This window comes from Zosterops lateralis, assembly GCF_965231275.1.
Source record: "Zosterops lateralis genome assembly, chromosome: 5".
In the NCBI taxonomy this organism is placed as follows: Eukaryota; Metazoa; Chordata; class Aves; order Passeriformes; family Zosteropidae; genus Zosterops; species Zosterops lateralis.
In genome coordinates this window covers 48,211,330-48,283,418 of record NC_139766.1, presented here as the reverse complement: position 1 = coordinate 48,283,418, position 72,089 = coordinate 48,211,330, and the positions used below count along the sequence as shown (strand labels likewise).

Below are 72,089 nucleotides of genomic sequence, written 5' to 3'. Positions count from 1 at the left end.
ATTAGGATTTTTTACAATTAAAAAACTTAAGGCTCCATAACAAAATGAAGATATGTTCCTTCACATATTCACAAGACAAATATTTTGGAAGAATATCCAGATAAAACTGGAAACATTTCTATTTTTCAAGGTTATTTATAGATACAAATAAATACGCTCCATTTGAATTACTTATGCATTCTGTATGATCTGTGTCTAATTTAAAACATAAAATCACTAGCATTCCAACTCAGCTCTTTTCCATTCCCTTGAATGCAGTACCCTGCTCAACAACTCAGAAACTGAGCAGGAGCGACTGTGACTTATTAGTGATTTCTAAAAGATACCTGGCAGAAAGATTAAGAAAAAAATTCACAACCATACTCATTGTCAGAGATAGATGCAGGAATTCTTTGTTCATTGTTTCAGAATGTTGTGGGTCATACTAAGCCTTCTTCACCCAGAGATTTTCCATCTCCACCTTTTCTGGGAAAAACACTCATTAGCACCAATACTTTTTCACACTCTGTAGTTACATTAAAAAAAGAAGAAAATGAAAACCCCATGAAATGTGTTTTCCTTTCACAAAAAAAGGTGAAAAATCCTTACCACTTTTGATTTCTTCAGTGTGTTTGCAGTCTGTAACAGAAATTACATGGACCAGATTGTCTGAAAAATCCAAACACACTTTGGAATTTTGCAGACTCTTAGCAAGGCATTCAGAATCACTTTGGGAAACCAAAAGCCTTTACATTCAGCACCTCCAAAGTAAAAGCAGTGAGACAAACAGTGCAACTGCAACTAATCTGAGACATCATGATTGGTCTTTTTAAGGTGCAACCCTTCCATTCAAATTCTGAAGTGGGAATTATTCATGAGGATAGATGCAAAGAATTTTTCTATGATTGGATTGCAACAACCTGACAAAGACTGCATGGTGGCTGCATAATCAATATTTATCTGTAATACAATCATACAGAAACAATAAGTCTATCTCTCAGTGTTGCAAAAGACATAATAGACTCACTCACTGGAAGAAAAGAGAAATAATTTTTGGTGTTTGAATTTGGTTTTTATGTTCAGTTAACAAGGATACTACTTTTTATTTATATATAGATATCTCCAGAACAGATATTTAAAAACAGATGGCCACAAAGAACACTACACTCTGTTTAACCAGTATTTTCCAACAATAAAAACACGTTTAGAGCAACTGCAAAGAAGTCAATGCTTCTTTAATAATTTCATGTGGGATCTGAACTAAGCAAAGTCACAGTGCTGCCACTATTAACATACCTACTGCAGACTGAATACCAGCAGCAAAAAATTGCCAGAAGAAAAGCTTTTCTTTTTTCCTACTATTCATTGTTGGAATGTTGTTCCACTCTCAGAAAATGGCCCATGGCACCTTTCTGCCTTTGTATTAAAGTAAGGATCTACCTTATGGAGTTCATCTCATCTTCTAAAACCATGCTTTTTTTTGTGCAAACAAAAATCAATTGTATAATATGAACACTTGTAACCAAGAGCAGTAAAGCAACCTCTGGGAGGTCCAAATTGTGTAAGGAAAGTGACAACCAAAGCACATCATTTTTCCATTGCAGAAGGAGGCCTGGTTATCTCACCTCTAGCATGTCAGTCCTTATAGCTGTTATTTTATCCATATTTCTATCTTTTTCCAATGCTGTATGAACACAGGTCCAAAAGCTCAAAGTTTTATGCCAGACACAATTCTATCCAGACCTAATGAAGGCACACCTGGAGAAGGCATCCAGCTGCCTTGTCTTTCTCACCTTTCTTTCCTCTCTGTCTCTCTCTTAAAGTTCTATTCTTGCCACGTTAATCTCTTCTTCCTGGGCTGCACATTATATCTGCTGTGCTGTCCTTAGCTGAAGAACATTCTATTTTCAGCAGCTTCCATCAGGCCAAACCTCAGCCGAGTACAGGCACAAAAGAAATTGGAAAGAGTAATGGGTTGTGCAATACACAACCAAGAGTGTGAATCCAAAAGAATAGTTTTCTGGTAGTATAAGACCAGAAAATAAAGAGGAAGCAAACAATCCAATGAGACAATAAGGATGAGAGAAAGGCCTGGCAGGGAGAAAAATGAGAAAACACCCCAAATCTACTAATATTTTTATTACTTCTCTGACATTATTGCTCAGAGGTATTATTTCTCTGTCATAATGGGCAAATTTGCCAAGGGTGGTGCTTTTAGTGACTATTCAGACATGGCTGAGCAGTTGAAAGCATAGTGTCTGGTTGGATTAAATGGGGGTGGGGGGTAGGGGAGTGTGAGTTCTCACTTAAGTTTCAACATTTTAACCTAACAAGACAACAAAAAATAAGACATGTTAATTTAGAAAATAATAAAACAAGAAATTTAATCATGCAGAAAATCAAAATACTATGATTTTGGAGTACGTACTAACACTTCCCAACATTTTGCACTATTTAAAAAGTCATAAGAAATTAAAACAGGAAATTAGAAACAAGAAAGGAAAACCAAACATCTTCAACTGACACTTGAAAGCAAAGAGTATACAAGCAAAAGAAAAATACAGTTGGTAATATTCTATCAAGAGAGGATTAACATGTGAAGTTATTGAACCAACATATCATAACTGAGGCTTTTGGAAGCAAAGTTATAAGGGTAAAGTGTAAAGAATATTCTTCTGTCATGGGCAAAAAAAAAAAGTAAAAGTGTTTAAAAGATGGATGTAATGAAACTATTGTTAGATTAGACTGTTGCCTTTTTATCATCCACTACTTTAGAAGTCAAGGATAATGTGAAGCAATATTTAAGAATTAAAAAGAAAAAAATACATTTCTAATTCATCCTTCAAGAGACAATGAAATTATATATATATATATGTATATATATATTTATTTTTTAATTAATTTTGGGATCTTGATAAGTGCCAAAAAATCCCTGAAGACTTCATTCACAATGTAGTATATAGAAGACAAGATACCAGTAGGTCAGATATCTTGACAGGATTCCTGAGCACACTTTTGTTGATTAACCTAATACAGAGCAAAGAGTAGTCTTCTGCCTTTTCTAATTTTCATATCCAAATATATTTTACAATGACTTTCAGAGCCCTTGATAGTGAATAGAAGACCCTAAAAAAGTGGGGTTTTTCTTCTTAGTCCCTCTTTCCAGGTTTTCTTAATATGTTTGAGTACAGTTCACAGCTACTGAACTTACAAAGACAGCAAATACCAGTTGGTAGTGTTTGAGAAAGGAATACTCTTAACAAAGACACAAAGAATTCTTTCTTATTTCAAAAAATGTAACTGCATGGATGAAACAGATACAGAATTTTACGACATCTCTGATTTCATTCTACATCACATTCAGTTTAAATCTTGTGCAAGAGCAAGTCACCTTTAAAGACTTAAAACCAAAGTATTAGTGTCAGCATTACAAAAAGCATCAAACTGCATTACTCCTGTGGGGTTGTGCAGTATTAAATGCCACTCAAATAAGCCTTGTCTACACACTCCAGAAGTCCTTAATGATGATGACAATAGGTATAGTAAAATACAGCAGTTAGAAGGATGACAGACTTTCAAGACAAACAGTCCTGAATTTCCTAGTGACCTGCCTCCTTTCAGATTATATTAATTTCTTTTATGGGAAATAGGTAGTGCTGTGTTTTGGACTATGTCATGCAGGTCATACCCAAAACAGGGACTGACAATTAGGAGAAAATGGAATTAATGAAAACCAAATTCTCAGAGCTATGCAACTGTCATGCCTTTCAGATGTATTAAGAAGGGAATGCAGGGGAGGGAAAAGACAGGATCTCAGCTCTGCATGGGACAAAACACAAGGGAGCATCTCATCCACTTTTTGTATCCATGTTTTCTCTACATTTTTCAGAAATCTTCATGAAGGTATAAGTAAAACTGAAAGCAGCTCTTTTTGTAAACCTAACACTGCCACATCCACCACTAAACCATCTCCCTAAGTGCTGCATCAACATGTCTTTTAATACCTCCAGGGATGGTGACTCCACCAGAACCCTGGGCAGGCTCTTCCAATGCTTGACCACCCTTTCAGTGAAGAAATTTTTCCTAATATTCAATCTAAATCTTCCCTGGTGCAACGTGGAGCCATTTCCACTTGTCCTATCACTTGTTACCAGGAAACTGTTTTGGGACAACAGACCAAACCCCACCCAGATGCAGCCTCCTTTCAGGCAGTTGTAGAGATAAGGTCACTCCTGAGCCTCTTTTTCTCCAGGCTGAATAGCCCCATCTCCCTCACCCATTCCTCACAGGACTTGTGCTCCAGACCCTCCCCCAGCTCTGTTGCCCTTCTCTGGACATGCTCCAGCCCCTCAAAGTCCTTCTTGAAGCAAGAGGCCCAAAACTGGGCACAGCCCTTGAGGTGTGGCCTCACCAGCACTCATGCATTGTGTGACACCCCAGACACAACTACATTTATTACACCCCTTCTGCTATCCACCATTTGCTTCCATTTTCACAGGTAGTCTATAACATGAACCATGATAATAATTCACAATGATAATTTCTCATTCACCTTGCTGAAAATAGCTGGATGGAAGGGGACCAATCACATTACCTCTGCCCCTCATGCAAAAGACTAATAAAGGAAGAAAACTGCTTACGTTGTTGTGCCAAACATTATTTTATCATTTTCTACAAAGGAAAATATAAGAGAATAAATGCATATGCTAGTTATACAATGCATGATCTCATTAGCAGTGCATTAGGAAAAATATGTCCAGCAGCATATTGTTTGGACATATGGGTCAGATTAACTCTTTGATTGCTTATCAACAAATAACAAACATGGGCCTGCATGAACCACATTTGCTTCTTTCATTCTCCAGCTAATGAAAAGCATTCCCTATAGATACTTAAAACATAAGAATCTTACGAACACAGAAGGCTACTCCTACTGCAGGACCTGCTTTTGAATTTTATTTTGTAATTTAAATGTCTTGATATTTGATATGCAGAAAGTAAGAAAATATGAATAGGGGTCTCATTTCTGATTAAATATATACCAACTAAAGAACATCCTAATTAAGGAATTGTCTGGGGTTTAAAGACATTCCTATTTTCTAGATTATTTTTTTAATCTCCAGAGTGGACAGATTTACCTGCATAAAATAGAAAAGGTTAGCAGTTTGCAGCTCATATGTGTTGTTTGGCATCATATTTTTCAGCCTATGGCGTGAGTTGTGTTAGGAGGTCAGTGCATTCAAGCAGGATTAGTGGGAACCCTTGCAATTTTTTGGCTTCTCTAATACTCCTTTTTGAGCCTATTACCTTTTAACTTCATACTCTGTGAACAGAAATACATTAGTATAATTCTGGCAGCCTTCTGAACAATAAAATACATTCATATCTTTCATGTGGTCTTCCAAAGAATATACCCAGTGCTTTTGGCATGTAGTAGATGACAAAGTTAATCAAATGAAAAAGAGATATGGTGGCTGGTTTTTTATTCCTGTCTGGATAAAGTGAAAGAGGAAGTGACTGGAATCCACTTCTTTATTTTATATATGTTTCTTCTTCTCATCAGCTCAGTTTCTGACATTTAAGGAGAATTATTATTCTTTTAACCATGCCATCATTTATAGAGTGGTTCATTTATGACAGTTTTCTACATATTATACTGAACTTATGTTGGTAAATATATTTATTGTAACAAATTTGTTACAACTAAGAACTTTATGGTGATACAGTAATAAGACTTTCTTCATTAAAGTACAAGCCTTTAGTACTCCAGCTAGTGGTGAATCCCAGGCAGCATGTAACATACACAGTTGTATCCAAGCCCAGCCAAAATTTCCTGCTGTTCAACAGAATTTCAGTCTCAAATATCAGTCATGTTGTGACTTTATAAACATAATAAATTAGATTTCATTTTTCATATAAAGGAGGGAAGTTTTGTTTGTTTTCTTAACATAAAAAGTAATATTCCAAGTCTGTCTCAGGGCATTTAGCAAGGACCTAAGCAATTGAGTTTGGACTCTCACTGCAGGAAGATCCTGTATTTTGTTTAGATTCATTTGCATTTTCTTCCCAACTGCACTTAGTCAAATTACAGCATTAAACTTTTTATTCTTCAGATCCTGTCTGAGTTTTCTAAGATTCTGTGGAAGACTACATTAATAGGACATACCTGTCTTACATTAATAGGATATACCTGGCTGAACATGAAAGCAGGAGGGAGGAAAAAAGTCAGCAAAAACAGCATTGCAGATTTGCATTAAAAAATTTATATCTGCCTTCTTCATGTTGTTTCCATTCAGCACTAAAACCACAACTCTTCATGGAAAAAAATAGGTTTATCAAGAAGTTTTGCAGTTGCTAAACAAGGTCTAATTTGCATCTGCTAACAAAAGGTTATATTAACATAACACTAGAAAGCCAATGAAGCCAACATCAGCAAAATAACAAACTGTCCTGACAACTTTATTTTTGTTAATGACAAAGAGAAAGAACTGCATGAGTATTGTCAAACAAGCTCTGGAGCTGATAGAACTCTGTTTGACAGCTACTAAGTTTCAAGTATTTGACTTCAGGATGAGTATTATTAGGATCCAAGCACGTTGCATTGGTAAATATTATCATTTTAAAAAACGCCATCAGATTAGTTGGCTTTGACCTACATTGAGTAAACCCATTTTGTACTTAATTCCATTCTTCACTTACCTTCAAATTACCCATTCCTTTGAAATGCTGTATTGGGTTTGCATGGCAGGGTTTTGGTAACGCAGGGGTAGAGGGAGGTACAGGAGTACAGGGCTGGCTTCTGTGAGTGTCCTCCATGTCTGAAAGAGCCACCACCAGCAGGGTCCAAGACAGATCCACTGCTGGCAAAGCTGAGCCATGCCAGTGATAGTGGCAACACCTCTGGGAAAAGGTATTGAAGAAGAAGTTATTGCACAGAAGTTATTGTTACAGAGAAGAGAGGAGTGAGACCATGTGAAAGGAACAGCACTGAAGACACCAAGGCCAGTGCAGAAGGAGAGGCAGAAGGCGCTGAAGGTGCCAAAGCTGGGATTCCTCTGCAGCCCATGGTACAGCCCATGGTGAGGCAGCCATGCCCTTGCAACCCCTGGAGGTCCATGGGGGAGCAGAGATCCATAGAACAGGGTGTGGGAGACAAACGTGCTCTGGTAGAATGCAAGAACAGCACATGGGGTCACATCAATAGTCCACTGAGCCCCTGTCTCCAAAAGTGGCAGATACATGACAGGAAACAGTACAAGAATCCAGCAAGCAGCCTGGGACATGCCTCCACAGAATGCTTTCAGCTGCTAATATTCCTCAGCTCCAGAGACTTCACAGGTGCATGTTCATGACATACATTATGGTTTACAGCATGTAAAAAAGACTCACTGACCCTGTTGACTAATACAAGTAGTCTGCTCTGTGATTATGCTGAGAAAATTTTTGTCCTGTATTATTTGCATGGCACAGACATCAGAAGCCTGGATTTTATGCTGTTTCTGCCATTATAAGAAAGTAAGGCTTGTTATCATGCACATAACCTCCAATCTAAATGACATTCTAAGCAAGTCTCTATCACTGCAATTGGAAGTTTTCAAGGGAGCAAAGAAACATAAAAAGCACAACCACACAAAGTATCACAGTAGATAAGAGTGTTTTATATCTCAATTTTATACTTAATAATCTATTTATCTTTAAATTTGCTAACAAACTAACAACAAATATGAAATATTATATTAATCTGGCAAATAGTATTAATATTAAAAATAGAGACATAATTTACAAAAAATAATTTGTGAATTGATTTGTAAATAACAAAATAAATTCTGAAGGGAATGGTAGGTAACTTGGTGTAGTTGTATAAAAAATAATTGATAACACCAATGGTCAACTAGAAGAAGGATTTGTCAACTAATGTTAATGTTACTATGTAAGTATATTATAACAGTGCCTGGAAGACCTGCTGAGAACAAGGCTCTAATATATTAGAAGTTGTGGAAAAATAAAATAAAACAAAACAAAGCAAAACAAACAGCTTGAGCTTGGTCCCCAAAGACTTCTTTCTCTAAGAACAAAGCAAGAAAGCATGGCATAAAGTTGCAACATGTCAAGGACCAAAGAGGTGGTCCTCTGCTGTTAGTTATGTAAAAATTCACAGCTGTTAACAATGTGCTCTTGTACTGTGCCCTTTACAGTTAGACTACTAGAAAAATATAATTAAATAGGAGAGAAATTAAAATATTATTACAAAAAAATCAAAAATAATTGAAATATTAAAAGTAGGGTATGATTAAAAGGCCTTTTCAAATACTGACAGTGAAAACATGGAAATTGGAACTGAAAGAAATATCAGCAGTATTTTTCAAAGGCAGATAGAATACAATTATATATTATTAATACAAGTGTAATGTGACCTGCCCTCAAGGGTAAATATCTACACTATTAGCATACCATAAAGTGATTGCATTTTTTTTTTCCTTGTGCAAGAAGATCAACTTCTTCATGTCCAAGAGTAGGAAATGATAACCACTTTACCAGATAGGTAACATTTCCTCATAGGACTTCATCACTGGAATAAAAAAGAAAATATCAAAATGCTACAGAATCTGCCTAAATCCCTCAATCAAGCAGAACTTACATTAATAGAAATTTGCATTTTTCATATCCTACTATAGATTCCTTTCACTATGCTTATATGTATTAAAGCAGGTATCAAGAAGCTCTGCTTAGTTGTCTATTATACAAATGACATATAATTGTTTAATGCCTAAGTAGTTTTAACTCACTTAGAAAAGAGGTGTTTTGCTTTTGGAATTTTGTTCATCACAGACCTGGACACTGGTTTAAAGAGAGATGTTTCTTTTGAGTTTTACTGTCATTGTAGTTTTCATCCCTTTTAAGCCAGATCCTATTTTTCCTGCCAAAATGTGCAATTATTTAAGAAGTAGAAGACCCTGACTTAAACTTGTATCCTCCATACTGGCTTCCCAAGGGGGAATCACAATTAGACACTGGAGGGCAATTAAACAAACAACCTTGCAGCAAGTGCTTGCTTATCTTGTACTTGTCAGCAGGTACATAACACAGCTTTCCCCTCTGCCAGGGGCCCTTAAAGCTCTGAAAAATTGGAAACTCCTGTTTCAGCTGATTGTTTGGCAAATTGTTCTTGTGATACATTTGAATGCAGTTCTTTTGACTGCAGATAAAGATTATTTTTACAATATTTTAAAAACACAAACCACTGACAGATTTTTTTTAAAGTACAGTTTACTGTTGGCTAGTTGAGTGTCTTTATGCAAAGTCCATTCCAACAAAAAGAGCATGGTTTATTCCAACAGTTTGGATGAGGACTGAAAGAAAATAAAAGATGATTGTTTGCTGAATTGTCAGTGATACAAAACACTTCCATGAGGTCCATGCTCTGATATAATCTTCTATGAATACAATGAACTATCCAACCAAAGTTGCCATTCTGATGCAAGGGTGTTATTAAAATGAAAACCTGTTAGAAACAACTCCGAAGTCAACGTCAAAGATTAGGGAAGGAGATTTTTTAGTGTTAATTTTAAACACAGAAGATGTCCTATCCTCTGCTCTTCACTAAGAGGAACTTCAGTGGAAATTTTGTCTGAGAAAGCAGGATTGTAATTATTACTGCTCTTCGGATCCATAACAAGTTAAAAACTAGTGGGGATTATCTGCCTTGTCTCAAACACTGACAACACTATCTATGGCTTTCTGGAGCCACAGATAGTATTGTCAAATTTCTGAAGAGCACTTCAGTATCTGATGAACTTTCTGATCCTTTAATCTACTCTTCATGTTCTTTATTAATACTTTGAAGTAATAATAATTATTAGGCCAACAGATTAGAAAGCAAACTATCTGAGATTAATTCTGACCTTCAATCGCTTGCTATGCATCATCAGTAAATGACTTTTTCCTCAATTTCTCACTCATTCATCTCAACCATTAAGGATTGTTAAGAACCATTTACCACTCTTAAATGTGTTTGTATGGCAGAGTGCTAGTTTTGCAGCGGTCATCCACATTGCATTATTACACAGTGACACTTTTGGAGATGGTTCTGAAGTTCCATAGCATTTACGAGTTTTTCAGCTTAAACATGAGGCCCATATTCCAACATGAGTCAGTGAAGACCTATGTCTAGGTACTGATACGATATTCAACATTACTTCACACTTGACAGCCTTGGAAATTTAATTAAACACTCTAGAAAAGTTAAAAATTATGAATTGAGGAGTCATAGTACAAATAGTACAGTCATTTATTCTCTGCATCAATTATGACAGAGAGGTCTTTTAATTCAACTCCATTGAAACATGATTATTTATATTATACCTCCCACTAATAGCTACAGGAAAGTGGTGTTCGGCTTACAAAAAAACTTAACATTTAAATAAGAAGAAAAGATTCCTTCTACATGAACAACCAACAGATAAATAATGCAAGGCTAGGAACAATGACACCAGAAGGGATTAGAAACCTGTGAAGGGGTGGATTTACCAAAAAGGCAGAAGCAATAGCTGTGGTAGAACAGAGGAGCATGAGGTCTCCAGGCTGAGGAAAAGCCACATCCCACTCATCTGGATACCTCTGAACATCAGGTCACAGTGCCTTGCTCCAGATGGCACAGGAAGGAGGCAGTGAAGCCAGCAGAATAGGCACACCAATGGCACCACCATTCTTCCAAGACATAGTCTAGCTCTTAACCCTGAGAGCCCTTCTTTTGGAGGGTGAATTTACTATATTTAGAATAAAAGCAGTGTACCGAGAACACTGATACAAGAAGCAATTCCTCCAATCCCTCCCCTTGCAGCAGTCAGAATTGCAGTCAAAAAGTTTGGGCCTCTTTTGTTTTGGGACTTTAGTTTAATTGGAGGAGGTGGAGGTTGAAAGGGTGGGTATGAGCTGTTAATTTGTTTTTTAACTAATGATCCAGAAGACTTCAAGCACTAAAAAGTACAAGAATTCAGTTCCAGACTTCATATTTCCTATGCCAAAAATAAAAAATATATATACTCATTATCAATGAGTAACCACATCAAACAAATAAACCACTGTAGAAGGTTACTCTAAGTTTTAAGATGGTCTCGAGTTTGTTAAAAACCAAATTAGTACTATCAATGGTATTTTCTCAGATTTTTTTTTTTTTTATGTGAATACTTTCCGGGTTCCGCCCAACATAAGGATCTGGCAAAGATTGAAATAAAGCCAGAAGGACACTTTAATGCTTTCCAGCTCCCATTGAGCTTCTGGCATGCAACTTGTTCAGCTATCTGCGGGATGAGAAGGATAAAGTGGCAGGGAAAAGAGCACAGGCATGACAGCAGTTGGTCAAAGACAGCTCAACAAGGAGACCATTTATGACATTCAAAGCGTCAGACAGAGATGGAGGAGAAGAAAAGCACATCCTAATCTGGCACAGTCATGCTAGCTAGTGATCATTCTGATTTTAACTATTGTTCTATAGCATGAACCTGCACAAAACCTAAGCTTTTGGTTGTTTTTTGAAATGAATGTGTCCATAATTGACATTTTGAAGACACATTAGAAAAGGCCCATCTTGGATATATTCATAAAGTTGAATCTGCATGGTATTGAGTGTTTAGCAACTCTTGAGTTCATGGTCAGTCAAATATCTCCAGTGCTGCTTTACAGTAGACACAAGAAGAGCAAGAAGAGCAGAGAATTTGGTTGAAAACTGGTAGTAATCTGACACAGCTGCTATGTAACAGCTCATTAGTGGTTTCTGACAGCTTCTAAGGAAAGTTGGTAGATATTTATTTGGAATGAACACATATGGGGAACAATAGAATCATAAAAAAAGGCTAAGAGAAAAACAAAATAATCAAACAATGTGCATACAGTTGTTCAACACAATTGGGCTCTGGTACAACACACTTGATGTTCCCTTTCCTGTAAAAATAAGAATACAGGTGAAAGGAGTTATGTCTCATGTACAGTGAGCTTATAGTGGAAAAGAAGTAGCAAAATATTCATTCCCTTTTGACCTACAAGTTCAAGCATCTAGAAACTCAGTTGTCCAACAATGTAAGTAAATCTTCCTCAAATCCATTCTCCTTTTTCTGCCCACAAATTAAGATGATATTTTAATATCCTTTCTCCTTCTCCATGGGAACTATAACATGCCCTCTTGCAAGCTCTTCTTTTCAAAAGAAGCTCGTAACAAGAGAAACTGGATTTATGCCTAAACCTTGTGACAGAAAATATTTATTATTTTCTTTTATTTTTTTCTACATTTCATTGTTCCTCTTAAGAAATTAGGTGGACAGCTTGAAGAGGGGTGTAAAAGACTGTGCTTGGCAGACATAAGGCAAGATTAGTAGAAGGCCAGAGGGATTACAAGATACAGCAGGCTAAAGAGTTGCAGCATGAAACCTCATATAAGGGACAGAGGCAATGAATTGACAATGGTAGGGACAAGCCTGTAAAAACAGGGCAGACAGAAGAACTAAGAGGGAGTGAGGGCAGGGGAAACCTTTAAACCTGTCATTCATCTTCTTACCAACCATATTTCATTTACTCAAAAAGTTATTTACTCTATTTTTGTTTTTATTAGTTGGTTGAATTTTTTTTATTTTATAGTTGTAACACCCTGCCTTAATCTTTAAAGCATGGGAGTCCACTTTGTGGAAATCATAGGAGGTCTAAGGCAATCTTTGGTCACAAAGTGTTTTCTTACAGTTCGCAAGGATAACTTCCTTAACTGTGAGAAAAGCTACAATGAGAAAACAATCAAGAAAATGTTATTTTTTTTTTCTAGGTTTTTCTGGAAGTTCACTTTTTCTTATCTTTTTTTTTCCTTTTTTTTCCCATCTGCAGATATAAATTAATGAAGAGATGGTACCTCCCATGGAACAGATGTTTCCTACAGCTGAGGAAGGTGAAGAAGTACAAAGGAAAACAACTTTGTTGAATTATAGGATTTGGGGAGAGTTTATCTGGATTTTTTTTTTTCAAAGACATGTCTCTCAAAATGTCCATATTTTCTTCCATGGGTCAGTTTTAACATTGAAACACGCAATTCACATCAGAGCCATAAGATATTTTCTTTATGAATAAACCCTTTTGTTCTTCCCTTTTCTCCCCCAGGGTTCATAGAATAATTCAGACAGGACTTCTAATGTTCATCTGATTCCTTGTTCAAAGCAGGTTACATAGAACCTTGTCTAGGTGAATTTTTAATATCCCCAAGGATGGATATTTCACCCCCTCTCTGAGCAACTATTTAAAATATTTGACTATCCCTTGCTGTCAATATGATTTTTTTCTACTACCTAACAACTTCATTTGTTGCCACTTCTGTCTGTTGCCTCTTAGTTCTTGCTTTGTACCTCCAATAAGTGTTTGTCATCTCTTAACCGTCCCATCAGGTAGCTGTGGACAGACAAGTGGTCTCCCTGTAGCCTTCCCAAAGGCTGAACAAAGCTGGCTCTCTGCTCTTCTGCTTCAGGGCTACAGTTCTCTAATGATACTGGTGGCCATCCCATGGGCTCATTCCAGTGCATGGTCACACTTGCTTCATGTCCTCCTTCGTGTTCCCTAGGAACCTCAGGTCCTCTTTTGGAATAGTTGTCACTTAACCTTAAAGCAAAACAAAAACAACAACAACAACAACAATCATCATTTCAGGTAGGCACTCTTGTGCAAGATCCTACTGCTTTTCTTTAGCAGGGTCTTAAAATTCTATCAGTCCTCTTCCTGAAAAGTTTGTATCTGGTCTGAAATTGTGGAAAGGTGACTGGGCAAAGATTCAAAGAGCCTCAAAAATGCCCTTAGAATACAACAACTACAATTACAGCACTCCTGCATGTGTTATTGGGGCTATTCTACCATAACCTTGCATGATGAGTAATGAATCAGGTATCTTTACTTTCAGTTGAATGTCATGTCTTAATAATCATATTGCTATGGAAATTGAATTGATTCAATGTGAGCAATAAATAAGGACAATAATTCACTTGTTTCATTTACAAATTACTTTGGGCTGAAACAAAACTATTTAAAATGCTGATTTAAAAGGTCATCTAACCAATATTTATTACAGCCAAGGGACTTTTAGCTTACATAATACCAAGACACAGGAGGAATTTATAAAGAAACTCTTTTGACAGAAAGGCCTTCTGGGGAAAAGAATATGCTGTTCTCATCATGCATTTTAAAAAATATCTATTATTTATTAAAATATTTAAGCAACATTTACAATGTATTGTTCAACATTTTAATTTTACATGATGAATATTTACATTCCTGTGTTCATTTATTCAATTTTGCATATCAAAGATAAGTAAGTCTTCCCACAGTTAATTAGCATAAAAAACTATGATAGTTGTAGTAAAACTAATAGAGGCAGGTGGTGCTCATATGAACCTTTGACCTCCTCCCACAGCTGTACCTAGCCCTGCTTATCAAGATTAAACAAATCACCACCTCAGGCCTTGTTCAGAGGGTAAATGACAATACAGTTTTCTTTCAGGCATGGAAAGAAAATAGAGGAATTGAAAAAAAGTTTATAAATTAGAATTGTACTCTGCATTTGTTTTTCATCACAGGATGCCTTATTACCATTAAATTTTCTTATCTTGCCATGTTTTCTTCTTGTCTGATATTTAAAGGCTGTAAGGTCTGGAAGCAGACTGCTTCCCATTTAACTGTAATGCACAGTGTTCATTTCAGCAGGCATGTGCAAGGTATGCCAGCAATAAAACAGCCACTGAAATCTCTGAGATTCTTATCTATCACCCTCAATAATAAAATGCAATAACAGCACACTTTGTTTGGTAAGATTTTAAGAAGTTGTTTTCAATTCAGTCAATTTAAAAGCATCAATAGGTATGACAATCCATATATCCAAATGGACTCTCCAGTATACAGAACAGAGAGAAGAGGTAGTAACCTCTTATATAGGTTATATATAAGAGAGAGAACTCTTATATACAGAGAGAGAACTTAAAACATTAAGTTCTTGTACATCTAAAGTATGCAATAGTTTATCTGGATTTTTAGAGAGATTTTACATAGAATTCTCTTCTTTTATGTATTTTACACATTTTATATATATCCTAACACTCCACATTTTTAAGATGACAGAGAGCAGTCTGTGGCAAAATAAGTTTCTTTTTCAGAATTAACAGCACGTTTAAACATCCATTGTATTCCATACAGTACAGTTGGTACCAATTTGTGTGTGAGACAACTGTCTGATGGTGACATCAAAATCCATTCTTCAGAACCCTCAGAATTTTGATAAAGGACTGTAACTGGGAATTTATTCAAATTAGACTGTTAGGCTAGCTATGGAAATGCTTCAGTTCCTTCCAAGTTATGTTTTCAATGCAAAAAGGAAGAAAAAAAAAGCTTTTGGTTAATCAATCAGGAAAGGTATTCTGACCATGGCAAGGACAGGAGTTATTTTATTACTCATCTCTGTCTTGTACTTACTTTATACTGCTACTGCTCTCTGTAATAATATCACACTGGCATAACAAAACATATAAATCCCAGGATTTTTATATAAATGTTTACTTTCCACACATTTTCCTACCACCAGATAACAGTGCCCTGGGTAGGGGCTGGACCATGTGGCCACAGCAACTCTACTATTCCCAAAAAGACCCACGGATGTGCACACTTAACTTGGGTTATTCCTTCCGAAAGAGAAATAACTTACCATGAGGCAGTACAGTAAGAACTTGCACACACATGCAATTCCCAGGGGCCAGCTTGCTCTCTCTGTGATAAGATCACTCCACTACCAGTTTCTGAGTTTGCACCACTGCCCTCTGTGAGTGAATCAATGCTTTCCTTTTGAAAACACTCTGTACTAGAAGCTGTCAAGCAGCAGTTCCACAGAAAACCATTAGTAAGAACAGTATGTTAAGAGGAGATTGACACTATTTGATATAAAACACTCAAGGATTTTAATTTTTTTTTTCAGCCACAATGAAGAATCACTTGCAGTTTATGAGCAACAATTTTTAAAAAATGAAGATTCCAAGGCTCTCCCAGCAACAAAACAACACAGCACTCAGGGCTGACAGCTGACATAATAAATTTCAGCTGGGTAAAATTAGAAATGCCTCATATGTGGGAGCTTTTGGAATTGAATCTGCCTGGCAAAAATGCTAATGTTCTATATAAAAACACTTGTTCTAAGAGATTCTAAAGTACCTCACTACCACAGACATTTATTTCCATCTTTAGAAACTACAGTGAACCTGAATTTTTTGTTCAAGGCTTATACTCATACTTTGTTACAAGAAATGGTAATTTTCCTAAAGGGTTTTTTGGGGGGGGTTTGTTTTGGGTTTTGTTTTGTTTAATTTGAAATTACATTTTCTGTTAGGATTAGGTAAACATCCAACCTAGAATTACCTTCCATCTTCATACATTTCTTGCTGAAAATTCAAAAGTGTGCCTCTCCTAGGTTCTCTTGTTTCTCTGATATTCACAGCAAATGGTTGCTGCCAATAGTCATTGGAAATCCACAAAAAATACAGGTGATAGCTTTCAAACACAAAGCCCAAGCAGTGTATTAGAACCATCCACACATGTGCATTTCACACTTGCCAAACAGAAATGTAAAACGGATATTACTGTTTAATAATATGCACATTTTCAAACATCTAACAAGCCATTACCAACAATGGTGGGTATCAAAAATTTAAACTTAACAATGGTGAGCAGTATTATCTTTTGAAGAAAAAAGAGCTAAAACACAGTCTAGCAGTTTTAACCATGAAATGAGTTCTCACTAGAACTGTCTGCCTGCCTGTTGTTTATGATTTTCATATTCCAAGAGATTTTCTGTAATGAAGCCACAAAACCACCAGGCATTTACCCCTATTGGCTTTTCTGGAGTTCATAAACGCATAATCAGGAAATAAGTTGTTCCACTTTTCATATCAGTGTCCTGCTTGCGCTCCCCACAACCTTATAGGGAAGAAAAATTTGGAAATATCTAAATGTTGCTGCAAATATTGTTTCTTTGCCACTGCAGTCAGAGTGACAAATGCAATCTGGGAACTTCTGATCAGGACAAATTTTAGTAGAGATGAATATTTTCTGTAGAGTCCTTCCTGTGGATCAGCTCTATGCCACTGTATAGGTCCTCCTCGTATCTACAGTATCTCACCTGGATTCTCCTACATCAAGCCTTATTTTGTCTAAAGCACCTTTCAAAGGCTTGTGGCCTTTTTATGAAACAAGAAGAAAAGAAACCATTATATCTCTAGGTAATCTGCTTCAAGTCATAATCATGCTAACTACAAAAATACATTCCTATTTCTCATTTTAATTTCTTTGACCAACACTGCATGTTGGTGCTGTTTCTCTCTAGATCAGGATCTCTGTTCCTTCTCAACTTCAATGTAATTTGAGCACCACTCAGTTTCTTTTTTAATTAATTGAATGAATTACGGAGCATTTAAAAATCTACTTCTATAAAATGTTTTCCAGTTTTAAATTGATTTTGATCTTATTTTGATTTGGGTTTTTTGTATTTTTCTCTCCTTTGCTAACCTATGATAGAATCTAATGCCAGTCTTCATGGTTCTGTGGAACACCAGAATCCCACACCCCATCCTAATACTGCTCCTGGTGCCTGTTTATAGCAGTTAAGAACTGAAGCAGCCAATGCAATCACGCTGCAAATAAAGTTGCAATATTTTTCTCACTTCAGCACAATAATAGCTTTTAGTGATCACATTCTACAGCATGTGCATGCTATATTGATCATCCCACTATTTGAGCCACAGTGCTTATGAGGCAAAAAACCCAAACAAAAAAATTCCAACAGCATAAACTCATAAGATGAGCTTCACTGTGCTTGGTAACTATCAATGATGAAATGCTAAGGACTACCAAAGAGTCATTTTCTGAAACATAAGAATCTTGCATTTTGTCATTGCTCTGTGGAGAAGGAGGGCCAGCTTTATTTTTCAGAAGGCAAAAATCTAAACTAGGACTATGAAGTAAATTACTAGAATTCATAGTTTTGCATTACAGTAAGACCCCCTTCCAAGGCTCATCTTGTAAGCTATATTTCATTTATTCTGAGCAATGTATCTCTCCCAAGCTCTTAATGAAGCTACAAATGTCTTGATACTAATATCAGCTAAAAGACAAACTGTCTCAAAAGAGCAATGATTTTTAAAAAAGAAACCCAAAACAATGCAGTCCTCAATTGCCTTCCCTATAATTTTTAGCAATAGAAATAGAATTAATATCTTATAATCAGTTCCATATTCTGTTGCCTTGAGCAATACAGGTGCCCAAAATGCAGATGAAACTTAGAGTTCATACATACTTTCAGAGGTCATGTGTTTTGGGGTTGCTCCTTTTTTCTCCTTTCTAGTAATCTAAAAGACCCTTGACTATAAATTGTTCCTTCTAGCAACCACATGCCAGGATTTTGCTGGCTATTTTTATTCATTAATACCAGCTGCCTCACAGTGCCTGGATGTAACAGCAAAAATATGTATATATGTTTTAACCATATGGCAAAAACTGATGAAGACCTTTTATGTAGGATAATCCATATACCCAGAGTATATGAATCTCTTATGCAAAGGCCAGACTAAAAGGCCTGCTCTCCACTTGAACCTTCAAGGACTCACATCACTACAAGTTTCTGAGCCAAATCCAAAAGTGCCTGTTTGTAACACCCCCATTAAGTCAGAAGAGCAAATCCCTCTTCCATCAGTGTGTATTTTCTGCTCAAGTGGTGAACAGAAACTTTTGTCCAGGGGTAGATTTTACCATTGCACTTAAAGGTAAAAAAGCATAGGCTTCCTTCTAACAACCACTTGTCATGCTACACATTGGTTCCAAAAGTGTTCTGTTGCCATCATTGCTAAACAAACAAAATCAACTTTGAGATTATCTAATACCAAAGTTTAATACACAGATAAAAATTAAAATAGAAGAGATAGTTGCAAAAATAATGTATTCAAAGCACAGGATTTAATAATCTAAAGTATTAAATAGAGTCAAGGACATTAAATGCTAGCACATAATCAAGTGCAGAATGCTTTACTTCAGCTCATAATAAGTTTGCCCAAAATAACAAGCTTTGTACCTCTTAACCACAATAGTCCTGAACACAGAATCATAGGAGCATCAGAACAAAATGCAGAAATTCAAATAAGAGAGGCAAATGTGACTGACAGAAGAGTAACCAAAAAAGATGATGAAAATGTCATGGATGGGTTTATTCAGAGGTACTAGTGGAATCTTAAGATAAAGTAATTCCTGGAAGCTATACTGATTTCTTTTTCAAAAGGTTACAGACTATTCTATGTGACCTTTCTTTTCATTATGATCTTCATTTCAGTTAATAGATTATTTTCAATTCACTACATTTATAGTATGTAACAATAGAACTGGATTTCTTTTGTATACACAAGTGCATATACTCATGAGTTTTCTTTCATATCAGTTTCCCATTTCCTTCTTTACTACTGCTTCCAGGTATAAAACATTTCTTGTTAATATAGCCAACATAATTTCTAGCATAGGAGAAAAGGACATTCCAGCTCTATGAAATCTTGAGCATTCATTTGTGCTGCAACCTAATTAAAAAAATAGAGATGGAGAAAACCTTTGTATCATCTGGGACATAATGTCTTCAACATTTTCCATTTCTAAGCATGGGAAAAAGTTATACCTACTCAAAAAGTCAATTACAGAATTATCAGATCATAAAGGTTGGAAAAGATGTCCAAGATCCTCCAGTCCAACATTTGACTGAACACCACCATGCCAACTAAACCACAGAACAAAGTGCCATGTCCAGTTGTTTATCAAACACTTCCAGGAATGGTGACTCCACCACTTCGCTGGGCAGCCATTCCAATACTTGACAACCCTTTCAGTGGATAAATTCCTGCAGAACTCCTCCTTTATGAAATTCTGAACAATAATAAAACTTAATAGTGGTGAAAGTTTTTTACTTGTGACTTAGCAGGAAAGTTTTTCTCAGTGATATTATCTGTTCTCTCTGAGCCATTGCACATGCATCATGAACTTAAAACAAACTATTGCAAACCCACACTGAGTATGCTTCTCTGAGCAGAGATAATGTTATCTTGAATTCTAAAAATTTTCCCTTATGTGTCAAAGGTTGGCTTTGCTCTCCAGTGGCCATATTAAGAGGCCTAGGAGTTTTATTAAGGGAACTTTGACAACTGAAGTGAGTAACCTGAAAGTGTTTAAAATAATACTCTGCATAATCCCTTAATATTCAAGAAACACTCCAACCCTGGAAAAAAATACTGTTTGTCCTTCTTTACTGAATTTCATACTACCAGTTTGCAATACTCCAAGCTTAGTTGTCTAGAAAATATCTTTTTCCCAACCAGCAAAGAATGACAGGATCTGAAAATCCATGTTAAATTGTTTCTGCCAGAAGCTATGGCATCTGTCCTCTGTACAAAATAACTAGACTAACCAACCACTTGGCTTATTGAGCAATACGGCATCCAGCTCATTCTTTCATAGTTGTATTATCCTGCAAACCCAACAGGGATAATCAAATGGCTTTGCCACTGAAGAAAACAGATGAATCTCCAGAGAAACATATGTTGTGGTTAAGACACTTTCTCTCTTTTCCCATTTCTCTCTCTCCCTCTATCTCTCTACATGGATACACAAACACTTAAAAATACCTTGGTATTCTTTGAATGGGAACAACATTGAAGAAAAAAAATATGCCACTCAATTCTCATTTCACATTAAAAAAAATTATTAGTGGCAGAGCTTTTTTTGTAAGAGGAGGTCTCTTGTATTTCTCAGGATGTGATTCATACTAAATAACACATAGCACTAGCACTCTACAGAACTAATTCTGCAAGCCAAAAAGCATCAAAAACAATCTCACTTCTTGAGTGTAAATTAGTATAAAACTCATCTAGTAACATGATTTCACCATACTGAGTACCTCTTACTTACCCAACAGGCATTTTGTCCTGTGGAAACAGACCAGCATATCTAATCCAGTTTTCTAGTAAATGAGAAAAACATCACAACATGAAAAAATTAATGCAAACTTAGTTTGAAAAATAAATTGCTTCTAAAAACGGCTGAATATTTATGTCTGGTTTTAATGTTAATTGAAATGGTTAAGCCACAAGTAAAATAGTTTGGTTCATGGATGATAACTATAATTTAGTAGAAATCCAGAGAAACCAATAAATCAAAACTGACAGAAGTTAGATTTGACAAGTTCTTCTGAGAAGCAATGGAAAAACCTACCAAGCTATAGAATGATGAATCTAGTCTAATATTATCCACCTCATGCTCTGATGAAATAGAACCCTATAAAACTACATACCCAAAAAATGGAAATGCAAATTATTTTTTGCTTAGAACTTGAAATAAGAAAAAAAATATTAATTTAATTCACTATTTTCTTTTGACAGAAGTACCTGAGTGTCATTACACTAAACGTATGCTTCTGTCACAAGGAAATTAAACAAAGCACAAAAAAGCACACATCAGATATCTCCTTCTTCAGAAGATAAAATGGAGAGTAAAAAGAAGCATGTTTCAGAAGTTCTGCTCAGATATATATGACACTTCATGACTGTCTCCATAAAACAAAGCTTAAATAATCCTGTAATTAAATCCTATTCAGTTCCTGCTTTTTTATTTGGGCAAAAGATCAGAGCAAATGCAAATAAGCATGTCACATATGAACAGCAGGTCTGGCTGGTATTTAATTTTGAGGAAGACTTATACAGTCCTGCTTATTCAGCAGAACTTTGCAAAGAGAAAATTTTTACTCTTCTACATGTATTTACAGAGAATGTTCAATTTTACAAACTAAGACAGAAAGGGAAAAAGAAATCCCTCAGCAACCACTAAGTTTTCAACAATATTCTAATCCTCCAGTTAAGCCAGTCTAATATACAAGACAGCAAGGCTTGTTCAGCAGTGTCAGGAAAAGATCAAGTACTGACTCCTGCAGTGAAACCACAATGCACTTTCTTTGCACTTACAGAATTACTTTTCCAGGGACCAGATTCACCTCTGAACATAAGAGGGCATCTGCCAGCACTGACTGTGACAGAAAGTAAGTCCAAATGGCTTGAAAATCTACCAAAGCAAGAACATGCTTAAACAGCTGTTCCCATAGTAGCCTGATTTCAAGAAACCTACGTAGCATTTTGCACTTCGCCCATTAAATTAATCCCAGAGTGCTAAGGGCAGATCTGCTGTTAGCCCATTGGGAATGACATCTTCTAATTAGTGCAAGGTCAACAGCCCTCAGAGAGGCTCTGAGAGAGCCCAGAGACATGCTCATATGTAATAACCATTAATGTGCAAATTAAGTGTTATATTTTCAGGCTGGGTTGAAAATAGTCATAACCAGAGACAAAGGAAAAATCTGAAACATTAAGAAACTTACCACTTTACAAGTGCACTTTTCCATCGTCCTACAATTTAAAAGTGTTATTAATTAAAAAAAAATTAGTAGCTCTTGGATAACTGAAAATCAGTATAAAAACAAAAAATGGTGATGCTCGGTTCTTTGAACAAGCCTAATCTTTCAGCTTTTCTGCAATAATCTCTTTAATAAAGAAATCTGATTAACATTTCTTTAGTATTTTGTCTGTATTGATTTGAAATTTTTATGTTCTCCCATCTCCTGCACTCACTGCAGGATTGGCATGTTTCTACTTGGAAAAGAGTGGCCCTCTCTTTTGCTCTGTGCTTCCAACGAAGAATGTAAAAAATAAAGTCTTCTTGACTATTCCCCAGCTTGTGCACCAGTACCACGGATGGTGTTAGAACAGTTCTGTGAACACTTTGCAAATGAAATACTACTAGATGCAGCTTAATTATGTCATTCTGCAAACAATACAGCTTTCCTCGTTACCATGATTATTTATCATTTTACCTTGAAATACTGAGGAATCACAGCCTTTATGTCAGATTAGTAGCAAACAAGGTTTAATCTCCTTGATCTATGTTGCTCATAAGAGAAGCATTAAAGAGAACAAAATATAGAACAATGAAGAGATGAGGTCAAAAGATGAAGTATGTATTATTTAAAGACATCAAGAGAAAAAGGTAATTCACTTCTCCTCACTTTCATCAGTTCAACTGCTTCCATGTCACTTGAGTTTATACTGTGTTTCCTCAATTTTGAGGAGAAACCATTCTGATTGTTGTACCAACAAAAGGAATATAACATGGCAAGAAGAAAAAAACTACAAATAAATGTAGTGTTCTGCTTCCAGATCTGGCACAAGTTCTTTCAGCAGGCTTTACCCGTGCATTGCCACTTGGTGTTCCACAGATAAAATCTTCTATAACTAGAGCTAGAAGGAATGGAATTCAAGCAGTCACAAGTATTGCAACTGTCTTTACTATACGGCCACATCAAAAGAGCAGTTTCTGCCAAATACGGAAATATCTCAGGATATCTGGAGCTAAAGCTGTTCCAACCTTCACAGCTCTTGTGAAGAAACAAAGGTTAGCTGGGTTTGTTTGGGAGGGAAATATCTTTCTTTACAGTAGTTCCTGTGATGTTGTATTTTGTATTTATAACTTAAACAGCATTGGTAACACACCAGTATTTGAGCTATTGCTGGATATTTTGTGCATTTGCTGATTCTCAGCAAGTGGGTTGTTGACAGGAAGCCGTGACATAAAAAGCTGCAGCAGGAGCAGAGATGGTGAATTAGGACATTTTGGTTTATACTATAGTAACTTGTTTTCAGCTCCCCATACATGACGAGGGAGAGGGGGAAACCACATGCTCAAAACCACAGACCACAAAAACATGCTTCAGAAATAATAAAAATAGCAAAGCTCACTGAAAAACATGCTCAGAAAACCCAAAAATTTTAGCTGTGAGAGAGATTCAGCATCTGCCAGAGTAAAGAAGCAGCTGAGCCCAAAGAGAAGCAGCTCCTGGAGCCCCACAGTGATAGCTAGAGTCCAGGTAAAACCAAGGTAAGAAAGGTCAACACCATCAGGTCCAAGACCAATAATCTCAAAGCAGCTAAGATTAAAGCACAACCACATGGCAAAGAATGCTTTTCTAAAGAGAAAGGTAAATAGAAAAACATTCATACTCTACATGATTTCTTCTTACACAGACAAGGCTCAACATATTGTGTAGACAAGACTATTCTAAACATTCTACCTAACAAATGGCTCCTTTGGCTCCAACTCAGTAGGTAGAGCACAAGATATTCCAGATAGTTTTTTCTTTTTTTTTTTTTCTTGTTTTTTTGAATGCATCTATACTTTGCAATTTTACATAGACAAAATAATGAAAACTCAATTGTTCTTGTAGAGCAATGTTTAGTTTAACACTTGTAAGCTGCACTTCCCAGAAAGGCTCACAGACTACTGTTAAAAGATGACAGGGTGACTAATGTTTGCTAAAACAAACAAAAAACCCCCCTACATATCTGTAATAGTCAGCAAACAAAACAAAACAAGACTGTATGCTCCTTTTATACCGACCCCGACCAACATCAGAAAGTCCATTGTCAGAGAACACTCTCCAGTTCTTTATCTCAGTTTGCACAGATGACTGATGGATCTGTAAATGAATTCCCCATGAACTTCATGAATTCTCTTTTAGACTGCAATACTTCCCTTGGAACAACTGAGCCAAGAAAATTTTCAGCCTGAAACTATGGTAGTATCTTATGAGAAAAGGAAGAAAAAGATTCAAGAGGACAATGTATGCTGTTACAATATTGTGTGAATGTACAACATTTCGTTAAAACTGCACACGGAGATGGAGCAGACATTAAAAATTCCACAGGAATCACGAAATGCATAATAAATTCATACTGCAAAAAATCCTCTTCAATGTTGGAATTCTTGACATTAGTGGTAGTCTCCCTGGGGAGTATATGCAGTTACAAAACTCTCGGTTTAAGTGGGCAGACCTTCTTTAATTTGTACTGATCACTTTGTAAGCTGCATTTTTGTCTTTATTTGGCTTGTTAAGATAAGTCTGTTTCTTTGGAAAACCCAGTTGTGTCACATTTTAAAAAATAGTGGCTTACTCCTTTTCTGTCAAAATAAAAGCTCTATGTAGTCCAACATTCTGTCGCAGACTGAAAGAGAGCAGCTCAGGAAGCACTCAATATGGTCAGATTAATTTTTTCACAGGCAGACAGATCTTTCTTCAAATTCACACTGATAAACATCAAACATATCTTCCAGGTTAAAAATCCGAAAGTCAACATGGAAAAGAACCTACTTCCTTAGCACTTGCTTCAAGGTCCACAGACATGTAAGATAATAACCAAACCAAGAGTGCATAGAGAGGCTGAATTTTCTTTCATTACTTAAATAGTTACATAGGAACATCTCAAATGAGGAATTATTGCATACGGGTCAATTAAAAATTCAAATATTTATGTCTAAATGAAAACATGAGTTTGCTTGTTTGAAACTGTCTAGTGTAGGATTGGTCTAGATTGACCAGGATTTTCAGTTCTTTGCCAATTCCCATTCAGCAAGTTCTCAAACTGAAGACAATGCAAATGGTTGAATAAGAGAGAAAACATATTGGTCCCCTATGAAGGGGGGACACTTGCATAAATTAGGATTTTAATGTTTAATTTTTCAAGGACATTAAAAATGTGCACGTTTTAGGTAGAACATCCGGCTTTAAATTTGCATTTGAACTTTAATTTTGAGTATAGAAAACTCACAATATTCTTTTGAAGTTGTGCTAGTTGCTCTCACCCCACCAGTGGGGGTGCACAAAAAGCTGTGAGCAGACACAGCCAGGACAGCTGACCCTAGCTGATCCAAGGAATATCCCATACCATATGGAAGCATGCTTAGCATAAAAAGCTAGAGGAAGAAAAAAGAAGGAGGTTTACATTCACAGTGATGGTGTTTTTCTTACCAAGAACCCATTACACAGGATGGAGTCCTGATTTCCTGGGGATGGCTGAACACCTGCCTGCCCATAAGAAGCAGTGAATGAATTCCTTGTTTTCTTTGCTTGTGTGTGTGGCTATTGCTTTAGCTATTAAGCTGTCTTTATCTCAACACACAAATTTTCTCACTTTTACCCTTCTGATTCCCTCCCCCATACAGACATGGGGGGAGTGAGTGAGCAGATGTGTGGGGCTTAGTTGCCAGCTGGGGTTAAACCACATATTACAAGATGTGGGTTTTTATTGTCAATGCTTGAATAAGGTTATTCTGAAATTCTCCACCACCAAATAACCATCTTTAAGTACAGTTTTCTCCAGCCCATAAAGTATTTGACAAGATATTCTCACAACATGAATGAATCTCTGAACCAAAGGCTAATATGAAAAAGGAAGGAGAGTTGCTCTAAAAGCTGATGAAAATTCACCAATCTCTACATGAGACTGATATTTAGAAGACAACTTATTTGTACAGTAGGGAAAATGATCAAATTACAATAAGCAAAATAGCCAAGAATATTTAGAAAGAAAAACTTTAAAACTTAAATGTTCTTTGCAAATCCATTTCGTGGTAGAGCTCAGAAGTGTTCATGGATTTAAAAATACTCACAGCAAATCAGAAAAACTATGAAGAATCACTGTTATTCTGAGCGTCTCTAACTACCAAGTAAGGAATACGCATTTTTCTGTTTTCAGAAAGAAGGAGTATTTTTCCTTGAAGAAATTATGAACAAAAGAATTATAAATAACTGTCTCTAATGAAGAAGTGTCAATAATACTTAGCATTTTGCACTGTACTTATGATCTTGGCTCTGATGGTATGTTTATTGCTCTGCTGTCACATAGTACGATAGGAAATTTTTGCTCATATAACTACAACATTATCTTTCAGACAGTTTATATTTAAACTAGGATGCAGTAATAACACTAAACTTTTTCCTAGTGGAAAGTTAAACATGAACTTGTCTCATAATTGTCTTCATTGTCTGGAAACAATTGAATCAAATCATTAAAATATTATTTTTCACAGGTCGTAGATGAACTATAAACAAGGCAGAACTCAATAACACATGAGCAATCCTGCAAATAACCTTCCATTGACTAATCAACTACAGTTTTCCATTCTAGAGCAGGCAGCCCATCTGAACCCAATCTTTAGGGGTAAAGGATTTTCTTCTGCTTCCACTTAAATCTTTGAGAAAGCTGTCAATGAAATCAAATTAATAAAACAAAAGCGTAAATAATTTCTCATTCTCTGAGGAGCACTGTTGAAATCAGAGAAATGTTTTCATGTTAAGAGTAGGTTTGTCCTAAAAAACCCATCATGTTTTATAATAAATAAAATGTACTGACAGTGTTTAGGGAACATTAACATACGGATACTCGTGTCTCATCTGTCTCACTGCAATTGTTGCAATAAACTTTACTATCAATCATTACAAAAAATAATTGAATTAGACCACAACAATTCAGGCATAAGTCATCTGGGTGGAAAGCCTGGAGATCTTCAGGTGCTCAGCAAAATATAAAAACTCAGCTTGGACTGAAAGGGGTTTTTTTAAACATGCACCATAACTGCTATTATGAGATGAAAATAAATGGATATGGCCAAAATATTTGTATTCTTCTCATATGATGAAATTTACAGTGATGAACGTAGGACTCCACAGAAAAAACAGCTTTGCTTGCAGAGGATAAAAGCAAGATTTGGGCACTATTTCCAGCCCACTAAAGTTTATACTGAAACTCATATTTTTTCCTCATTTTATACAAAGACAGGTATCACTCTTCAAAGCATTGTGTAGATGGATTTTAACATGATGGCCGGGTGACTACTCTTATACTGGATCCAAGGCTACTTGAGTTTTATGGCATATAAAATCTCTGTACTCTCTGTTTAAAGTTGGAGCCACTAACAGTCTAAGAATTCCAGATGTGGCTTTAAAGCTGTGTTTTCTAGCTTTCAGTGTAGTTGCCTTACCCCTCAACTTCAAAATTATATCAAGATGAGGTTTCTAGGGCAAACAGTTTGGAAATACTGAATGCATGATTCTGGCTCATGAGCATATATAATCTCCACAGAGAAGAAAAAAGTGATTTTAATAAAGACTAAGTAATGAAAAGGGATACAGGTAAAAAAAAATAATTTCACAAGAACAGACACAGAGCTTGCAGGAGAAACAAAGAAACCCCTTCAATGGACACTTCAAAAGCCTAGTAAAAATCCAGCTATATTCATAATCAAAACATTTTTTGTGAATGAAAAAGCTAATTTAAAAGAGGCACTGGTATTCCAGCCCTCAGGCTTTCTCCAAGGTAAAAACAACACAAATGAGCAGAAACTTCTGCACAGCCACCCTCTAAATCACATGTTTACCTGATACTTGTTTGGCTGCTGTCAAGGAACTCTCATATCCATCAAACTGGCCATTGAAGGCTTTAAATTTCCCCTTAGCAATCTAGCTTCTCAGCTCCATCCATAATAACCAAGCATGGAAAAAAAAATGGAACCAGAGTCACTCGTTAATAGCATTTAAATCAATAATTTTGGTAAGCAAGGTTTGAAGGCCAGTTCCAAAGGACAAACAAAATACTTATTCTGAGCTATCGGTTGCTTTCATTGCAGTGTTTAATTTGGCCATCTCACTCCAGGCTGAAGTCCCTGGCTTTTTATGCGTGATGATGAAGGAATTCTGTGTCAAGGTTGAGTAGAATACCATCTCTACACTTTTCTTACAAACATTCTAACACCACAGTAAATCTCATTCCTATAGACATACATGCAAAGTTATATGAAGATCCAATTTTCATCTTCTTTTTTCCTTATCAATTCTCTCATATTAAGTGAAGGATTAGTTTTACCTTTCCCTGTCTTTGGAGATGGTCCCATAGATGAAGTAACAGATCTTCCGACTCACAGGGAAGCAGAGATGAGAGGTTTTTTCCATGTTCCTACAATCCCTAGCATGATAACTTTAAGGTACATGACTAGAATAAAAGGAATGCTGAAAGTCACAGACACACTTGCTGAAGCTGTAAACATTTACAGGAAAAGGGTGTAATACACTGATTAGCACCTTTAAACTGTTGGGAAGCAGAAATAATCTGGACTACACCATTAATATTTGTTTAAGATGCTGAAAGCAAATTTTATTCTTTTTCTAGCATGGAAAGACAGTAAGTTTAATGCTTTGAATGACCCACTTATGAAACTTTTTTAAATTAAACAAATATGAAACACAAGAGAGGTTCAAATTCAGGCAAATTATAGTATTGGCTACACAGATCACACTAGCCTTGTCTATTTCCACAACCACTATGCCAGGACAACCTCTCATTTCCTTCCCCCTCCTGACTTCTACTGCATTATTCCAGATGTAGAAGCTTGATTAGCTCCAAAGTGCATCTGAAAAACAATCTGGGACCAAGTCTGCATCCTCCATTTTGCATCTCTGATGCACTACCGAGTTGCTAGTGCTCAGATTTCCTATTGAAAGAAAAAAATCAGAAAGAAGTCAGCATCCTCAGCATATATCTGTTTTTACATCACAAGCTGTAGATCCTTATGTGAATAGTTACCCTGAGTATTCATGTTAATTTTTTTTAAAAAAGGCATAAAAGAAGTCACACAGGAAAAAATGAATTCTCAACCATGAGATCCTTTAGAAAAAGCTTCCATTTTTTCAAGTTGCTCATGGATACTGCAGGAATTATTTCACCTAGGAGATGATGCAATTTTGTACCATTCATTTAACCCTAAGGATTAGGGTTTGGTAAACTCCAGTTTGTTCATCCTGTAATTTGAAAAGCTGACTGTGTTTGTATCAGCCATATGGATTAAGAGTGTTACTACCTTCACAGATCACATGCCCAATACATCAAAATGATCCTCTGGAAGAGAATAATCATGTTGAGACTGTACAAAATGTACAAGATAATTGCCATAAAATATCCTGTGCCACAGTAGCAGGTAAAGAACCATTTATAGAGTAGATCAATGTAGAGGTAGGGGGAACACTTTTTGACATTCTCACCTTAATGAACAGAGTACAACTCCTCTTGACTTAAATAATCTTTAGAAAGATTACATGCTTGGAAGTTTGATTTTGTTGTTCTTTGTAACAATACACATATAAAACTGCTTAGATTTATGATTCCTGTGCATACTAGTATTTTTCCAGTTTTTAAAAAATAAGATTGTTTAGGAAATTAAGAAGCAAGACAACGTAGCATTTTATTTTTCCAGCTGCAAAGTTAGGATAACATTTGGTCAATGTAAGCAGGACCTATCTAACATGATCTCGAGGATAGGTCCTATCCTCATATGAGTTCACACAGTGATCCATGGATCACTTTATTTCTGTTGCACAACGTGTCCTGAGGGTGTTGCTCTTTGGTGACACAGCAGATGTGGGAAGGTGCATGTTTGGTGCAACAACCCTCACCTCACTAGTTCTGCTGCTGCCTTCTGCAGGACACCCAACTGCTGTCTCAGAAGCACCTCAAATGCCATAGTATCCTTAATGAAGTTAAAGCTACTGTTGAAAATAGAATGTTAGGACTTGTCAACTGATAATGAATGCTATCCTCTGAGAGAAGGCAGGAAAAAGCTAAAGAGAGACAGTGGCAAACAAATAATTTTTGGTATGGTAGCCCTTTCTTGTGTGTATGACTTCCCTTAAATACGGCAGCTGAAGACAGAAGGAAAAAATATGAACTCTACAGTGAAAACTCTTATAATACAGGAATATATTGTTGTATAGAGCAAGTCCTGCCCACAAATTGATCACATGCTCCTGTTTCCAATTAGCATTATGCTGGGAATGCTGTGGCTTTCAGTTCACAAAAGCCTGCAGCCTCTTTAATACAGAGCCCTGCAAGAAATGCTTTGCAGAAGCACTATAACAACAACATGGGTTACATCTAGAAAACTAGATCTGCTTGTTATCACTGTAATAATTTGCCTAAAGGCATTCCTGCTTCTAAACTATTGTCACAGGATGATTCAAATTCACGTTCATCACTCCCATTCATCTTCCAGGCTTCATACAGCATTTTAAAAACATTAACTTCTGTAGACATTCACCAGTGTTTTCTATTCTGTCAAAATATTATCTTTCATCGCAGCTACCAAAAGACTCACACCTGACAGCAAAGAGTTCCAACTGCAACTTCCAATAGCAAATCCCATTTCGCAGCTGCCAACTCTAGTTCACCTTTGTGGTTAAACTTGAAGTTTTGCATGAACAGTTGCACATAGATGAATGGACTCTTTCTTCTGGATTTTGTACATCCTAAATACTGATACAATCTAAAAAGTCAAGTTTGAAGAAAATCTGTTTGTTCAGTGATTCGGAAGAAATAAGCTTGACACTACTAAAACAGTCTCAAGAAATTGTTGTGGTTTGCCAATGAACAAGTCTCTCGTTTTTTCCCAATTCCACCTTAGTGTCTATTAGAGGAAAGATTTCCACTAAAAGATACATTCTACATCTTTTCAGAGACAGAGGAAGAAAAGAGTAGATCAGTCTCAAAGAATTTGTCTTGAATGCTACTGTGAACAAGTAAATAAAGACTGCAAGTAGCATTCATCCCATTCATTACACAGATCCCCTCATCACAACCTTCCTGGCATCCAAAAAAATCTAGATGAACATATGCTTCATCCAGTCAGTATCAACATTCTAACAACAATTTTGAACTGGTTCTTTCCTTCTGTGAAACACTGTTTAATAAGAAAAAAGTAAGTTTCTGCGACAAGGATATGAGGTAGTTTCTAGCTAAGAGAGGTTATGGCTGTTTCACTAATTACCTTGAAAACACACCAATAGGTCAGTGTTACTTTACACTTGAAGAAATGTTTTACTTTTCGTTTCTTACATTTCTTCAGGATTTTTGAAGAATCATTAAAGAACATGTGCTTTGTCCTCAAAGCAAGCAAAGCCAACTCACAAGATTACTCTTTGGAGACCTTAAAATATAGACAGAAAATTAGTATCTGAACTAAGCATTTTTACCACAGGAAATGCCAAAATTGAAGGATTTTCTTTATTTTTTCTTTTGCAATGATTAAACATGAAATTAAGTTTGGGCTATCATGCTTTTAAAAAAGTTGTGGTAGATTGATTAAGTATATTTGGAATAAAAAACCGGTAAGTTACATCAAATGAAATAAAATATACCCTACTGACACCTATGGCAGCAAGCCTATACAAAAACAATATGTGATTTTGTTAACAACTCAAATTGAAAACTAGATACTTTCTTTTATTCATTACTTGGCCATCTTTACAGATCCACAGCAGAAGAGAATCACCATACAACTCAATATACTCCAAAATTAAACAAAGAAAGCAAAATTTTAATTATGCTACATTAAAAAAAGTTATGCTCTTTGATTACATATAGTCAGAAATTGATTTTAAGTGCTTTTGGAGATGATAATGATGAGATAAAGATGAAGACATTTTTACAGATATTTTGAAACATTCTTTACTTTTTTGATTTATAGATAATCTATCCATAGTTAAGGGATTAACTGTTACATTTTCTCCTACAAACTACTAAAACCAAACATTACCCAGCAGTTTAAATAACATATGAAAAAGCTGCATCTATTTAACAGCTGCAGAACTCAGGATAAAGGCAGTAAAATATAAAAAAAAAAAAAATAAAATACAAGAGTTAAAAATCCTACTGCAAGAATATTAACTGTAATAAAAGAGAAGACATTAAAACCAGCAGCTAGTTAGGTGCCAGGACATAATAGAACCCATAAGGGCAGGCAAAGAATGATGCTATGTTAGGAAGAAAGAGTCTGTTTTCAGAGAACTTCCTGACAGACACCACAACAAAGCAACATGAATGGTGACTGTGTGGTCCCCTTCTCGTAAATAAATCAGGCGTCAAAGGTTGATCTGCAGTTAATAAGAGGCCTAAGCCTTCTCCAAGGATTTGTAGTATTCTGTCAGCACAGTCCAAGCCTTCGGAGCCATGAAGCCTTCCGGCGGGTTTTGTCCTTCCCGAGCCAGCTTGCGCATGCGGGTCCCCGATATAAAATCAAAGTCTTCGTGGCTGAGAGAGTAGGGGTGGAGGAAAAGGGGGGAGAAGAAAACATAGTTTAAAAGCAGGCAAAGTTGCTCATATTCCTTCTACTTTCTTGATACTTTATACATTTTTTTCTTGGGAGTATCACGCTGTATAGGAGCTGTCACTTCAAGGCTGGAAATGCCAGTAAATCTCAAGAATATACATACTCTACAATATTCACCTTTGGTAACTCCTGAGGTTTTAGCAGCATGATGCACTGAATCCCTGTGGACTGAATTCAGCCTATGCCTTCATCGAGCCTGGCTTGCTCTCTGTGAGGAAACAAACTCCTGTTGAGGGAGAACCATCTCTCTACCTACTGTCTGAGCCCTCTGCCAAGGAAACAGCAGCCATCCTGATCTACACCTTGCCTTGCCAGGGCAGGAGACCAGCCTGATGAGCTGGTTGAATGTTCCCATGCTGGTTCAAGGAGGTCATTTCAGTGCCACTAGAGAATGTATAAAAAAAATTGTACAACATCTTAGTGAGAGACTGTTTGGGGAACAGAGAAAGTAAAAGCCTCAGAATCTAGAGGCAAGCTTCGCAGCTGTGCCATTGCAACACACTGAGCACACGTATATATATTTATGCACATCAATAATGCAGCATATACAGGTCAAAACAAAGAGAAAAGCAATGGAATAAAACAATACCTTCCCCTAAAGATGTTTTTTTTCCCTAAAAAACAAAATTCAGCTGGACAAATGCAAAACTGAACACAGATAAGGACTCTTTACCATTGTTAACATAAGAATCTAAATTATTATTAACTTCTCAGGTATGTGGTCATAAGCAGCAAAGGCTCCACAAATTAAATCACTCCTCACAGGACTGAACAGTAACAGCAAGACAAGAATGCCAGGGTTCTATCAAATGCTTCAAGGGAAAACATTATGTTTTTCTAAATTAAATATGCAATTTTACTTATGCCATTCGCTCAATTTGCAACATGTATGCATTACTCATTCTTTACTTGTCTGTTTGAAATAAAAACCAAGTATTGATCTCAGATGCACATGCCTTAGACAGAAACAGGAGCCAAGTGTGCACATCAGAGGGCAGAACTTGGCTCTAAATGCTGGTCTATGCTCAGCAGGGTATGGAACTTAGCAAGATGCAGAAAGCATTCCACAGTTCCCTTTCACAAAAACACTAGCCCCATAACTTTTTGATTTGGACTGCATACATTTACACACCAGCACTGTCATACATGTTCTTTTCTTGTTGCTCTAAATTTGGGACTGCGGGTTCCTGAAGTGTCACCAGGCAAAAAAAACCCCAAACCCTACTGTGCTTTAGTCCTGCAAAATATAAATTACATAAAAAATGAAAATTTAAACTTGATATAGCTCCATGGGAGAAAAAGTTGGTACTGCTATTTATAACATTTGAAAATTTTATTCTTTAGCAGAGAGATGTCTGCTGTTCACTAACACTACCTGAAGGTAACTTGAGTTCTTTACAAAGAACTATTTATATAAAATATATGTGGAGAAGTGATAAATCTGGTTAATTCTGTCAAAAAAATACCAAGTCTTCAGGTGATCAGGAAGAGGAAAGCCAGTACTATGAAGTTTCTCCATATGTGTTTTCTCCACATGAAAGTTGGAGCATTTTTTAAAAAAGGTGCTTTATTTCCCCTTGTTTCTTAAGGTCTCAGAAAAGCACTCAACTTCATCCCATACCCTACAAGTGAAATAATGCTACTAAACCACTACATTTAGATATGTCATAAAAGTTTGCTTCAATAGCACCAAAACTCCTTTAGCTGCTTCTTATCCCTAGTTGCACAAAAAGCAGGTAAGAAGCAGACACCAAGAAAGAGAGAAACAAGAAGCTAAGGAGATCTACAGAAACTATTAAAAAATGAAAGAAAAAAAAAGTGAGTGAGCATCATTTTAGAAACAAGACATTCAGCATCTCATAATATTTCTAGAAATGTTTCTAAAATGCCATTAAAAATTAAAAAAGTACTGATGATGTCCTCTCATTATCCCGAAGGTCTATTTTGAAAGGGTTTTTCTTTATTAAAAAAAAATCACTTGAATTAGCAATCACTAAAGTGACTCAAATGGAGCCTTGGCAATATATACACAACAAGACAGTATTTTTTGCCTCTTTAAAAATTACTGCATTTACAAATTTCAATCAAGTTTCAGAAACTGAGATTCTTGCTAAGGAGAAAAACCTTATCAGTACTGTGACCACTATGGTGTAATGTGACCCACAAGAATTCTGAAATTAAACATATCAGTATGAGTAATTTGCTTTAGTAGAAGGAGATAGTAAAAACAGACCACAATTAATTTCATTCAGAGTGAGTTTTGAGGACATTAAGAGTTACTCTATATAAGGTGGATTTGAGTGAACACAAGAGGGGGAAGCATTTGACCATGAAAGATGCTATAGAATTTAAATACCAAAGCTATTCAAATTCCATTCTGGTCTGATTTGAAATGACCCTCAATTAAACTTAATATAAGCCTTTTCTGAGCACAGCGTTTAAGTGCCTTTGAAAATTTTACTCAGTAGCTGCTGGAATCAGCTGTCTTTTAGCCACACTGGATGCTACTAAATACTTGTAACATTGACTTGACCTTTTACTGTCAATTGAGTTTGACTGGTACTGACACAATACTTTGTGCCACTGCAATTAAAAGCATTCTCCAAAAAGAAACAGGAAAAGAAGGCAGAAATAAAACCACAACAAAAATCTGTCAACAGAAAAACAGTCCTGAAACATTTGACATTGAGGACTGGTATTTGGTCTGTGGCATACCATCCTAGAACTCTACTACATTCACAGTGTGGAAAAAACCATACCTACACACACTGTGAAATTTTCTTACTTACAGAGGATAAGGATTTCAGAGACCTTACAGTTCCTGTGACAAAACAAGGACATCGTTAGTTTGCAAGTAGGAAGCGACTGTCACAGGCCTACAGGAAACCTCCTGTGCTCTACTTCTGACATGTCAACACAGTGCATTAATATAGTAACTGAAGAGAGTATTTTTTCTGCTTCAAGATTACTCCCTACAAATTTAATCTAACTATAGACCACATTACATTGTACATTTTTCATCTGGGAGCACTAAAGATCAGTTATAGTCCTGGGAACCCTGACCTCCTCTTAGGTATTTAGCACTGTGCAAATGATGTAAGAATTCCCATTCTCTATGGAGGGCAATGTCTGGTGCTCTCAAGGTCCTAAAGAATTACTCTTAAATACAAGAGTCATGATAAAAGTACAGACCATTCATTCTTAGTTTTGCCTCTTTTTTTTCTTTTTTTCTTTTTTTTTAGGCAAATAGAACAATTGGGAAATAAAAGAATAACATGACTTATTCACCCTGGTCTGTCTTCGAAACAACTGTGATATTTTACTCAGCTAGGAGACTTCAGACTCATTTCTGGAACAATTCACAGCCTGCTTATCTGGAGTCCAATTCTAACCCTAAATCCTTTTTAGAAGGACTTTCTCTGAATTTAAACTTGCCTTTGCAGCATCAAGTCATGACTTACAGCATAACTCTTACAGGAAGTCTACATTATGCCTTGGGAATTAATGTCCCATGATGCTGAATGAACCAGCTAGTGCCAGCTAGGTTGAAATCCCAACAAGCCAGGAACAAACTGTTTGTGAAAATAAAATAAAACATTGTGATTAATATCAACATATGCAAAGTAAATCCTTTCCTAATTCCTTTCTGACTGGCAGAAGGGTTTAAGTCTCCTGGCCTGACATAGTGTTTCAGTGTATTCTACATTATGTACAATTGGTAGTTGAAAAACCATATTTCACATAACTAAATTAAGGAGAACAGTCAAGTGTGCTTATCTCAGTCTCTTACTATCACTTTAAAATAGACATTTGAGAACATTATGTACTTAGTTGGAGCAGTTCTCCTATAAGCATGATTTGATAATATTAAAGCAGAATGGCAACCACATTAAATGGCTTGGAGAAAAAAACATATAAAGTTAAAGTCTCTCTTCTTCACAGATACCCATGCTTCATTCACATTTTATAGACAGCATGAACAATCTTCTCCAGTCACCTCGCTTATGAGTTTCTTTTAGTCAAAATGTTCTCTTTGGTTTTCTTTCAGGAAAAAAAAAAAAAAGTAATTCCAGTCACTGCTGTGGCTTTTTAAATTGCTGGACTAATTTCCTTTCTTAATTGAGTTTTTTCTCAGCAGCAGTCTGTGGCTGCATTTTATAGGACTGATCTTCCATAAAGAATTGGGAATCTCTGCTCATAAAACCAGCTTCTATTATTAAGCCACCAATCCCGAATTACAGTTGTCTGTGATAACTGTTTGTGAGGACTTTTTGGCTGAAGAAACACACTAATTGATTTTCTGAAGAAATTTCAGCATTGGGTAAAGCTTTTTTCAAGGGGTGGGGGATGGGTAGTGGTTCTACTTGTTGGTTTCTTGATTTTTTGGTTGTTTTCTTTACAATTCACTCTGCCAGTCATTTACAGGTCAGACATTCATTTTGAATTACTCCATTATAACTAGAGTTCTTCCTTTAAATTTTTCCAAAACATATTTGGATATATTAAATTATAGATCAAAAATTCTATTAAATCTTGAAGTGTAAAAACTTTGATAAGGACTGTAGCAATATTCATGCTAGCTTTTATATGCATTAATTCAGAATTCTATGCAAGTAGAAATGCTCAAGCTTCCCACACAGAAACTTAGATTAGGCTTCTTATCTGACTTGAGCAACAGCAAAAATGGCGATTCTATTTTTATTTTCTTTATTTAGACCAAAGGGAAAAGAAAATGAAATTAGCTTACCTGTGCTGCTACACATCACTTCAAATACATTCCTCAAATCACTTCCTACATCTAAGTTTTAGACAAACTGGTTTTCAAAAAGATGTTTCAAGAGTTCAGTTTCATAAGGTGCTAAACATAGTTCTAAGATGTCCAACAAACAAAAATTGTGCTGGCTTCATGAGGTAAAACATGAATATCATTCCAAGTCATTGGTTGTTCATATGTCTTAATATTCTAAAGGGTAACTTTATTTAAAGAATTTATACAAGTTAAGCCTTGTGTATCACTCTACAACTACAGTTGCTGTGCAGCTGTTACAAAGGCTTTCACTTCAGTCCTTCCTTACCCCCATTTCCTCAGACAGTGGTCTGTTATCCTGAATGCAACCAGGATATTTCTGTCTTTCCTTACTAAGAGGGACCAAGTGACTTCAGCTCCCACACAGCACCACAGCAGCAGGTTAAGCAGCACCATGTGGTCCTGACAAATCAAGTCAACAGTCTCCAGATTGCTCCCAAGAAGGTGCTGGGTCAGCTGAAACTCCAAGGGCATCACATGTTCTGGAGGGTACTAACAGAAGTGAGAAACTGAACTTCTATATGAATTCCACAAAACTGTGCTTGTGTGGACACCTTTGAGAGCAGAAGACCTTAAGAACAATAACTTCTTGGGATTACAGGCAGCACACCAGAGAAGTGAGGGCCTTTGGTACTAATTTGGAAGCAGGGCCAGTGTAGGCTTTTTGGTGGTTCCCAGGCTTGCCAGTAAGGTCATGAGCAGCTCAGCTACAGCCAGGTCTCACACAGTTGCCCAGCACTGTACTGCAGGCAGCTGACCATGGTGACCCAGCCTCTGAACACCCACCCCCAGGCATATAAGGAATGCTATCGGCATCAGCGACGCCTTTCTCATAAAAGCTGAGCAAAGCAACTCTCTGCCAGCCACTGCTAATTCTGCAGGCACAACTTTTCAGACATTCCTCTGGCAGCTGGATCAAGCTTTTGGTGACCTCTCACCATGAGCCAAAGATTCATCTACCACCATCTTCATGTTAGGATTTCCTCAGAAGCCAAAAGGTATTTCACTAATAGCAGCAAGGAGTCCAACTGCAAAAACCTCTGCATGTCTTTGCTGCCAAGCCAGGTGTGGGGTGTGGGTGGAACTCTACCAAATTACAGAGAAACTCAAGATAGAGGATGGGGTCTATTATGGTTTCTCACAAGCACCTTCCCAAACAGGTGTCCAAGAGGCCTGAAAGAACAGAAGAAATGATCACTGGGGGAAGAATAATAGACCCAGCAGCTAAGACACATGGCCAGCTATAGCTCAGTCCAAGGGAAACCCCCTCACCATAAGCGTCCACACATTCATTAGTGATGGACATCCTGGAATTGCCTAGTTGGCTGTCAAGTGTCCAAGCCTCAAAAAACTGACGAAGGTACAAGAGATACCAAATTACCACTTTCTAAAACAAGTCACAGCAATGCTTCTATGCATACAACCCTCCTTCCTACATTTTCATGCTGTGTTTTTCACCAAGTGAGCTCAGGAAATATTTCCACAAACGTTATTTCACATCCAAGGGTCTTCCACCAGTACTGGATCCTCTCATGTTTGCAGGCAATCCTCTCTTCCCTGCCATCCTCCTTGCAGAGTCAAACACCACATGGTCCAGGAGCCTGCCACATTTTCAGCATTACACAGACCATCTTGAAAGGCAGCCAGCTGCACCCACCCAAGCTCTAACTCTGTCTGGAGCCTACCACAGTGTTCCGTCTGGCAGGCAGGAGCAGCAATGGGAGCCTGCATGTGTCTGCATTGCCATCTAGAGGATTACTGCCACACTCCAGACCATCTACAAGCAGTATCTAGGGAAGGACAGGACAAATGGGCTTACCTCCTGACAGCACCAGGGCAGAACTGCACATTAGTAGCAGCATGGCCTTTTTTAACATGACAATTATAGAACCAGGGAAAAAAGCACCCCAAACCAAAACCTCACAGACACAGTGAAAGGATAGAAGGGTTTACATGATGCAGTCTGTGGCAGAAGGCAAAATCTGTTCCCACTACTTTTCACAAAAAAATCTCAAAGAGTTGTTTGGACTTTTTTTTAATCATTTGCTGTGGCTAATGACAGAGGTATAATTATACTCTCCTTGATTTAAATCACACCTATCCTGCTAAGAGTACAGTATCAATGATCACAGAATCAAGATTCTGAATTTTGGCCTATCACATTGCTACTCCCTTACTATTCTAATTTATTAAGAATTGACACACCAATAAAACTACTGCACTTTAATCTTTCTGTATTGAAGCAGGACCAGCAGGTCCAGGAAGGTGACTGTTCCCCTCTATGCCACTCTTGTGACAGCCCATCTGGAATACTACATCCAGACCTAGGGACTTCAATATAGAAAGTCCATGAATCTGATGGAGTCCAGAGGAGGGAAAAAAATTTGATCAGGGAGCTGAAGCACCTTTCCTCTGCAGACAGGATGAGTGTTGGAGTTGTCTATCTGTAGAAAAGAAGGCTCCAAGGAGATCTTATAGCACCTTCAAAGTTACAAGAGAGCTCAAGAGGAACTCTTTGCAAGGGCATGTAGTGATAGGAGAAGGACGAATGACTTTAAACTGAAAGAATGTAGGTTTAGATTAGGTATTATGAAGAAATTCATTCCTGTGAAGGTGGTGAGGCACTGGAACAAGTTGCCAAGAGAAGCTTGCATTTCAGTACCAACTTCAACTGCACTTGACGTAAAACAAAAGTACATTCCAATAATCTGAATAAAGAAGACTAAATTAAAATGACAAGTCATCTTCCCAGTATCCTTCATTGCCACCAGAGACAAAACTAACTTTTGGACACTGCTATGCCACACAAGGGAAAAATAGCATTGAAATTTCCATACAGACAGTGAAATGAACTGTACTGCAATTGGATTAAAAAAAAGATACCAACAAAACATCTGAAAACCCTGGGATACAGAATATTCTTAGGGCATCATTTTGCTTTATTACTAACAAAGAAAATAAATAGCTATTTGTCACCCCATCTTGTCCACTTTCTTCTCCATGCTGCACTCTCTAATTGTCTCTTCCCTCCTATCTGATGCACACGTGACACCTGAGAAGCTTATTTAGAAAGACAAAGCAGCAGAAAGCTAATCTTACTGTTATAATAAATAGCAATCTTTCTCTGGATTTACAAATCTGAGCCACTAAGTTCCATATTCAGAGAAACCCCAGTACGAGGGGAGCCTTCAAGTGGCAGCTAAAGTTAGATCAGGTAGTTGCACTGGGAACCAAATCATGCTGAAATGAAGCTACATTTGTCTAAAAGCTACACTGATCTAAAATCACATCTAAACACTGCCCTATTAGAGCAATATGAATTTAATTATAAACAATTTTTTTATGTGGACAGGGATAAGAGGCCGCTATTGCTCAAAATTTTCTCGAAATGAAAATACAACTTACTGATCAGAGTCATAATAATCCATGCACTTCTTTTTTTTATTGTAAGCTGCAACCCTGAAGGGTACAATTTCCAGTGCTCGGAGGCCTGGAGCCATTGTCAGCACTTTGGCACCATGGGTTGGTTCATACAAATCTTTCCCAGTGTCAGGGTGTGGCATCCCGGCTGGATCTCGCCCTACAATGTAGAAGTTAGCTCCTGCAACCATCCGTGATCTGCAGTGCCACTGAACCTACAACAGAGACAGGAAAAATAATTAACAGAAGAAAATGCTCCAAAACTGCAGCTCTCAAAATGGGCATGCACTCTGTAACTACCATGTTTTCCTTAATCAGATGTGATTTTTACTATGGAGCTACAACATAATAAAGGACCAGTTAAGTTGATCACCATCAAACCTACAGCTAAAACATCCTATCCTCATTTAATTTGCACAGTAGGTACTCAGAAAGTTACTTCAGCACTCTCTACACATTCAGAACCAAAAACCACCCATGTTCAGCATTTTAAACTTGTACATGTGGCAAGGATGCTGTTCAAGGCAGAACTAACACCTTGTCTGCATGAACATTAAAACCCAAAGGAGACATAAACTAGGTACACACCGCACTTGAATGCTTGTAATAGATTTACTTTCCTAAGCAGGTGGATTTATTGCATTTTGATACAGCTTTGCCTTAAAGAACTGTTTCTTTTCTTTCAAGGCACTTATCAGGAATGTTAAAAATATAAAAAATGTTAAACTGGTATTTATTAAATAAGGATTTTTAGGACACATCCACCCTGTAGACAACCCTATTACCAGCTGCTTGTTCTTCTGTAAAGCCCTTGTGCTATAGAAACAGATCTAGTACCAATGACTTTCAAATAACCTATGAAAATTACTAAAGAAATTATCTCTTTTATTACTTGAATAAACATTACTGTCAGGCTGTACTCTGAGGTCACTGGAAATGCCATATAGGTAAGGAGAATAAGGAATAAGGATTTTTGTTCAGAATAAGGAATGTGGATTTTGGTTCCTCCTCACACATACAAAAATGAGGTAGAAGATTTCTGTTACTTCTCACAAAAGGCCTATGGAGAACAGCAAAAGATTCCCCACATTAACTCACTCACACGCCTTGGCTAGACCTGGACTGCAGTTTTTTTTTCTCTAGACTGAAAGGCAATGAAAGCTCTGTTTGACCAGTCAACTGGCCAGCAGAGAATAAGTGGCATCTGCCTAATTTGTCTTCACTAGCAAGATCTCCTATCTATCAAAAAAGCTACCCCAGAATCAATCTTGAGGCCTGGTCAGAACTTGAACTTCCTCTGATTCAAGGTGGAGGTGAGCAAGGAGGGAAAAAAGAAAAAAAAAAAAAAAAAAAAAAAAAAAAAAAAAAAAAAAAAAAAAAAAAAAAAAAAGAGAAAGAAAAAAAAAAATTAAAAAAAAAAAAAATTATGAGACGAAGAATCAATATCCTCTTGAGGAATTGTCCTCAACTGAGAACGTTTATTCTTTCTGCTGCCTCTCACAAACCTCTAGGGACTCCAACCCAAGACCTGGCTCCTAAATAAAGTGTTGCCAAAGAATTATTTCATACAAAAGTCTTGAAACAATTCTCTCTGAATTGAGTTTGCCAGAAAATAGACAGACTGCTTTTTTTCTTAATATGTGAATACTCCTCCAACATACAAACTTTCTGCTTAACAATCCTGAAACTTAAGCATTTTAACATTCAGGACAATCACCCGGTATGTTAACAGATCTTATAATTCCCTCTGAAAAAGACAATTAAAAAAGGAGGAAAGATTAAATTATTATCATATCCTTGTAACTGTAAAGAAAAGAACCTTAAACTGAGTATTTTCCTCCACCATTTCCAGAAAAATCCTCCAATAGAGAAGTTTCTTCAGAAGAGAATGTTTTTCTCTTTGGTTGGTGGCAGAGACTTGATAATTTCTTTTCCCAAGCAAAATTGGTCTCTCCTCTCTCCCTCCATTAAAACAACACACAAGCACAAAACATTTTAGTGCCACTATCAAGTTTTGTTTTACTTTAAACTCTTGATATATTTACCTCAGTTGGTCCTGCATACATCATGGGGGAAGGGAATATAGCTACCACTGTTGTTTCTGGATTCAGGATTCCCTCCTCCAGAACCGCAGCGTGCTGCTTCATGCGCCACATAAGAGGAACATCATCCTCCTTGGTCCAGCCTCCAAGGGGGTGCAAGAGTAAAACGGGGCGCCGGTAGCCACGTTCCAGAAGCTGCTTGTGAGTATCCTGCATTAAGAGAGCGTGCCCATTGTGCACTGGGTTGCGTAGCTGGAATGCAAAGACAGCATCTGTGGAGAAAAAGAAAAACAAGACAAAAGATATAAGGAAAGCAAGTTATTTTATCAGGAGTTGTACAGCCACAGAAAAATCTTCAGTACATGCTCTCCTCTGAGCTCTGCTGAAGAAGTGTAATGGCAGCGCTCACAGGTAATTAAAGAATTATCAGTTATTACAAAATCACTGCACTTAATAAGAAAAACTAATAAAAAACAACCACACACACACACACAAAAAATCAGCTTCCTTAACTTCTGAATTTTCTGTGGAATTACTCTGGTTTCTCCAAGAGCTATAATCTTCTATTTGGATTTTTCACTGCATAAGGGTATTATATTCTAAGAGGAAATCAAACTATGCTAGCCATTTTAAAGGCTAAATATATCAAGAGAACAAATGGACCTGTTTGGAACAAAACTAATAAAAGGGGATCTAATGTTTTAAGTTTCCTTCACCTTAGTTTAGTGGATTTTAAGTGCAGTAAGAACAAAGCAAGACTAACTGCTATTCCAGAGTGTTACAAACTCATCAATGAAAAACCTTGCCACAACCACGATTTCTCTCTCCTGCAAATTCAGACAATCTTAAGTACACCACAAGACAGCAAAATCACTGTAATCAAGAGATTTTCCAATATGGAACCAATGAAACGTAGAGAACACATTTTTTTCAGATCTCAAATATGTTTGTTTAGGGGTTAGCCAAAAGCTGATATCTACAGCTCTTGGACACACTGACCACATGGAACAACAGGAGCTCAGGACCAGTTGAGGTTTGCATTCTCGATGTTAATCTCCCTCCTCACATTTACAAGTGCAGCTGCCTGCCAGTCACTGCTGCAGCGAAAGCAGCATGCTTGTTCTCTTTATGACATTCCTCAGCCTCTTACTTATCTGCCTCTTATCTGCCTAGCACAACTACTTTTGTGAAAAAAAATGGTTTATTTCTTGTGGAGAAAAGAAACTTGGCACCAGCCTACCTGCACTCCTTCATAAACCTTGTTCCCTAGAAGCAGCATGGAACAAACTTAAGAATAGAAGAGCATAAAAGCTCAGCATTCAACCATACCTCTGTAGTTTTGGCCAAACATGATCTTTAAATTACATCTTACTACTTCAACATTACCTTTTCTTTCATTACTAACATGTCTACAGTGCATGAAAAGATAAAGTTCAGAACCTCAGGCATTACCAGCCTCTGATATGTATTTAGGGAATTCAATGCCTGAGATCATAAAAATTATTACTATTAAAAGCAAAGAATGCCACCCACAAGAGCATTCAAAATTTTCACCCTTGAAACAATGCCAGCCTAGTGGTGGCAGCAGACATTTGAGTAAGCCTCTGCAGGAAGAAAGAAAGCAAAAAAATACTCACCAGCATTCATTTCCTTGAATTTCTGCCTTAGTTCAGATGGAGTGAGGCGGTATTGATCAAGTCCATCATTCCAATAAATACGATCAAGGACCTGTAGATCTCCACCTACAAGCCAGTTCCCTTGCTCCATAACCATCTAAGGAAAGAAAGAAAAGTCCATGTCAGGATTAGTTATCAGCTTCTCCTGAGTGTCTAGAGCATTGCAATGGGGACACATCTTTACCAAGGATTGTGCTCCAGGTTAATTTTATTTGACACTCGTAAGTCAAGCATCAGTGTTAAAAAAATGAAGAAAAAAAAAAAATTACTGGAGCATAGTCCAGACATGTTACACCATGATGTAGGAGAGATGCACAAATCTGCAGTAAGCATATGCCCTTCTTTCAAAATTGAGATAATATATAGAAATGCAAATAGTCAATATTTTTAAACAATATTACATGATAAAAATAGTGTCTGGAAAGACTTGTCTATTACAATTTATTTATTATATATTTGTATACATTTTCATTACTACATATTTTAAAAATTAATTACAATATAGCCATACAATGAAGTTGCACATTTTATAGTTATTGACCAAAGCAAATACTGTTGCAGTATCACTCTGTATTTTACAAGATTCTTTTCAGGAATAAAGTGGCAAACAAAACAATTCTGATTAACTACTCACTCACTTTAATCTACAAATAAAACTAGAATCTTTGAAGTAGAACAGCTTTTGGACTTGTTTCATAGTAGCAGTTCACCCAAGCAACAGATGTCGGACAGTCACTACACTTCTTTTTATATCTTTAAGTATCACCTCACACTTTATCAAAAAATAATTACGGCAAGCTGCTTAACATACTCTACAAATAACCATAGACATTATTCTGAAATTTTTAATTTCTAAGAATCCATTTTCTTTGGAACATGAAATCACAAAATCTTTCAAGTTTCATACACATTTCTGATAACATTTTTAGACTCATGTAATTTAGAAATTACAATAAATCTTTATATGACAGAAGATACTACATACTAAACCCAAAAGCCAAGATGAGTGAATTAGGTGTGCATTTTTCAATTTATTTTTCCTTTGACCTGCTGGAATTAAATGATGGCACAGTAACCATTCCCTTCCCAAAGAAAATGCCAGACTTTGACATCTTACCAAGGTGGAGGGAAGGTATGATAATCATATGAAGATGAGAAAACTCTGCACTATGGAATCTTTTAGGTACCCAAATATATCTGATTAATTAAGAAGGGCCACCAAATTCTTGTGCTGTCATGTTACTACTATACACCCTAGTACAGGCATAAAAACATAAGTTCCTTCTCTTCTACATAAGAAGTCATTCAAATTTTGTCAGCATGAGATTTTCTTAGAATTTATTAGATCTGTGTTAAGTTTTCAGTGAAGGGATAATCTTCTGTTCAACATCACAGAACACATCAAGGGCTTGGAAAATCTTCTATTAGTCATACAGATACTTTTACAACATTTAAAGGCTTTTCCTTTTCAAGAGTAATTTCATAATTTGAAGTTTGTTTGATTTCTCTTTACCTAATTTTATGTCATACATGTAAACAAAAATACCTGAGAGACAAACAGGGAAATAAACATATTTTGGCTCTGCAGAGCTAAGATGCAATATTCACATCAGCTTGCATAAGCCAACACAGCACTATGATGAGTACGTTACAATTAGAACATTTCAGTACAACATTCACATAAGGCCATGATAATAAAACATAACAAACACAACGGGTAGGAAATTACTCCCCAGAGAGTTAAATGATGAACTCTCCAGGAACAGGGCCTGGAAGAAAAACATCTAAAGCAGGCAGGTCTCACGTGCACCACATGCAAGCAGAAAAGAAGCTTTCTATCCCTCACAATGCATATATCCACTGATTAAGGAGCTTTGATGATCCATCTGGTGACAGAGAGGGAAGTGTTTCCTAGGCACACTGGAGGGCAAAGTTCCCTCTTCTGTAGCACAGATCCTACAGTACATTCTAAATTCATTTCATGTGTACATATTGACATTAGATTTTCACACTAAGCACAGCCTATTCAACAGCTGCACAGAAAAAAAAATTACCTTTGTTTCTGCTCAGATATTTTAATTAATTTTCAAGGTAGTTTTTTTGTCAAAGTACATCAATCATAGACATGGTCTTCACCTAATTTGCAGCTCTACAAGAGTACAGCGAATAGGACTAGATCTTCAACTTTTAAATGCACACCTTGATATAGGGGTGTTCCTTGCATGTCGTTCCCCACTGCCTAGCACAGCGTTCCTCTTTCCTGTGCTCGTAGAATTCAGGATTCCGGAGAATGGCAACGCGGCGACCTTCATACACCAGTGCAATTGCTGTGCACCCATCGAGCCTTTCTTTATCTTCTTGAGTAGCTGTTAGCACTATAGGCACTGACAGATTAATAACTCCCCCTGCAAAGGAAAAAAAAAAACCTTTATCCTCAGTAATAGTCATCAATGTTTGTTATGAAGATCTACCTAATTGACAGGTTACTTTTAAGGCTGTAAGTATATAATGTGACAGGTAGCTGAAACACTTATTTTAGCAGAGATTAAACAGCTTTTAGAATGAACGAATGCTTCCATAAGACACACGTGCTATAAAATTGAGCAAACACTGAGGTTTGAGAAAGAGTCAACACAGTACTGAAAATAGCAAGTACTTAGAGCTGGACAAAAATATTTAAACTGCGAGGATACTACTTTTTGGGAATGTCAAATTAATACCTTTCTTAAGAATTTATACAGAAGGTAGAAATATACAAATAACATTTTAAAATAGATAATCTAAAATATTATGCAAGATTGCTAGTGGAGTGGATAATTAGTATAAAGGAAATGATATTCTAAGTAGACATGCTTTTGATAACTAAGAAAAAACCCAATGCAATAGGAGCAAACAAACGTACCCAAGCAGTTAACACACATAATTGAACTATTTCAAAAGGTGACTTCTGTTGTTTACTTAAAACTGTACTCAGATTCGAGCATTCACCTTTCAGAAAAAACTGCAGAGAAACTGCTGAGTCAGGCAAACATTTTACACAGTTTGTTCAGCTGAATGTTTACCAGCTACTTTACTTTTAAAACTAAGCAAACATTGCTGAATTTTGAGGTTATGTGTGGTCCTCGTTTTTAAGCACCTACTTCATTGCCAGATGCTGGAAGTCTTGTTTTTCTTTTCTACAAGAGTGAGATTTGAGAAAACCAGCAGAAAAAATATCTTAAGTAAGTCTTCTATAAAGGCTTGGGTTCTAATAAGCGTATGCCTGAGTGCAAAACTTTTGGGTGGCCTCCAGGAGAAAAGTCATGGACCCTTTAAAGTTAATGGAGGTTTTGGCATTTGCCAAGACTCTAAAATAAGGCGAATTTTGCTATTATTTAAACAATACATTTTTTATTAGGAAATCAAATTTCTCAGGAAATTAAAAATTATAAAGCTGGATGAAAAGTTTAAGAGAAAAATAGATCTCCCTTTCTTTCACAATGCAAAATGTATAATGCATGCTGTGCATCTCCTCCTAAGTTGCCTGGAGTTATTTTCTGGGCACTCCTTGGTGCCCAGAGTTATTTTCAAAGCAACTAGGTCATAAAATTGAATTTGGCAGTGGTTACAGAGAGTGGTTTGACACCCCAAAACTGATAATTTAAAAAAAATAAATATTTCAAAATATTAAGAGATGTTAAAGCTGTTGATTATTTTGTCCATGACCAGCAATAAATGTACAATATCTTCTACATTTTTCTTCAGCCACTGTACAAGTAAGAAACTGAGGCAAGGTAGTGAAGCAAGCCTGATAAATCACAGATGAGCACAGTGTCAGGATGAGACTTTTTCAAACGTAATCTTTAAAGGGAGACTATCAACACATCTGCACTGATCTCCATAGCTTTGAAGTCAGTGAGTATGAACACCGCTTTTAAAGCCCAAAGGATGAGATGCATTGCAGGTAATAAGCCATTTCCCTCTCTTCAGAATCAAAGCCCTGCAAAATGGCTGCTGCTGTAAGACCCAGAACTAACATACCAAACAAGGAGGAAAGTTTGAGGATGTTGTTTTGTCTTAACTGTTGCCATTGCTGCAAGTAGCAAAGCAGCTTTAAGGCAATCATATTTTTCTAAAAATATTTACACATATAAGTGCTGTAGTAGATCTCTAAAAAGAGGAAATCAGTAACAGGACATCAAGAGGAACATAATGATTTTATCCAAGCTTAGGACTTAAAATTGTTCCCATCAATAAGTTGCTATTTTTTATTACTCGTATTTTTGTAACATGGACGAGATACTCAAAATAACAGTAAAAGAAGTTTAATAAATTGTTATACTGTTATATCTGAAACATTCACCTAAACAAGGTCTTAAATGCCTCATAAAAATCCTGATCTACAGAAAATTACAGGACAGAACTAGGATATACAAGTTGTTTTAGCAGCTGAATGCATTGCATGTCATCTGCAGAGGACTTTTCATCTGGATGGATGTACAGAAGGCAAATGAAATGAGAACAAAACTAGCCCAAAATTATACTGCAAAATAACAGGATGGTATTATGTTGACTAGGATAGCACCTAGACAAAAGGGAATTAAGAAATATAAGGATGACAGATGTCTGTATCACAGAATTGAGAGAAAAGTGACTTCTTTTTGTTCTGCTATTTGTTCTCTATCAAGAAGGGTGATGCAGAAGGAAGCATGAATATAGCAAAAAGGCTAGAGTAACACAGCCTTCAAAGAGGAGTAAATAAAAAATGATGGAGGATCACAATCAAACTCCAAAAACTGAGGATGTTATGACTTATTCACCATCTTAACAAAGTTCTTAGCCAACTGGTAATGCAAAATAAAATTTATTCATTTAAATCATCCCAGCATAATTACTAAGTCATAGTAAATGAATTACACGTGACAATTGTTCATACTCAAATTCTGATTTCACTCTTGCAACAGCTCCAGCACTCAAGTCAGTTTGTTGTCCTTTCCTTCATTACTAATACAGAACAAATCTTTTGATCACAGACCTAAACAGCAATTAAACTGCAATGCCAAATTCTAAGATCGATTTCTTCAAAACAAATTAGAAGTGTGCATTTTAGAATTAAATGTTTTTCAAAAATTAAGATATTTGAAAAAAAATTTGTGAAGGCAAAAAGACAAAATATTCAAATTCTAATATGATGGTAGGTATAAAAAGAATCAAACTATCACAGTTATTATAACATTCTATTCTCATATCCCAGCCCTCAAGTTGTGCACAAGCCAGATAACGTGTTACCATAACACCACTAAGAAGCAAAGCATCAAAAATATTTTAGAAGTATGATGAGTTTGCTCGGTTTTACAAATGGTATGTTTTACCCTACCATCAAGGAGACAGTCAAAGTGAAGGCACTGGAGGTATTCTCTCTCTCTCATAAAGCCATTCAGGGGTGTTGCCCAACCTTCTGCTAGCACTTGTACCCACTGCATATCCACCTTGTAAAGACATGAAGAAATAGACTTAGAGCAGGTAAAAGTTGCTGCTTAATTACTGGCATCAGGTATTAATCATAACGGATCATGATTTAATTCTGAAACGTAGGACAGTACAAATGGAAGATTTCTCAGTATTACAGTTTTTAATCACAAATAATTCAAAGTTTCTACAAATAAGGAAAACAGGAAAACTTGCTCCTCATTGTTCATATTTTTGGCTATTTTCCAGTCCCTACACTGGATCAAATTTCCATATATTAAAAAAACCAAACCAAAAAACACACAACAACAAATTTTATTTGTAAATCTTGATAAAGTTCATCTTAACAAAATTAGAGAATCCCACTTGCCTTTATCTAACAAAACAAGATAACAAAGATGTTAAAGAGAAAAAAAAAAAAAAACCAAACACATACAATTACCACAAAAAATATCAAAATTATGGGTGTAAATATTAAGAGGTCTAATTTTTAAACAAATGAGAAAATTTTTTTTTTCATAAACTAGTGAGACAATCCAGAAGTAAAATTCTCTCTGGACTAGTACTTATTTTAGTATGAGATATCAGTTTACACAGAATTTCCTTCCTTAGCACTCAGTCACACTATGACTTAGTGTGTGGTCTCCATTATTTCTGCATGTGCATTACTAAGACTTGGTCAAGTTTTTGACAAGGACAGGCTTTGCTTGTGCAAGACTCTTTTGCAAAGGACATGACTAATTTTATTACATTGTTTAATTTATATTGAGGCAAGTACAAAACACAGTTTCTTCCTAAGCTTACATTAGATACTTGTTTGATATTTAACAAGCCAGTGGCTGGGGGTGGAGGGAGAAATGATTTGTTTTTCTACGTAGGGAGAAATTTAGAATGGGACACTGCTATCAATAATGGTGACCTTTAGTATTTATTCCTCAACAAAGCAATTAATAGTTTTACACAGGTACATGTGAAAAGAAATTAGTAAAATGTGGTGAAAGGAAGTAACAATATTCATTACTAGTAGAAGACCAGGTGAATTTTAAAATTACTTAGTTCAGTGCTTAGTATGTCACCCCAATCCTTCCAAGTCTACTCACAACAGATGCTGAATGCTGAGCTTAGTCAGCTCCTGGACCAAATGCTTAGCTTTAAGTTCTAGTAATACCAACAAAAATGCAGTGAAAAAACTCATGTATTGTATCTGTATTTAGGCTTAGTTCTTCAGAAAAATGAATGAAGTAGAACAGAAACACAGCCAGAAGTAGCTTCATCTAATTGATCTGAGTTGGAAAATAATGCATTTAACCAAAATAAGAACAGGGTTGATCAAGTTGATCCATGCTTTCCCATATTCTCTCTGCTGGAAACTAGAAACATAGCACAAGTATGTTCTAATCAGAAAAGAAAGCAATAGAGTAGATCTGATCATCTCCTTGCAACTGTTTGAGTTTGGTGTATATATATTGAAAGTTACTGCTGTTCAGCTGAAGACTCCCAACAGAAAAAAAATCAATATTTCCCCTATATTTCTAGGCAATTACAATTCACAATAAAATTATTTCTGTAAGTAAACTAAAAATAAAAGTAAGCAATCCTTCTAGAAGCAATTTCTCATACAAGATATTCCAGGCATCGTTTCTTCCACGGATCTGGGGGAAGCACAGGAGGAAATCACTGTAAATTTTTTTCTGCAGGGTAGGGATAAACTAAATAACATGATACCAGACATTATTCATGAAAGTATGAAGATCTGGTAAGTAAACAAAGAAACACAGATGCTGCGCTTTCGCTCAAGGAAAGAGGGAAAAAGTTTATCAAGGTGTATCCTGTAACCAGTATGAGTATTTCAACTACATCTACTTACACTAAGAACAGATCAGACCGTCCTTGAACTACAGCAATGAGAAACCTGAACACACAATACCTTATTTATTTCCAGGGTTAACAGAGACTCAGCATCAGTTTTGGCCAACTGTAGCTTGTTTTCTGGCACATAAAGCTCTTTCACCTCGTAAGAGGCATCCACTGGTACAATGTCCTGTATAAAAGGAATAAAGAGAACTTAGTATTTGCTCAGAATGACTCTAGGGCACTGAACACACATCAAGAAGTAAAATTCCAATGTTGCACTACACAGAAACAAGAATTTATTATTATGCAATTTTTACTCATCTAAAAGCCAGCACTGTTCCAAGATTATGATATATTGCTAGTTACTCAAGCCAGCAGATTGGTAAACATTCTGACAAGAGACGAAATATTCTGACAAGAGATTTTTTCTAAACCTTAAGTAACCCATATAACATTTACCTAGTAAATATTTAACTATTAGATTAAGTGAAGTTTTTATGATTTATTAATACCTACATTATGTAGAGTAGAAAGGCAGACTATGCTTTTACACATGCTGAAGAAGTAAAAAAAGATTCAGAGACTCAGAAATTACGAATTTAAGTCATTCACTATACAAGATACATTAGAAATGGTAACATAAAGGTAAAACAAATAAAGCTCCTTCTCTACTGAAAATTGACACAGAAGTACAAATTAAATGTATTTTCTACAGCTAATAACATACCAGTATTTTCATCTATATACTAACTCTAAGACTATTTAAATGTTATGTCATCTGTGTATATATATGCGATGAACCAAAATCTAGCTCTATAACCAACATATCATTTTTTTTTTGAAAAAAGTGTTATTCCATGTATATTAAACAAGATATTCTCACTCCCCAATGCTCAAGACTCAAGACCTTAAACTTGTTAGAAGAGATCTTTACAAAGATAAAATCACAATTAAAAGAAGAAAGAAGGTCACCGTGATAAAACTGTAAAGAGTATCCTCCAACAAATGATGGTGTTATATGTCAAAACTCCATTAAATGCTTCAGTGATGTTCAGTAGCAAAAAATCAGTGAAAAGAGACTGACTGTTCTTTTTAAAACACATTTTTCACTTTTTGAGAAACCTATGAAAGTAATGCTTTACTTCTGGAGAAAAAAGCTCACCCTTGGAGCAGAGTATATACACACCCATAACAACAATAATCAAATTATCTTTACTTTTCCAGTATATGCAGGCCAGAGTAAATAGGTATGCTTGTAGAAAACACAAAGTTAGCTCAGGAATTTTAATGCATTTATCAGACTTCAGGCACTACCTCCATGGAAAATAAAACAAAGGCAGTAGAATGTTGAAAAATGAGAGACAAAATGACTACAGGAGTAACAAGATGTGATGATTCTCACTGGCTGTTGCATAATTCATATCCTCAAAGACACATCAAAAGAACACAAATTAAACTAGCACTTAGAAATGGATTGTTATAAGAAAAAGCTTGGTCCGTTACATATCAGACATCATACCAGATTTATTACATTGCAAGTTAGGCAAAATCAGCTTTTTGTTTTCTGTGCCTAAGCAGCACCATTACAGCCCAGGAGAGCTGCAGCAGACTCCTGTCATAACAACAAGCCCAGAATCTAATGAAAGTATTGCCTCCTGTAAGCAATACTATAATGATGGAGTGAGTGCACATTATGCTCCTTCATAGATTTCCCTCTGGACCCTGGCTCATTACCAGGCTAGGATGTCCTAATTTTACAAACCATCAACAGCTTAAAATAAACGTGCCTATTAAAAAGATCTCTTCAAGTATTATCCTGGTTTTAGTGTCCCACTAATGGGCAAAACAAAGGTTTCACAAAGCAGTTTCTGTCAACAACCTACTTCATTATACAAATGTAAACATCTTGAAGACAGTTCTAGCAACTGAGTGTGATATTTAGAGAACTTGTAGGATTAGCAAACCTAGACTCCTTTGCACACATGAAAGTGGTACTTAAAACATCAACTTAGATTAAAAAAAAAAAAAAAAAAAAAAAAACAACCCAAAACAAAACAAGAAAACCAGCAGCAAAAGGAATCCATGCATCTTTAAACTGCATGAATTTTAGGAATTAGGAAAATGCTAGGCTAGCAAGCCATCTAGTGACCATTGTAAGGCACTAGTTTTACTGAAAGCTTAATTCTACCAAAGGACAAGTTACACAATATTCCTCAATATTTATTATTGCTCAATGTATTTTTATAAAGAAATGGCAAAATAATAAAAAAATAAACTAGATGTGTTATGGAAACGTGCCTCTTCACACTGGGTTGGTGGGTTCTTTGCTGATCCTGATTGCCTCTAGAGATCGCCTAGTCCAAAACTTGTCCCACTATAGCAGGCTGCTCAGGACCTTGGCCAATCAAGCATTTAATGTCTCTAAGGACAGAGCATCCACAAACACTCAAAGCAACTTGTTCTACTAATTGACCATGTTGATAGCAAAATGTTCCCTATGTCTAATTTTAATCTCCCAGATTTCATGTCATATGTGCTGCCCCTCACCCTACCCTTGTACACCTCTAAGACAAACCTTCATCAGTCTTCCCTATACTCTCCCACTTGGATGATAGAAACTGCAACAAGAATTCCTTTAGTCTTCTCTACTCCAGGCTGAACAAATCCACTGCCCCATAGCCTCTCCTTGTGCAGCAACATACTCCAGCCTCTGACCATTTTGGTGACATTCTGCTCAGCCCACAGAGGCACTGTTTCCTTCTGGGTGAAGAGAAGGGCACAAACCTGGACGAGGTATCCAGACAAGGTCTTACAAGTGCCGTATAAAATTGCAAAATTGCTTCTCTCAAGCTCCTGGCTAGGCTCTTGTTGTTTACAGTAGAGCATGCAGGTAGTCTTCTCTGCAGCACAGGCACATCTTATAATGCTGATAAATGTTTTTATAATGCTGAACAATTTATTTCATAGAATTATAGAAGCACAGAATGGTTGGAGTTGGTAGGGACCTTAAGGGTCATCTAGTTCCAACCCACCCTGCCCCTGTCCCCTGCAGGGACACCTTCCACTAAAACAGGTTGCTCAAATCCCATCCAACCTGGCCTTCAACACCTCCAGGGATGAGACATCCACAGCTTTTCTGGGCAACCTGTTCCAGTATCTCACCAGACTCACAGTAGTGAATTTCTTCCTGGTATCTAATCTAAACTACCTTCTATCAGTTTGAAGCCTTGTTCTCTCCCAAAATACCCTTATAAAAAATCTTCCTTCAGCCTTCTTACAAGCTCTCTTGTTCAAACTACAGGAAATCTACAGAAATTAAATTCTCAAGATAGCACTGTATTAATACGATCTAAAAACAAGACATGCCTGTTTAGCCTTGCCTTGATTTCATTGTCTCTCACTGAACTAAGCAACCACTAAGATATCTTGCCATTCATTATACTGTTATCTTCAAAGAAACAGAAAAAAAAGTGCTAGATGTGCCTTGAACAAAGCTGACTGGGCTAGGAGCCAGCAGTCAGCACTGGGTACCGATGCAAGCCTTCAGGGATCATTATCTTGGCACATGCGACATAGGTTTCTACAACTATGAATTGTTCTGGGCAGGAGGCACAGGGCCCCACAGTCAGGAACTGTGACCTCTCATAGGTAGGACTCCTACACAGCTCTCCTATTTTCTTCTAAAAAAATACTCAGACAGGGTTTTGGGCAAAAATCTAGAATTCTCTTACAGTGTTTTGCCCTGCCTTGTCTCCTGAGCAACACTGAGGAAGCAGTAATCCATGAGGAGTTTTCTTGAAAATTTCAGTACAAGAGACTAAATCTCTCCAGAGCTGTACTTACATAGAGGGTTAAAATCAACTCGTGCTGGCTACATGATGAGGTCTTTTGCTTGAATCAACTTCAACACTTGATGGAGCTTTACTCAAACTACTGTCTATACCCTAAATTTCCAGAACATCCATCTCACATAAAAAAACATGAGTTATTGTTTGCAAGAGTATCTCAGTTAAAAAAAAAAAATAGTTGTCTGGAATGTCATTCACTACCCACTGACTACAGATAAGAATGTAAGGAAACACATTTCTTCTACATGAGGATTAGCAAATTCTGGGGGGTATGGTTTCAAAGGGATAAAGCCATCTTTTTGCTGCCTTCACTTTTAGTGTTACGTTTGGGGTTTTTTTTGTCTTGTTTTGTTTTTCATGTGGGGTTTGTTGGAGGTGAGGTTTTTTAGGTTGGGTAATGAGCCAAATCCACTTACCAGGCAACAGGAGAAGGCACAGAGACTTCAAAAGGGATAGTGTAGATTGCAAGCATGAACAAGGAAAGAGACCTATCTTTTCAGAAGCTATGAACCATAAACTCAACTCAGTCATGTCAAGAAGATCAGCATTCTGAGCTGGTTATTACACAGAAGGATCACTTTTACTAGTACAAGAAAAACAGTGGAAACAAGGGAAAGCAGACACAAGCACAGAAGCCCCTTCTTAAGTGAGATCAAACCACTGTGTAAGTGCACCCCTATCTCTTCACATTTGCAGTAAATATTGATTTGTACACTATAGAGACAATGTAAAAATCAGACTCTAAAGTTGGTTGCTAGCATTTTAAAGTCAGCATTCACTGTTCGTTCTGTAACAACTGAGACAGCCTCCTCTGGCTTCCAGTGATTGATATAAATTAATTTTCCACTTGTCCAAATCTTATTTCACTTGGAGATCAATGCTGTGCAATGTCTAGGTTTAAAAAGGAAATATACAATAGGACAAGTTTAAAAGTTTGAATTGAAACATGCATAAGCCTTTATGTCTCAAAAACTGTCTTTGTTTTTCCCAGCACTTACATTCAGATTGCAAGTACAAATACTTGGGACAAAAGTGTCTATCTAAGATATGTCTCCATTTCTGCTCACCCTTTCTTGAAGAAGTTCCACAACTTGTTGTATGCAATCATTCACATCACAGGAATCAGTTTTCAGCACAAGCTCTGGGGCTTCTGGTTTTTCATACTCAGAATCAATCCCAGTAAAACCTACAGAACATAAAACAAAAATATTCGGTGACTTCTTCCAAAAGATGACTTCTTCCAAAAGATGACTTCATTTTAATGCTGTTCACAGACAGTTTTCATATATAAATGAACACAAAAGGCAAGAACATGGAGTTTTAGCTTCCTTAATACAGGAACTCTTATGGAAATCAGCAGATTTTTTCTTTATCAGATTCTTTCCTAATCATAGTATCTGACAGCATCAAACTTCAGCATTCTGCAGTACATACATGGCACTTTTTTGTTGGTGAAGCTATTTGATTTTTACTGTGAATAAAGAAAAGAGCACTGGCAGAAGAAGTGTGCACATCAACCCAGAGTTAGTCATGCATCCACTATCTTTTATTATCAGCTGATTGTTGCTTTAAAAAAAAATAAATAAAAGATTAAAAAATATTAGAAACACCCAGTATATATGTAAATTTACCACCAAGCAGTACTCTGAAGTAAGGAATTTCAACACCTTTTATATTAGTTTAGCTAATATACTCATCTTAAGATAGCTGCTAATGTGAGATTGATGACTGTGTTGATTATTATAGCTGTCATAGAGTGTACAAGCTACCAGTGAGTTGTTCTGGCCTACTTAGCTTGCAATCTGCTTTGAAATTGTGGAGATTCTAAACACCCATGCATAAACAAGGAGGAAAAATCAAGCCCAAGGGCAAAGAGTATACGCATTACAAGTCAGATCTGCGTCAGGAATGTCAGCTGGGCTTTAGCAACTCTACATCTGCATCCTCCAGAAGTGCAAATGCAAATATTAGAATTCCAAGTTTTCACTTGGGATTTAAATACCCTCAAAATTAGTAGTTTAGTTCCTCATCTAAGAAAAATATCAGTTACTGTAGTACCCCATGTGATAAAGAAAGGCTGGTACCTTTTCCAAAATCCTTTAGAAGGATCTGATTACTGGAGGAGTAGGAACAGGAGGCAAAATAAGTGTCTCATTACCATTTCCAAAGAAAAAGAAGATTAACAGTTGCCAACACTCCTTGTAACTGGCAAGTTTATTTAATCTTCATCCTTCATACATGAGATAGTTCATAAGATCTGGCCACTGCTACACCCACTTGTCTCTTGCTCAGGCACCATTTACTTCACTACCACTTCTTCAGTAACACAATTCCATTATGGGGCTTGCAAAATTAGCAAAATATTAGGGCTGTTCACAAAATAAGCACAAATAAAGATTCTGTACAGAACTGTATCTTTGTGTCATGTCAGCTCAAGCTGTCTTGCTTTGATTTTGAACAAATCTTAGTTCAGTTTTATTTATTCCTATTGTTTGCACAAAATATTCTCTAGTACTAGAAGCATCAAGCAACCACTCATACAGAATGTCTTAGACTTCTTGAATTTTATATCACTTCTAATTAAAGTGAATTCATACAGCATCTGCAAACTCCACCCCCAAAAGTGATTACTCAAAAAAAAGGCTTTGCTTCTTAAATACAGAACTATCTATCATTAGCCTTTGCAAACTCTAATGTAACACAGAGCAAAGCAGCACCTGAAACAATACTTGCAATGAATGATTGCATAGCTAAGCTTTTTTTATTGCAGGTTATACTTAAATCGTGACCTGAGGCTGGGAATAGGAAAAAATATTCATGGGCACTAGAATAGAATACAGATTTAAAAGTTAGTATCTTCAGAAGTGTTCTTAATGATCTTTAGAGGTAGACAGTGGCCATGTTTTACTTTTTGGAAGAAACTAGCAAGTTTTATTAATGCAGTTTTTAAAGGATTTCAGAAAGAATCAGGCTCTTTTTAACTGGTCAATGGACACGCAAAGGAGACAGATAAATCCTCAATCTTTACGTAGTTTCTACTGCAACCTTTAAGGTGCTAAAGGCTTTTTCTGTGGGTGGCTAGCTGCTTTTACCCTTTTACTGTCCTACACACTTAACTAGTCAGTTCCATGAGTTACAAGTCAATTTCCATTTTCTTCTCAGTCCTGTTCTGAATCCATGCTCTTTTTAGGATGATACACTCAGACTTGAGCATATCCACTTACGTAGAGTCAATTACACCCATGTTTCACTTATGCAGAAAGGACATAATTACATCTAGGTTCACCTTTAATTTCTCCAGCTCTGGCTTTCTTATAGAGTCCCTTAACATCTCTCTGCTCACAGACATGCAATGGAGCATCCACAAATACTTCAAAAAAAGGCAAACTTGCCCCTTCATGAATTTGTCTGGCGTTATTACGATCCTGAAAGAAAACAAAAGAAAAATCCTAAAAGGTTGCCCCCACATATTTTTACTGGGTTTTGCCTTTGAAGTTCATTTTAAAGAAGTTGACAGCACAATGTAAACAAGCTTTCAAAGTTTGAAAAAAGAAATGTGATTTGATAAACTGATGCCCTGCACGCTATATCACTTTGGCTACAGTACATCACATGGTAAAAGCTGAAGGGAGGATGTGAGATATTTTACATGAAACTTGATTTGTAAGAAAAATCCACAACCAAACCCAGCCAACAGAATCCAGGACTTTCTATACCTATACATATACGTCTGAGGAATTACACCTGCCTAGCTGAGTACAGCCGGGAGGAGGCATTACCTGCTGCTCTTGATACACCCATCCTTCTCTCCCAAGTGCCAGTTTTCCCTACATTCCTTAATCTGACAAGAGTTGAGTAGTCAAAATATTGTATTATTTGCATTGTTTTATTTTATCATATTATTTTTATGGCTTGCCAAACATTGGAACAGCATTGGTGACTTTCACTGAGAGAACAAAAAAAGCCTTCCAATGTCCACTAAAATCTTCTCTTACTAAGTATTGTTTCTTTTATTAGTTATTGTTCTCATATCTAGAGACTTCTGTTATGCACGGATGAAAACAAGCTTCACACAACAATGTGAACATAGATTTACATTAATTTTCAGTATTATAAAATGTCATGTTGTATACACAACATGAAATAAAGTAAAAATAACCTACAATGAAAACACTTTTCCCATAAGTCACTTGGTAAAAATAAAGCTCTCATCATTCATTCACTAAAGGAAAAATTGCTTTTAAAAGCAATTTACCTGAGTCTTCAGGTTAAGTGTACACCTAGTCATCATAGTTATAAAATACTGGAATCTACATGGATCAAACAAGATACTGCAATTTTACGAGTCTTTCTTGGATCATCATTTGAGCTTGTTTGTAATATTAGAGTAATAATTCTGTCTAATGGACTTAAGGATAGTTCCAGTTACAGAACTAAACATTTAATATTTAAAATTAATATTTCTGTTTTAAGTAATCACCACCATAAAGCACAGACGTCACCAAAAAACCCCAAGTATTTGATTTTGGCTAAGTACAGAAATGGATTTCTGTAACTAGGACTCTGAATGATATTTTGCAATTTGCATTTTCCCTACATTTCAGCTAGATGTTTTTCACACTTACCTGAGCATAAGGAGAGATGAAACTAGTAATGCACACCAAACCAGCATCTGCAAACAATTTAGCAACTTCAGCAATACGACGCACGTTTTCCTCTCTATCTTCTGGCGTGAAACCCAGATTCTTATTAAGGCCTTGGCGAATATTGTCACCATCCAATGTGTAGCATGGAATACCATGGCAAACTAAATACTCCTCCAGTGCCATGCTCACTGTAGTCTTCCCAGCACCAGACAGACCTAAAATATTCAATAATAATAATATAAATATATAAGCACAGGAACAAGTTAAGGCAAGTTGTAGTACATGTGTACTATGACAATCCCAAAATGACAGGCAGCAGCAGCAATGACTTCTGGATAAGCTTACCTGGAATATAAGCCAAGTGGCTTTTACACAGACAATAGACAGAGAGAGTAAGGTAAAAGCTAAGTGTGCAGTTTGAAGCAGGTAAGAGTTTAGCCTTGAGCTCTGCTGCTGCTGCTTATAGAGATGATGCACTTTCTCCAGTGTGGCTAGCAATTATTACTAGCTGAGCAAACCTAATTCAGAAAACAAGCACAGTTAAGAAGTTATACTTATATGAGAAGAGGAAGATCTCATATTGAAGTGAATTTCAGTCAACAAAAGAAATGGGATCAGGCCAAAGTTGTGCACTGCTCTTACTCCTTGCAGAACAACAGCACTGAATTAGACACCACTGATTCACTCAAGACTCACACACAGCAGTGATGCTCCACTAACTGGCATGCGTGAGCAACAAGAAAAGAAAACCATATTATCAAACTCTGGCCTAATTTAGAATCTTTGGCAACAAAACTATGCTGGCTCTAAAAAGCCCACTGATCACTTTCATTTAGAAATCTATTTAAATAATTTTTCCAGACTAGGTTTCAATTTATCTGGAGCACATGCTTCTGTTTCTACCAAGAAGTCAATTTGTAAATGGAACACAAACTCATATTTTCGTAAGATGATATTTACCCTTTGAGTGAGGGGAAAATAAAAGGTAATGGTAGTATTAAAAAGTAGCACTACTGGGTGGAGAAAAATGTTTTTATTCGTGGTGATTAAGATTTATTCTAACTTTCAGAGAATGGAGGAAAACAAAAAAATCACACAAAATAGCAGCTTGGTGTTATTTCCAAGACATCTATGGCAAAGGATAAGCAACCATGCTATGAAGTGTGTCCTAGGAAAACATGAAGTGCAAAGAAAACCTTGAGAGCTTGGGGTGTAATTTAAAGAAAAGGAGTCACTGCATGCTTCCTCTGGTGCCCATTAACCAACTCAGCCTGGTAATCCCAACCCCCCCACACACTCATGGGGTTTTTCCCCTTTTTCTCCCTTTTGTGTGTGTGGGGGGAGACTGTGGTAAGTTCACTGATGATTTCCCAAGTTGAACCAGCTCAGTGTTGAGTTGGGCTAGGGGTACAGTGTGTGCAAGGCAAGAGAAGGACTGCAAGGCAGAAAACAGAACAGTTTTCTTTTGGCAGCAATTAAGTACACCCCCCATTCACAGAAAACAGGCACGACAGTCCAAAAGAAGATTTCAGCAAATTCATCATTTACTTCTCACTGATGCAGTCTTTGACTTGCCAATTTGTCCCCACATCTAGCCTGCTATTCAATTAAATGCTCTACCTTTTCACACATCATTTGGTCTCTAACATGTAATGAATTGCGAAAGTTAAGGTTATACATTAACGAATTTAAAAACAAAAGCCGACAAGCCTTTGAAATGACTTACACTCTAAAAATTGCATATTATTTTACACATGAAAACAATGTTTTTACATATTTTCACTAAATTCCTCAGTTTTCTTTACTAGGACCCTCTGACTCAACATTGATTAAAACAGAGCTCTCAAATAAAGGTTACCTTGAAAAATGAAAAGTGAGCCCTGAAAGATCTTTCCGTACACTCTCACTCCATGAGTGCTGACAAAGTGAGATAATCTTGGAGTGTATCAGTATTCCAGCTTTTATTCTAGTACCTATCAGAATTTGAAATTCATGTTTGCATAGTTCTAGAATGGTTAACATTGCTTACTTCAATGCCTACAGTCCTTTTCACCCTTTCACATTACTGCTCAAACATCTTCAATAACCTAGCTTCCCACACACATTCTTGCTATCTTGCTACCACCCTCCTTCCTGAAAAAAAAAAAAAAAGGAAATTGGGCATTAAGATTACATTTGTCTAAAAAGAACATTGACTGGAAATGTTGCTATGTAGATAACTAAGAAAACATTTTTATCATGACCTTTTTCAGAATTAGATTAATGAACTACCAGAAGAAACAGAAAGGCAACCCACCAGATCATTTGAGCACTGATAGAGAGGCTGGAGCTGTGTGATGGTAACAGGGAGAGAAAGAGCTCCATTCTTTTCCCAACAAAATACATGACAGCAAGCCACTGTATCAAATCTGCTTGGAATGGCTCTCAGCAGTTTGCTATCAACAACTGCTCTACATTTCACACATGTTTACTAACACTAGTGGAAATCAGTTTTACTTAATGTAAATATAGTAAGTTTCTCTAACGCTCTGTGAGGATCTTTTATGTTGCAATACAACAGTGTTCTAAATGGTTTACAGGCCAATTAAATGATGTATTTTGCTTTTTTAATTACCAGTTTTAACTAAAAAAAAAAAAACCACCCAAATTTACAGGAAATATTTTAAAGCTTCCAAACACTTTGAAGACAGAACAAAAAAATTCCCTCACTGCTAAGAAACAAAAAATGTCTTCCAGAATGTATTTACCCCTTCTATTTACAAAAAAAACCCCACAGAGCTGACTTCAAAAATAACTGCCAGTATGCATTGCCTAAACATGCAATTGCTGTCCAATGGTACAGGTTTATGTTGAAATGTTATTTCAAACCAAGGAGACAAGAACAATCCAGAGAGAAGAGACTTTTACAAAAAAGATCCAAAAGTACAGACTGTTACAAAAAAAAAATTGTATTTCATTTCTAAATTGATAAAATGCACAATGCAAATAGATAGAATTGGTTAAAACAAAAAGGAAATAAAAAAAGCAACACACGCAAAGAAAACCAGAATTAAGTAGCAGACAGTACCAAAAAACAACCCTGCCAGAGCACTGAAGAAAATACATTCTCAAGTTACTATTTGTCCAAAAGCAATTTCCTGCTAGTCTATCTAAAAATAGCAATAAAATTGCACCACGGTCTTAGATTTCACAAACATTCAACTTTGCATGCAAGAAAGAGCTAAAGCTAAGTAGCTTTTCAAAGGAGTAACTAAAACAAAAAGGATCCTCAGAAATCCATGGCTGTACCTGTTAACCAGACTGTGCACCCACGAAAACCACTTCTTGTTCCTACCACTTGGCCTCTCTTATTCCTGCTGACATGATGAGCTTGGTAGGTAACATTGGTTGCCCTTTGCATTCCCTGTAAAAGAAGAAGTCGATTAAGTCTTTGATAAAGGGTGAGTTGGCAAAGCAAACAAATTCATCCACAGGCACAAAGAAAGACTTGGAGACAGAAAGATGGAAGTAAAACCAACACCCATTCCATCAGCTCCAGCATGGATCAAAGGCAGCACAGAAAATTAGAATAGTCAGCCATAGACAACCACACCCTTCGTGCTACTTCAACGAAGCTTGGGACTGACAGGTTAATCAGCTATTGCTTTCAAATAAAACTTGCTTAAGAAAAATTAACTATAAAAAAGACAGATGAACTGCTAGAGCTGCTTGACTTGACTTCTATTCAAGTAACTTTAGGGATCTGCTCAGTAGAGTACCATGGGATAAAGACCTGAATGGAACAGGGGCCCAGGAAAACTGGTTAATATTCAAGGACCACCTCCTCCAAGCCCAGGAGTAATCCATTTCAACAAAGAGGAAGTCAGGTGAAAACAGCCAGGAAACCTGCATGGATGAACAAGGAACTCCCAGACAAACTCAAATGCAAAAAGGAATCCTACAGAGGGTGGAAGACTTAGGAAAATGTGGGCTCTCTCTGGATGGAAAAGGGAGATGTGGTTACCCAAGACATGAAGAAGGCTGAGGCAGTCAATGACTTCTTTTGCCTCAATCTTCACTAACAAGTGCTCCAGTCACACCACTCAAGTCATGAAAGGCAAATGGAGGGACTGGGAGGATGAAGAACCATTGCCCAAGGTAGGAGAAGACCAGGTTTGAGGCCACCTATGGAGCCTGAATGTGCACAGGTCCATGGGACCTGATGAGATGCATCTGTGGCTCCTGAGCGAAATGGCAGAGGGTGTGGCTAACCCACGATCCATCGTATTTGAGAAGTCACAGCAGTCTGGTAAGATGGGAAAAGGAGGAACATAAGCCTGTTTTTAAAAAGGAAAGTAAGGAAGATCTGGGCAACTACAAACCCACCAGATTCACTTCTCTGCCCACCAAGATCATGGAGCAGAAGCTCCTGGAAACTATGCTAAGACACACAGAAAATAAGGAGGTGATTTGTGACAGCCAACTTGGCTTCACTAAGGGCAAATCATGCCAGTCAAATTTGGTGGCACTGGCTCTTTGGCTCATTTTTAACTCCTAAGAGGCCTTTCCATTGCAAACTATGCATGTTCTCTTCCTCATTTCAGTTAAGCAAGTGCCTTTATGTATGGTATCGTCAGTCTCTAGACAAGAGATAGTTATCATAGATTCTAAATGTTTAAAGAAAGCATTATTTCAAGGAACATTCTAAAGAATTTATTTTAAAAGATGGGTTTTTTTCATATGATTTTAATTAAAATAAAGCTGGTTACCAAGTTGCTTAAAACTATTAATCATAATAACCTGCTCTACAAATATATTGAGTAAGATGACCCTGCTGTCAAACACATTTCACAATCCAAAGTGAGAGAGCCTGCAGGAAGATCAGGCTTGGCGTCATCTCAAACTTTAACGGTATCTGGCCATATAAACTTTGTTTGTGAAGGATCAAGACCTTAAATTGTTAGAACAGGCATGAACAATTAAACAAAAAGGAAGACTTTAAAAAAAGAGGGGAGGAGGGTAGGGGATGAGAGGGATTAGTGGTATCTCTAACGCTGCTTTGGCTTCTCTTGCTTGCAAACATATTGCACTATCTTCTCTTTCATCATTGTATCAGTGCCAGGAGAAAAAGAAAACATATTTAATATATTTAGTATATTTAATATAAAAGAAAGTAGGGATTATATTCCTCTACAGAGTACTAGCAGAGACCTGTTCATAGTTTCTGAGAGAGACACCACAAAGCAGAATTAACAAAAATATGGTATCTAGTCGTGGCTTCAAGGACTGTTGCTACATCATTTTTCTATTCAGAGGTTTATCTACAACTTATTTGAAAGTCATGAAGTTGTGTGATTGTATGTCCCCACCTCTATACATGGCTGAGCTCATAGTTAATACAAACAGAAGCTCAAGGTAAGAACCTATGTTCAGATTTTAAATACAATGACTCTGTAATTCAGTGGTGATAGTCCAGCAACTAAAATTAGACGAACACTGAATATCAACCCGGAAGAAACCATGACCTGCAAACAGGTCATAACTATACAAAATGAAGTTATCCTTGCTGATCACGTTACCTTTAAATAATTTATGTCCTAAAACAAAGCTGTTTTGTGCACAGAGCCATTGTGATACAGCTGACTAAAACCAAAAGTCAAAAAGTCAAAAAATCAAAATCAAATTCTTTTTATAGTAGGAACAATTACACACCACATAAAGATCTGAGTGAGCAAACACATAAATTGTGGAATTAAAACCTACAAAAATAATTGAAGCACTTCAATTAAAAGCTATATAGGGCATAATGAATGTACACAGCCATTCAAACTAACACAGTAATAGCTGCAGTCGCTCTCATTAATTGCAGTTGTACTGTATTGTACCAGGCACTGAATAAACAGCAGTCTCAAAGCACAAATCTCATGGCACTGTCTCAGTAAGCTCTCTTACATTAAGACCTGAACCCACACATGCTTTGCTTTTGATCCCTGGCAACGAGTCTATTATCAGATTCATACATTGGAAGTCAAATGTCTCATTCAAGGAGACCTCTTCCAGTCCATATTCCACAAGTTATACCAGTTTCCTCTTTTTTCCAGAACTAGGAAAGCAGCAATGAAATTAATCAGGGTTTACACTATGTGTACAATACACATGAAACCCTGAGGAAGCAGGCTGGAAGGATTCTTAAAATGATGAAAACAACACAACTTTTATGAAAAAAAGAAGTATTAATACCAAGTTAGCAGAGATGAGAAATCATAACAAGGAGAAGGCCTTGCTAGAGGACAAGGCACACGTGTGCAGTGGAGCAGCCAGCGAGCTGAGCAGAGGGACAATAATCCACCTGTACTTCAGAAGCAGGCACCTAGGACTAAAGGTTAAAGTGCCCAAAGAGTCTGCATGCACTCAAAAACACACCTGCTGGTCACCAGCTGCCCCACCTTTTGTGTCTGTGTACAGGCACACAAACAAGGCAGCTCAGTACTAATCCTGGGCAAAGCAGTACCCAAATTCCCCTTATCTTCTGATAGAAAACCAATCTTATAGAGGTGCTCTAAAATGTTAATAATTTAGCAAGTCATTCTCTGTTGCTGAGAAAAAAAAAAAAAAAAAAAAAAAAAAAAAAAAAAAAAAAAAAAAAAGTATTTCCTTAATTAGTCCACTTTCCTATTAAATAATTTGCTTCCATATGATTTGCCCACACCACTGAGCATAGTGAACAAGGAACAAGGTGAACAAGCTGAACACTGTATTTTCAACCACTCAGGTTTTAAATTACTATCCCTGACATACACACTTACTACAAATAGTGATGTGGCACAAAAATATACTCACTGGCATATATTGTTTGTGCTCTTAAATTATTTAGTCAGTCTTCAAATTCTTGTATTTAAAATTTGATAACCATCAACTGATGAAATTAAATGACCAACCAAAAGGATACCACACATAAAGAACAGTCATTTCCTTTTACACTGTACCAAAGCATAACTCACCTAGGAGATTTATATTAACAATGTTAAAAGAAATTAAACATAAGGAAACATGGAATAGAAGAACCCTATGTGATGAGCAAGTACTCTTTGTGAAAGCTATTTTAAAATTCTTAACCTAATTACACTGACTATAAGAGTCACTGGCAAAAGGACACTACGTTTTTGTAAAGGGGTTAATGAAGAAAAGGGCATAAAGGTTTATCTGCTTTTCTAACAGCAATTTGATATTTCCACTCCGACATCCCAACAAAAGTATGTCTTCCACCCTGCAACACACTGCTTCTGCATTATGTAAACAAACACTTCATCTTAATATTTTCCCTCCTACTTCACCACGTTAAACAGAAATAGTGCTTCAGTCCACTATTTTTCATTATAGCAGTAACTTCAGCTGAGAATGCTGACATATCCCTCTTTTCTTCTCCCCCACTACGCTGGTTAGTTTCTCACATGAAATCAAAATTGCTCCAACAGGCAAACATCTTGGTACTGAAGTAAAAAATAGGGTACTAAAGAAATCCTTTCATAGACTTGCACTGGAGAGCTGCGATGACAAAGAAGGAAGGATAACTCTGCTGTTTACTTTTTCTGGCATGAAGGTAAATTTTAGCTTTGCAGGTAGTTGACTAAAGAAATTAATGACTACAGACACCTTGGAACTACAGGAATAAAAGAAAGATTATAGGGGTCAAAGGGTAATATTAACTGTCAACTTTTCTATGTACAGACTTCCTGAGATGACAAATTCTTTTTTCTTATTTTTCTTGATGTTTTGCCCAGTTACATCTATAATTTTTTTTATTGCCAAAGCCAAATCAGACTATCAGTGCCAAACACCTATGAAAGAACACAGACAGGCATCCAAATGCTGAAAAGCAAACCCAAGTTACAATGTCAAGACCAAAACACAGCCAAAACAATAGATTATTGCTTAATTGTTTTATGGTTAGCAGACAGACAATATATACACTGGCATAATCTGACTTTATTCTTCATAACTCCCAAGCAACAATGAAATTTTGTACTTTTATGACCAGTATCAAATTTTAAGTTTTCACAAAGCAAGACCTCTGGGGAAGGAAGTAAATTTTTTCCATGGCAAGCTGAGACTCCCCAAGCTGCAGCACCAACTTGGGACAACTTGAAGCTGGAAGTATCAGAAAACAGACATAGTTTCCATATGAACTACATACACCAAAGAAACTGTGAGTAATTCCATATCCTTCTGCTCTAAGATGACAGTGTTGGTTCCCCAAGGAAAGAACTCCCATAAGCGAGAGAAAGTAACACAAGCAGCCCTCCCCTCTGAAGTGCAGTCTTACTTTCAATGCCGTTCTCATTTCCCAGTCATAACAGAAGTTCTTTAGGTCATTTGTTATTGTGCTCACCATGTGCCTCTTATAAACCAGGGATTCCCCGATAACAACACGTTTTTATGACATTTATTATTCAGCACTGATAAATGGTAGTTTTCTTTTTTTCCCTGCAAAGTGTTCTGCTCAATAGCCAAACAGCAGCTCAAGCACATGGAACAGTGCCCAATTTTTTTTTTTTTTTTTTTTTTTTTTTTTTTTTTTTTTTGTCTACGTACAAACACAAGCAAGGAAAACAGACATGGTTCCAACACAAAAATTCAGCTACCACAGAGCTTGTACCTACATATTTATATGAGATTTCAGGACTAAAAGATCTGTCAGGAACACCTTCCATTAGTTACTGTCTCAAATTCTGGTTTGAAAATCTGTGCTTTGATTCAGACAACTGTGCTTGGGAAGGAAGGGGAAACCCATAAATTCTATCTGAGCAATAATATCTTTTAGTCTTTTAAAAACAACAATTCCCCAATCTATATTCTGCCATAGCCTATAGCATTACATTTTCTCCTATCTCCAACAAGAATTCTTACTTGGAACCTTACAATAGCCCACCAGAAAGCAGTTTGCCACAGTTATACCAATACAGTAAGTCATTTAAACACCTCTACACTGGAGCTGCCAAATGCACGCTCTCCTGCCACTGACACAGACTATCTCCTGTTTGCCAGGTGCTCAAAAGTTGGGACAATTTGAAAGATCATAGCAGCAGAAATCACCCAGAGTCTTCTCCAGTGTTGTGGATAGAAGAAATTGAGTGCTAAAGATATTATTAAGGAGTGTGACTTTGCTTGCCACCTGCTGCAGTACCAGCACGACCAAACACAGAGAGAGCACATTGACCAGTGCTGGAGGGGATTCACTGGCTGGCATCAGAGGGGATGGATAAAAAATGAAGCCAGAATTATCCTACTGAATATGCTCTCAGAAACAAGAATTGGAGCAAGTTCTCATTCGGAGTCACCTGCAAAGTGACGGAACAGCTCAGTTGTGTTAGGAATCCAAGCCACTCTAAAGAAAGTGTTCAACACATCTCCCTATCAAGCCATGTTTTCCACACTTAATGGCAGTGTCTGTGGCTATGCAGTGCTCTGTAAATGGGGAGTAACTGTTCACTGTGCTCAGAGGTGGGCTTGGCAAGGGCATTTCCGCAGGCAGAAGTGTATTTTGAATAGCACTGGAAGCACAGAGAAATTCTGAAGGACAGGGCTCTGCCCACTCTCCTCGGGGCTGCCAATTCCACCAGGGGAAGTCGCTTTGACTTTGCTCTCAGCTGAACAGATGCAGAGCCAGAAGTGCCAGAACATTTGCCTGTGGAGCATGTGAATCAGCAGCATTTTTGTTCCTGGTGAAGCTTATTGGTTTACAAAGAGCATTTCAGTTGAGGTCTTCTGAAGAAAAAGGAAGAAGCGGGAGACTTCCTCTGCTTGCCACGTAGCACAGAGGGGGCTGCCAACCTCAGCTGAACTCAGCGACCACTTACTGTCTGTCGAGGAATTTCCCTCCTTCCCTCAAATCGATCTTGGAATGATACAAAGTAACTTTTGCATGCACTTTGTTAACCCCACACAGACATCGTCTATTTCACAATCTTCAAAACGTCTTAATTTGCTTTTTCCTAGTGGAAATTGAAAGAATGTAAATTGCCGGTTGCTCTCTTGTATAAACAAGTTTGAGCTTGTACATGGTGGAAGAGGCTTAGACAGGCACAACATTTACCAAACAGTAAGTTCCCAGTTTTTCCAGCACCAGTTGCTTTTATCAGGAAAGCTGTGGCCTGCACTGCTCACAGCAAGACTTCAGAGACTGATTTACACTCTCACATCCTTATCAAATGTTTGCTGGATTTTATGTCTTTCCTGTTTCAACTCAGCATTGATTGAAAGAAATAATACTTTCTTTTTCATTTCTTTTCGCTTGTCTTGCATCACCAAAGGTATCAAATGCTCTCAAAGGCCTGCAATGTCTCTCCTAAATAGCTGCATTTTGGTCTTTGCTGTAAACCGATCTCCCCCCATCTTCACGAACAAGAATGAAGGCTTTGGTTAGATTTTTTAAGCCCCGTCTCGACAGTTTTCCACATCACACTCGCCATACAAAGAACCCCAGTCTTTGGCCAACGCAGGTTTATGAATGGCCACATTGTACATCGCATTCTTAAGTCTTCCCAAGCGCTGGGAGCCGAGGGCTCGCTGCGGGAGAGGCAGGGATGAAACCCACAGACGGCGGGGGCTCTCCGGAGGGGCTCCTGCCCTTCCCCACAGCCCGGAGGGGCCCGGGGCTCGTCCCGCCACATCCCGCCCGCATCCCCCCGGCCCGGCCCGGCCCGGCTCCCGCTGCCACATCACCGCTCCTTCCTCTCCTCTCCCCTGCCCACCGCCCCCCTGCCCGCTCACCCAGCTCGGCACCCTGTTGCTCAGCTTGACTTTCTTGCACTGGCTCTCGGGCAGCTCCATGGCCGCGGGGGCAGCGAGAGGAGGAGGAGGAGGAGGAGGAGGCGGGGGAGGAGGACGCGCCTTTCCCGACTGATGCTCGGCGCGGATGGAGCCGCTGCCGCCGAGGAGCTGTGCCGTCTGCGCACTACCGCGGCTCGGCCAAAGGTGGTGCAGGGAGGAGCCGCGGCCCGGCGGCCGGAGGGAGGGAGGGAAGGAGGGAAGGAGGGACGTAGGGAGGGAGGGAGGAAGGGAAGGAGGGCGGCGGCTGAGGAGAGAGGGAGCCACGGCAGCCCCGCCAGGCGCATGCGCCGCGCCGTGACGTGACAGGGAGCGGCGGCCACTTCCGCCGCCGCCCGTGCTCCTGCCCCGTCTGTGTCCCTGTCCCTGCCCGCTCCCTGTCCCTGCCCCTGTCCCTGCCCCGTCCCTGTCCCTGCCCGCTCCCTGTCCCTGCTCCTGTCCCTGCC

The 72,089-nt window shown here is 37.2% G+C and overlaps 1 protein-coding gene across 1 annotated transcript; it reads right to left on the bottom strand.

Moving 5' to 3' along the window:
• Window positions 1-32,189: 32,189 nt before the first annotated feature.
• On the bottom strand, window positions 32,190-71,779 carry PAPSS1 (3'-phosphoadenosine 5'-phosphosulfate synthase 1). The gene is made up of 12 exons (XM_083862299.1): window positions 71,587-71,779; window positions 64,126-64,240; window positions 60,817-61,052; window positions 59,478-59,616; window positions 57,259-57,377; window positions 52,417-52,530; window positions 50,398-50,509; window positions 47,241-47,446; window positions 45,003-45,138; window positions 43,369-43,637; window positions 41,309-41,538; window positions 32,190-33,017 (listed from the first exon to the last, which is right to left on the bottom strand). Exons 1-12 carry the CDS (start codon window positions 71,644-71,646, stop codon window positions 32,879-32,881), a joined length of 1,875 nt encoding a protein of 624 aa, XP_083718425.1. The 5' UTR covers window positions 71,647-71,779; the 3' UTR covers window positions 32,190-32,878.
• Between the last annotated feature and the right edge of the window lie 310 nt (window positions 71,780-72,089).

Bases quoted from the DNA above. Each gene is read 5' to 3' on its own strand.
- PAPSS1 (XM_083862299.1), bottom strand. From the start codon at position 71,646: ATGGAGCTGCCCGAGAGCCAGTGCAAGAAAGTCAAGCTGAGCAACAGG. The intron at 64,241-71,586 runs GTGAGCGGGCAG...CTTCTTTTACAG, and splicing joins GCAACAGGGTGCCGAGCTGG to GGAATGCAAAGGGCAACCAA. The intron at 50,510-52,416 runs GTATTGTGTGTT...TGTCTTTACAAG, and splicing joins TAACCCTGGAAATAAATAAG to GTGGATATGCAGTGGGTACA.